Below are 70,455 nucleotides of genomic sequence, written 5' to 3'. Positions count from 1 at the left end.
TAACATTCATATGTATGCTTTATTTAATTTATTTTGGATAAAAAAATTCAAGAGAAATTTAAAATATAAATAATTTTTTATGATTTTGCATTGACTATGTTCTTAACTTCCGTGATCATCATGAATTTAGTATCTCCCTTGTACTAATCTATTTTAGTATCAATCTTGGTTTTTGTGATCATCATAAATTTAGTATCTCACTTGTACTAGTCTATTTTACTATTGATCTTATCTTTAACTGTTAATCTCAACGCTCAAGTTAATAAAAAAACAATTAATTTAATAAGTTTCAATCGATCATTATCATTTACCTTAAGACATACACACATTTATATTACTTGAATTTGTCTATTATTTGTATGGATATTTAATTTAGGTCTAACATCTCTTTAATCATGTCAACATTATGTTGACGTATATTAAAGACAAAGATCAAAATGGATACTTGTCAAATAGTAAATTTTATAGATTTAAACATGGTTATATTTATGATAATGTAAATGTAATGATATTAATTACAATTTGTTTTTTCAATCAGATACAAAAGTAGTTTCCAATTGACCAATGAATGATTAATTTATAATTTATATTTTATAAATTGATAAACGATTTTTTATAATATAAATTTCATACAAAAGATTTCACATAACGTTTATCTTATTTTTTGAAAGTTTTATTAAGATGAATAAATGTTTTTGTTTATAAATTTTTGAATGTATATTATACTATCTAAATGTTATCGGTTAGAAGACTTATTATATAATTGTTGAATTGTATAACTGATCTAGCGAAAGTTGACTCAACATTTTTTCGATGAAAAATTGAATTCGTATTATTTGATTTTTTTTCTATAATTAAAGTTAATATTGTAGAGATTTTTTTTTTTTTCGTTATATAAAATATTTTTTGGCAAGTATACTAGAAATTTGATGTTGTGGAAAATTTTAATAGTTTTTATCTTTGGTAAATGAGTAATTTTGATTTTAGTTGTTATATGATTACTCAAGGAGAAAAATGAGCCTAAACTCTAAACCCTAAAGTGAGTAAGACAAATATTATTTCATACAATATATATTACTAAATGACTTGATCGTCGAGATATTGTCAATAATTAGAATTCCCCTCGTCTTATTGTGATTTCTATACATTCAAAAGCTACAAATGATCATCTCGGATATCACCTATGAACTTTTAAGTTCCAATTCGGGAGGTATATGTTTAAAAAAAATACTTGGACCAATTATCTGATAAAACATTTAAAAGAAAATTTAGAAATTTTAATGATGACTTTGAAAATAATATTGGTGTGCTTTTAGATTGTACAACTATTTCTATGAAAAGATAATATTTTAAATATAAAAGTAAAAACTGATAATTTTTATATTTATTTGGATAATAAGTTGTTAAGGTAAAAGATAATTTAAATTTGGTTTAGAAAACTAAATTCTACAAAAAAATTCTCATATATCTATATTATAGATTTTCAATTAAGTCTAAAAGTTCTATACAATAAATAATTTGAAAATTTTATTAGATTTTTTTGTATATAATTATCAACATATTTTCTCAATATAATTAATAGTATTATCAATGTTTTATAAATTTGGAAATTTGTTGAGATTTTGAAGAATATTTGTTGAAAAAGGTATGCAAACTCATGATAAAAGTAAATAGTGTTAAATTTATGTGAAATTTTGTTTACTCAATATTATCCATTGATAATGAAATGTTTTTTTTTCGTCTTGTCAACCCTTATATAGAATATGTTATTATTCATGTCTCAAATATATTATACTACTCATTTAAAATATTTTTTATACTGTTTATTTAAAATAATTGTGGATTTGCATGAGATTCTTAAGTGATGAATTCTTGTTAATATATTGAGAATCATCATGTAGTTTGGAAATGATAAAAACATTATTTTTTCATCAAATCATTGAAACATATCCTATGTATGAAATTATTTTTTAATTTCATTGTTATTTGAGTAACAATATCAAAGATAAATAGGCCAATAAAATTTAGCTTTTACCCATATATGCTAATCTGGATATTGATAAAGATTCATTGAGTCATAAATGAATCTTTTTGCCTTTAATAATTGTTTGGTTTGATTGAATGACTTGAATGATTTAGATGATTTTTTATGATACATATATATTATTATCTGATCTGGATATTAATATATTTTAAATAATAATGATTAAGTATAGTAAGTTATTATATTGTATTATTTTATGAAAAATCAATATCTTGTATTAATATTAACTTTACTTTCATTCAAATATTTTTTTATTCATTTAAGCAACAGATGTGTATTTTGTAAAAAAAATCACGTGTGACTGAAAATGATAATTTTATGTTATACAATCATAAAAAAAAAACAATTGTTGTTCCACCACAATGTTTTTATAAAATAAAGCTAAAACTGGTATATATTTCAATAAAAAAATATAAAAATATTAATATTTATTTTCATTGATGTAATAAACCTTTTCATTAATCTATTAATCTATTCATATTATTTTCCTGAACAATTTTCCTTCTTCCACAAGACCCTTGTGCCGCCATTCTATTCGAACCCTCGACGGCTAACCTGTGCGCTCTCAGTCTCTCACGCGCCGCCGCTTCTTTCTCACGTCTGCAGGTACTCTCCTCTCTGCTCTATTGGATGCCTACCCATTAACTAGAAACATCTCCTTCTTACCGAACTAGGTCATTCTTGCTTGTAGTTAGATTCTTTCGATTTCGATTTCAGTACTGCACATGGATTCATCAAAATCCTTATTGTGAATACCGCTTTCTGAAGTGGATTCATTCAATTTCGTTGGAATACCTTGAAACTAACTCTGCCTTATTGTTTTCCCTGTATTTGCGATAGACTCGATATTGATATTTAAATTCAGTTTTAGTAGAATTTAATAAAAAAGGAATAATTGGGGGTTTGATATTTGTGGGTTTAACGTACATATCTGATATTGATTTATGGTTCTGCCCAGGGTTTTGCATAATCTAGCCCTTTCTCTGCACTCATAATGGGTAAAGCTAAGAAGGGGCCAAAGTTTGCTGTTAGGAAGAAGGTTGTCACTTCCAAAGCAATAAAAAGGTGAGGTTTTTCTTTCTCTTCCTTATCGTGCTTGTTGTTGCACTATTTTTATTGCTTGAAATCCTGTCAAATTCAGCTACAAAGAAGAGGTTTTGAATCCAGAAAAGAAGGATCTTGTGAAGGAAAAGTTACCCAGAAACATGTAAGCTTCTATTCTCACTCTTTGCCCCCTTTTAATTGGTCCTGAATTTATTGCTCTATCCCTTTCTCTGTTGGTTTAATTTGTGGTTTGAATTTGTATTATCTAGTCCAAGTCATTCTTCGGCACTTTTCTTTCAATACAATACTGCCCTGGGACCTCCTTACCGGGTTTTAGTGGATACCAACTTCATCAATTTCTCAATACAGAATAAAGTGAGTGTGCTTTGTTTTGCTTAATTTTATATCTTTTTGTTTATGTCTTTCAAATAAAAAAATGACAATTCTGGTTATACATAGTCAACTTTCCATGGAAGACTCAGTTCAAATTTGTAGTATGTGATATGTTTGCAACTATATGTAGATGACATGCGTTATTGAATATGATGCTCAGTATCTAACGTTAACACCATTACATTATAAAAGTATTTCAGTTGTGATGGATTTTTGTAGTTTTTGTCTCTTTCTCATACAATTTTTTGGCTTTCTTTATGTAGTTGGATCTGGAGAAAGGGATGATGGACTGCTTATATGCTAAATGTGAGTTTGAAGGAGATGATAACTTTGTCTTAATTTATCTATTTAATTTTTAGTTTAGCTGACTGCCTAGGTTACTATGAATTTTACATATTTTGTTGTAATATTCTTTGCCAGAAGCTCATCTTTATAATGTTGCATTGTATATGTGAATCAAACATCCCATATTTATGATTATTACCTTTGTTCTATTGGTATTTTGGATTTTCAGGTACTCCTTGTATCACTGACTGTGTGATGGCAGAACTTGAGAAGCTAGGCCAAAAATATCGCGTAGCTCTAAGGTGGATGTTATGTCTTGATTATTATAGATTTATATTCTTACATTTGATATGTACTTGTACGAGGGCCAACCCAATGCATGGGTTGGCTCCTCCTTTGAGTGAGGTACCTATATAAAGTCAAATTTATATTTACTTGCTAAGCTTGTCCATGCTTTCTGTAAGTTTTCTTTTTCACTACATGCTTTTGTTAATTAAGTTTTAGGTTGCATAAAAATCAAATTGTTTGTATAACATTCAAATATCCCACTTATAATTTTCATCCATTATCACATTCTCTTCAAGCTCGAGTACAAATTGTTTAAATCACAAAGGGAAAAACATTTATTTTCAAACAAATTTAAGAAAGGTCAAGCCTCTGTCATATTTCTCATATAAGTTGTCACTCAATCTAGTAAAGAAAAGGAATTATATTATTCCTGTTTTAACTTCTGATTGTATTTATTTATCCCTTTAATGCATAACAGGATTGCCAAGGATCCTCGTTTTCAGAGAATACTATGCACTCATAAAGGGACATATGCTGACGACTGCCTTGTTGAGAGAGTTACTCAGGTGTGATATACTTTTATGAGCTAAACTATCAGAAGCATCTGGTAGCAATTTGATTATTAAGATTAATGATTTTCCAAGCTGGATGAGAAATAGTCTATTTACTGTTATTTTTTCCTGTATTATGATCCTGAGGAATGGGAAAACAAATTTTCATTCATCTCTTCTTCTATAATGAAGACAAGGCCCAACACAAGAGGATGGTAAATTTGGTTGATTTCTAAACCCGTGTACAAATTTTCATTCATCTTTTGTTCTATAATGAAGACTCTAATGAAGGCAAGAGCCTTCATAAGAGGATGGTAAATTTGGTTGATTTCTGAACCCTTGTAAAGTTGTTGTGTTACTGATATCCTATTATGTGGGACTGTGATTTTTAAATCTCTTAACAGTTTGTGGACATCTACATCAGTAAACAAATGACTACTGCTACTCTTGAGATGTTAATTGAATAGAACTTTTGAATACAAATGTCCCCTCCCATGTTGTAATTTGGAACTATAAAAAATTGTAGCAAGTTTTTATGTCAATTTTGAATTCATAGCCAAGAAATAGGTATCACTGAGGATTAATCTCTTCATTCTTTATGTTAATGGAATTCATCTCCAAATTCTTTGGTTTTGCAACATATATTCATATAATATTCATTTTAAGTGAATCATTTTATTAAAAGGATTTCAAAGAAAAGTAATGATAACACCCACATTTGCTGCTTATTTCCGTGTTCCCCTTTATTTATGCAAACTATTTTCTTGGAAACAGCACAAGTGCTACATTGTTGCAACATGTGATCGGGATTTGAAGAGGAGAATTCGGAAGGTAAAGTCATTATTCAGTTTTCATCTTCGTTGTTTTATATTAGATTCTGGTGATCACCCATGAACTGAATTTTCGTATTACAGATTCCTGGTGTTCCAATAATGTACATCACCAAACACAGATACTCAATTGAGCGGTTGCCAGAAGCAACAATGGGTGGCGGTAAATACTCTTTGCTGAAATTTATAATGTTTAAGGACGAATTTGAACTTAGATACCCAACTTTATTGATAAACTAGATAAATTAAACTTCATTGACTTTGGTTCATCAATTCCCAAGCTGTTCTATATTTATGATGTTTATTCATGAGCACGAAATTGCCACCTGCATGGAGATACAACTTTTATTCACGTACAAATAGATAATAACAGTGGTATTTTGTATTGTCAATTACCCTGGTACTTTTGATCCACTATAATCATAGAAGAAATTTCCAGAGCTTATTTTTCTCACATATGTACTAAAGCTAAGTTTCAGCTGAGATTAAAGTTAAATTTATAGTAAAGCATACATTTTTTGCCTTTTGCACCGTAATTTAGTTCATTTCGTTGACCCTCTCAAATAAATGTAACTTTTAATTGTTGATGATGAAATGTCATCAATTCATCATTTAGGTAGAATGGAAACGAATTATTAATTCTATGGGCAATTAGCAATACTGTACTGATTATATATATATATATATATATATATATATATATCTGGCACTCAAACTGACATACTTGTGATTCTCAATGCAGCACCAAGAATTTGATGCAGTCAAACCAAAAATGGTAAACCTTGCTATACCAACAATATGGACACTGAGAAGTATGAAATCCTGTTACAGTACCTGCATGCTTGGTCTTTTTGCTGGCTGGATTTAATGCTACAGGAAGCTTGAGAATGAACAAAAAGCAACTCTTCAATGGGTTTTATACCCGAATTTTTCTTAGTTTAACTTATAGGTGTAGGTTCTGTCAATTTTGTTTTCCTCATATTGCCGATCTAATGTATCATGGTGAGGCTTGAAGAAAGCTATGATAACTTCAAGCCATGCAGAATTCTTGAAACGATGCTTTTTTTTCTATTGCTAGAGAAGGACCTTATTTTCCTTGAATCTAATTTGTATTAGTTCATCCTTCACTTGTCAAAAGACTGAATCAGAAAATGGAGAATTCAAAACCACTGTTTTACTTCTTTAAAAGCCACTACCTGTTCCAAAAAAGAATGTTTCAAAATTGTGTGTTTAATATATATGTATATATTTTTGTTACATTTAAATCATACTCAACAGGTCATTTGATTTAACTTGATTGCTTAAGCCGTTTTTGCCGTTCTCAATTAACTTCAACTACATTCATGTATAATATTTAATTCAACATTTTATATTTCATGTGATCTTAATCCAAAATTTAGCTAACTAGAAACGTATAAAATTTATGAGTCACTAGAATTTTACGAAATAAAGTTCTAAGCATATATTAAATGAAGAAACCAAAATTGCAAAGAATTATTTTCATTTTATGCAAAAGTGTTTGCATAAAAAAAATGGGTAATGTTTTACAGAGGTTAAGAAAGGTATAAAAGTAAAAAAAGAGATATACCTAGTTTTATATCGAGTTATACATTACATGTGTAAAAGGAACTATTAGCATATGAACTTCAAGAACATGCAAACAAATACTACGGATATACTTGTTTAATTTAGTTTTGGATATCTTGTTAAGGATATAAAAAAAATGTATTCAATATTATGGTTGAAATGGTCTTGATTAATGAAGCAAGTGAAGTAATTATTCAATATTTTATATTCAATATTAGTTGGAGACTTTGGAAATAAAATATTTTCGTGTAAGCTGAAGTAAGAAAGAGAATATATATTAAAAATGAACCATGATACTACGCCTATTATATTTTATACTATCATTTGATAACAATAAATATTATTATTTTATTTTAAATTGTTTTTTTATATTAATTAAATATAATATTTTATTATTAAAAAAATTGTAAAGTAGATGTAAGAAAACAAAAGTGGATATGAAATGATAATTTTTCATTAAAAATTCAGCATGTGAGAATTTTGACTTTGGAAGTAAAAAGTGAGAATCAAGGGTCACGCTAAACATTACAGTTTTAACAATAATAATTTTCGTATGTGAATGTAACACATTACTCTTGAAATCATATAAATTTTCTTGGAAAGCTAATTAAATTAAAAATGTTTTCATAGAATATAAAAAATGTGCAATTTGATTTAATTATTTTGTTAATGTGACATAGAATGAGTTGCAGTGGGACATATAAAAAGGTAGAATAATAATTTCAAAAGGCTTGTTGTCTGTATTGAGTGAGGGAGGAAACAGCAGAGACGCGCGAGGGGGAGGTGGAGTGCGGGTGAGGGTAAACGTTACGTTAGTTAAGTGAAGGTGTTGTTGAGTTTGGTACATGGACGAAGTGATGACCATGGCGGATGTCGCGGCCAACACGCAAGCATCAACCACCTCCTCCGCCTCTTCCTCCCTCCCTTCCAATCTTCCTCTCATATCCGCCTTCCTCTCCTTCGCCCTCGCACAGTTCCTCAAGATCTTCACCACCTGGTGCGTCCCTCCGTTTCTTACACTTCCACCACCGCGTAACGTTTTTTCTCTCTTTATCTCTCGCGCCGTTAGTTCAAACTCAATTATCTGCTTCATCGCTGTTCTTTTCCTCGTCCGTTAGATCAGAGCGATACGATAAGAAAAGCGCGCTTGGCTGTGTGTGTTTTTAGGATCCGGCGTGTTACTGGCTCTTTGGACGCCTGTGTTGCTAATATTTGTGTTTTCGTCGATAATTCGTGTTTCGTGTTATGTATTTGTTTAAGGATTTGTTGAGATTTGAGTTTTAGGGTTTGGAATTAATGTACGGTCCGTACTTTTGCTCTGTGCTCTGGATACTGGAATCTTGGGGATGAATCAATCTGTGGAGAAATCTAATTCTGTGTGCATATATATATGCTTTTCTTGGCATTTTTTTTCTTCTCTGAGAAATCGAATATTTTATTTTGTATTGTTGGGATTGGATTCTGAACCACTGTTTGGATGAATTTTTTTTCTGTAAGTACTTATTAGAGAAGATGTAATAAGCTCTCTCGAGTACTAGAATTAGCTTAATGAACAAGTTTCAATCAGTTTTTTTGGAGAAGCTGAGGGAGATAACCTTTTCGGAAAAACAGAGTTTAATTTATGCATAAATCCATTTTATTTTATGATAGAAGTTTATTTAGTTTTATCTTACAAAAAAACATATGAACATGAGTTGAAAATAGTGTTTAAGCTGGTAGTTTTTCTAGCGTGAAATGAAATGAGAATCATATCTAATTAAAGTTGTGTGCACGTGTTTGCTGCCATCTCTCGTAAATTTTTGGACGTTTGGCTGCATTATACTGTGTTGTTTTTTGTCTTTAGAACTGAATTTTTTCTTTGGGCTGAACTGTACGAGATTGGAAATATGAGCTCAAATTTTTGCAAAACTTTTCTGTTAGATACTCAGGTATAAGGAAAAGCGATGGGATTCTAAAAGGTTGCTTGATTCGGGTGGAATGCCTTCGTCACATTCTGCAACGGTGTCGGCTCTGGTTGTTGCTATAGGTCTCCAAGAAGGGGCAGGGTCATCTGCTTTTGCTGTTGCCGTGGTCTTGGCATGTATTGTATGTATGCTGTATTGTCTTGTTTGTGTTAAACATTATTTTTCATTTTTTGGTTTTGACATGTCTGGAAATATATATTGTACTTTGCTTTCTTGTGTTAAACATTATTATATTGTACTTTGCTTTCTTGTGTTTAGTCTCAGTTTTATTAATTAATCAATAACTATGATTTAATGTTTTAAGAAGCCATAATACGTTGCAGTATTTGGAACAAAATTTATTGTGTCCTACAGAAATTGGGATGTAGAAGAGAAACACATACAATTGCATTCATGTAAAGATTTTATTTGGTATGAATATCGGCCTTTTGAGTCTTGTGTTGCCCCAAATACAAATTATTCCACATGTTCTGAAAAAGAACTCCACTTGCAGATTTACTTACCACTTTCATTGTTGTTATGCTTCCATTGGTGGAGCATTAAAGAATGCATCGTATGTGTTTGGAATTTACTATGCGATGGATTTAATCTCAGGATGTTATTAGTTCTTATGTTAGTAACATGTTCTTGTATAATATGCTGATTGTTATTTCCATCACAATTCTTTCTCTAAAATAAATAGATAGGGAGTCTTATGAGCATTTTGCCGTGCTTCCTTATTTTTGTTATTATAAATTGTTAGAGATGATTTTTATCTGAGCTTGGAAATATAAGTGTCTTTGCGGGTCTTGGTCTTTACTACGGTCAAGTGGGATGATTAAGTTTTGGGTAACTTTTGTAGGTAATGTATGATGCGTCAGGAGTTAGACTTCATGCTGGTCGGCAAGCAGAAGTAAGGTTTTTACATGATGCTAGTGTTATTGTCTTGCTCTACATTTTGCCATTAGTTTATCTATAATGTAAATTTTATATGCTGCTTCTGTGACGTACTGCAGTTGCTTAATCAAATTGTATGCGAACTACCTCCTGAACATCCATTGTCTAATGTCAGACCGCTGCGTGATTCACTTGGTCATACTCCACTTCAGGTGCGTTGAACTTTTTCCCATGCTTAAGGTTGTTCCAGTGCTTCCTTGTTATGATAGATGTCAACTTTACTCTTCTGTTTCCTGGCCCGCAATTTCCTTCAATGTTCATTAGCAAGTAATATCTGTTGTTGTTGGAGTATTTATGTCCATGAGCAGATATTATACAATACCATACGCCATATCTGGCCGAACCCCATATAGCCAGCTTACCTTTCATAGTCCAATCGCCATCATATTTATGTTTGATAGGTGCTAAACATTATTGGTCCACTAATACCTAATTGTACAAGCCATTACTTGTGGAAAGCTTTGAGGGTCCTATTTTGCTGATTGTGCTTTTACATTTTTCAAATAATCAGAGACTACTGTTTTCTTTGGTACAGGTTGTTGCTGGTGGCATATTGGGATGCATTATTGCATTTTTGATTAGAAAATCAAATTAAGATCCTTGTAATGTGACTGATACTAATCCTCAATGTCAAATTGTCGGTGCATGAAAAAACGAGAGCATCATGGAAATGATATAAAAGGCTGTTGATGCAAGTATGCAAGTGTGTAAAGTGCGTCGATGGTTCATCTGGGAGATCCTGCGTCCAGACTTTTGGACATTCAGATTTCTGTTGTACACATTAATTAATCAATTTGTTAGTCCTGTCTTAATTGATCGTTTGACACAATTTGAGATCACAATGGCTATTCTTTGGCTTGTTAAAATCTACCTACTGTTGCAAAGGCACCCGAGGTTGCATTTTAGTTTTCATCCTTAAGTAGATTGATATTTATGTTTCTCCATGATTATGACAACTTTGTTTTTCGAGTGTTAAGCTTCTGAATTATACTGTGTAATTTTGATTGGTTGGCCGTGTTTATGGTGTAGTAGTAGTAGTGTTAGTAACGTTTTATTGTTAATTTGATTATGTCATAGGTGGCACTTTTGTCATTGTTGTTGGTTCCTAGATTGGGATGTTTTTCTATTGACTTAGGTGAGTTGATGCTTGTGAATCTTTAATTATGGTTCTTAATGTTTAGTTTAGGGTTTTATGGGATTAAAATGATATATGAAGTTTTAGTTGTTTAGTTTATTAATTTCATTGCATTTTTTTTTAGTTCATTAAGGTTTATGGTCCAACCATGTACAATTTTTTTTATGTATGTGAGTCACTTTTTCTTTTTCAAAATACGTTTTTATTGGATGTGCATATTCATATATCCATATTTGAGAGAGTTATATTTATTTTTTTGGAGAGAGTTACATTTATTTATTATGATTTGGAGTTTTCTTTCTTCACAGGCATGGTGTTAGAGAATGTATTTCAGTTTCTTAATTTATTATGTAATCAATCTAGTTTAAGATTAAAATTTGATTTAATAAAATCTCAGAATACTTATAGTTTAATATGCATAAATTAAAGATACTTTTGGTTTTATAATACCGAGGGCCTGTAAATAACTAAAACTATCAGTACCAAAATTGGTTGATACTATATGAGAAGCATGTTTTGTCCTTAAAAGGATTTCTTTCACAAATATTACAACAATTAGGCGAGCGCGCGGAGTGACGCATATTGTTGTCTCAGTGAAGGATGTTTTCAGGAGATGAAATAATTGAAACTTGCTTCATCTGATACCAAGTTGACAACACTTTTTGTGAGAGTTGTCCAGAAATAGCAAAGTCCATGATGGTAATTCAAGTGAAAATAATTTAGGGAATGACTTGACACCTGAAGAGATAAAGGCCGAAAGAGTTAAGGTGGTATCTAATACACTTTTAGTTATAAAAGTACTCATTCACTTCATCATTAGCTTGCTTAAGTTGGAAAAACCAATTGACAATTGCAGTTTTGTAAATTTAATGGAGAATTGTTGTAATTGTATCACGAACTTGATGGATAAATTGATGAAATTGGAGCATGTCTTTACCCCCACAAGATATTCCTGTCATAGAGGCATGTTCAAAGAAAATCCTCAACATTATTGATATTGTGTAAGTGGAGGCAAAATAACTTTCAGGCTCATTAGATGTATTCATGGACATGCAATGTGTTGATAAGTTATTGAGACTATTTGTATATAAAGTGTAACCACCCGTAAAGTTATTTTGTTTTTTTTTTCTCTCATCTATTTCAAAATTTGATCACATCCTGCAGTAGCTGATGAGTCAGATTATATTTCTACCCGATCAGATCTTCAAACAGAGTAAGTTCATTTTTACTCTAAAGATCTCTTATTCTTTGTTTTTTTCTATGATTTAGTCATCAATCTTGATGGGAACAATTGGAAAAAATGTTCCTCTCAACTTGTTTTACCACATACTAAAATTTGATAATGTTTGAGTAACTTGTTTTAGGTCCTTAGATTTTATAATGGTTCTCCTACCTGAACAGGAATTTTCTCGGAATAAGAAATTACAGGTAAGGGAAACTAACTTTAACTTTCAATAGTACCCTAGGTTAAAAGATCTAAATGTGGAGGGGATATTCAATTTCTCTTGCAGGGATGTTGTTTGTTTATATATTGTGTTGTTTGTTTATATATATATATTGTTTAAACTTATAAAAATATTAGATTTTGATGGTTTAGTATTTAAGTGTTATTTGTTTATGTTAAATAAGATTTTAAATGTTGTGGATTGTGTTTTGAATGATATTGTATGATGAAAATGATATGAAATTGAATTCATAGATAATGTATGAACTGATATTTGTTTGTGTATTAAGTATTAGTGCCTATGTGGTAACAAAGATCTTTGAGCTTCATTAATTATCTAAGTCACACAGACTAAGATATTAGGTAATGAGAAGCTAATGAGAGAGTTCATGCACATCGTGACGTATGAGATGCACGACTTGGGTTGTATTGAACTTACCCTGATCCTTTCTCTTGGTTTCGCTAATAATCTTTGGATCAGGTGTTAATATATGGTAGGACTTACTTAATACGAGTCTTCTGGAAGGCGTCAGTTGTTATTCTGTTAGTTGAATATCCTGGATATGTAGATTCATGTGTGATCTATGTGATTGTTTTATGTTGGGATTTGAAAAAGATTGAATAATTGATCATGTAATTTGGTTTTCTCTTTTGATTTAATTGTGTATATTATAAAACTTTATTTTCACTAGCTTACCCTTTCTTTTCTTGTTGTATTGTAAATTGCGATGATTGTACTTGTACACGAGGTTCTAGAAGACTTTAGAATGTTGTTTTGGATTTTATATTGTTAATATTTATATTTTTATTCATAATCATATATTAGGAATGTTTTGAAAAATTCTAAACTTATATATAAACATGTAGGATTTGTATTGTAATAGTTAAATGTATTTTTGGAATCTTACGTGAAAAGTAATCCTACTATTAATGAAGACAATAAAAGATATGACATTAATTGATAAGTATACTCTAACATTAGGTAGAGTGTATTTTATTAGTTATTATTTGGATGGGGGAACATGTGTTAAATCAACTTGACGCGGTAGAACTTATTAAATGATTATTTGGATTTTCAATTTTATTTATACCAGTGTGCTTATGTCATTGGTTGATCTCATATATCAATAAGATTATTGGAATACTGTCTCTTCTCACATTTAAAAAAAAAAAAGAATTCTAATATAAAGATTTTAATTATAATTTTATCAAAATCTAACTTTTTGAGTTCAAATTACTATTATAATTTTAATAACTAGAATTTAGGGTATGTCTAGTTTTTGGATATATGTTATATTCGTTTCAAAATCACATTTAAACTAAAAATCATATCCATATATGGATAGCTTCTAATTTTCACTTAATAGATATTCTTTGAAAACTTAAGCTTTATTTCTCTAAACATATGGGCAATGGGATTTAACTTGAAAAGCTTTATGTAGTTGTATTATACTTGTTCTATCATTTGTAATTTGAAAGTAAAAAAACAAGTTTTTCAATTAAAAATATCTAATAGACTTAAATATTTAAATCAATTGGAATATTGGAAAAGTATTCCTCTCATACAAGTAAAAATATACATTAGATTGTTGTGTGAATGTATATTAACATCTGTTTAGACTGAAAATTTTGACACATAATTAAGGGACTAAGGTCACCTATCAACATATGTCAGACCTAACACCAGGCTAAAATTATAGAATAGGAAGGGTGCTATTTGGAAGTTATGATTGCGTAGTATTTTTTGTGGTTTTAACATGTATTTTGAAGTATATCTATGTTAGTTAGAGGAATTAATTATCTCGATGTATTTTGAACTACAAGTATGTTATTCATAGGAACTAATTATCTTAATGCATTTTGAAGTACAATTGTAATTAACATCTAAATTTATTTTGAAGTACAATTGTAATTAACATGTATGTATTATCTAGATGTATTTCTAACAAAATTTGGATGTATCTTTACACCCTAACACATCTCTATCGTCACTATATTTTTGAACAAAACCATAAAACTAAACAAATCAAGTAGTTGTACAAAATAAATATAGGTTTAATAAAAAAAATCCATAACTATAATCTTGTAGTTGGGAAGGACAATTCCAAAGTTGTTTCTCAACATTCTTAAGAGTTATAACTCTTTTCAATACTAAAAGCTCTCCACAATAACAATTGGTTGCAACGTAAGAACTTCTACTCCCACAACCATAAGAATAATTACACTGATTTTACAATCCTCATCCATTACAACTACGAGTAGTATTAAAACATTGATGAACCAAAAGAGAAAAGAAAAATAATCTAAAGAGAAAAAAATGACTTCATTAGGTACATAAAAAAAAGTAATTCTCATACCACTAATCTATTCAACTCTATCTACTCAATCAACACATACTTAACAACATCAAGAACAATAAAATAGAAAAGAACAAATTAAAATTTTAAAAAAATTAAGACAAAGAAAATAAAAATTAAAAACTGAATTGATTTTTTACTAGTTATATTAAAAAAAATGGTATTAAACCTAATTTTAACTATTTAAATATCAACTTCAAGACATCAATGATGTTGAACAATCTTCATTTACTTAATAAATCCTTGTAAAAAGAGCTATGAGATTTTATACCACAATAAATTTATACAACTATTTATTTTACCATTTTTCTGTATTTCTTTATAATTATAAAATAGTGTTATTTAATTATTATATTATTTTTAAAAAGCAGATTATGAAGTGATTGTTTAAATGTGAAAATATTTTTTTTCTTGTTAAAAATAGTCATTGTCAAGTATTTTTATTTCGTGAATGACTTCCCTATCTTATATATACTCTTTTATAAGTTTTTAATACATTGTATTTTAAGTATACAAACAAATTAGTATAAGGGACGCTTACTTATCTCCATTAATTTTATTTTATTTTTTATTTTTTTATACAATTTATTACTTAATATTATATTATTATTAGTTAACATTTTTTTTTATCTTATACAGCGATTTAAGAGAAAAATACGTTTTGAACTTCTTTGTTCAATACTCTAACTCTAATGTTAGACAAGGGCAGGAAACACTAATGAATGTTGGATAGTAATTTATATTTTTATAAGTTTGGATTATATTTTGAGTTTAAGATAATTTTGAATTGTATTTAGTTATTTAGTGTTTAAGTTTTAAATTGAATATGTTGGATTCCTTTTTTTATATTATTTAGATTTTATTTATAATTATGATTTAGTATTTGTGTTTGGTAGGTACGTTAACGTGATTTATAATTATCATTTATAGGTATTGATTCTTTTTGGATATTAATATGTCATGTGGTTATTAATATTCACAATAATATGATGATATTTTTTTCTCACATTTATTTCGGCCATTTGACATTTGGTTTCAGTTTTTATATTGGAAAAAATAAAAAATAGGTTGAAGTAAAAAAATTTACAAAATCAAATTAAGCGAGCCACTCATTTAATTAGAAAAAATAAGTTGAAGTAAAAAAAAATTAAAAAACCAAATTAAGTGAAATGACTCATTTAATCACCTCTATACCATTTTTTTTAAAATTCACTAATAAGTTAGCTTAATTAAATTGGTCATTATTTATAGATTATTTATAGAAGATGTAATGTAGTAGACTTAGATGATCGAATTTTAACTATGTAAATTCAAGGTAAATTCTCGCTGCACCTCCATTGGTTTTTTAGCATTTTATATAATTTCAAAATTTTAAATGTACTCATTTGTGTACTGGATTAAAGAATCCTAAATTTCTCCAATTTAAAAATATACATACTAAATTAAACAATTCGAAGCTAAAATGAATTGTACAATATCATTTATGAATTTAATTTATATATTTAATTCTACAATTGGTAGGTAATCATAGATTTAGTTTTAACTTCTGGATTGTTATATCCTGTATGTATATTTAATTTATATTACAAATTGGATTGTATAATCTAATATACATTGCGTCCGTATTTATAGAATGTATATCTTTATCCGATTTTATATAATGAATTGTCCAATCAGAATGTTAAAATAAAAAGAAAATTGAATTGTATAATCTAATATCAATGCAACACACGATAAAAGAAGAAGCAGGGTCTAGAAATAGTGTGAGGAAGATTCAATGAGAAAAAAAATTAAACTTACCTTCACAATAATCACAATAATAGAAGTTCTTCATGCTAGTTATTATGGCTGTAGTAACTCGAGAAACTATACTTTCATGAATTCAGTTCAAACCGTGTAAAAAAACTGTGAAGAAAGAATTTTCCTAAATAGAAAAATAACCCAATCATTATCTTTCAAAATAACAAATAAAAATAAAATAAAAAGGGATTGCACTTGACATTAGTAATAGAAAGAAAAGAAAACAATTCAAATAAATAAATTTAATTAAAAAATTACCTTCAGAAACACTAACTAATAATGATTTTAATAGTGAAAAACTATTTTGATTACCGGTTTCCTTTGTGAGCAAGTGTTTGATTTCCCTAAGAATTCGAAGTGCAGTAAATGGAGGGAAAATAGACAGTTTATTTTCTGTTACGAAACAGTTGCACGAATCCTACATTTCAATGGCGGAAGCCTTAATCTCAAGTCCAACGATGGTCCACAAAACGAGGGTTCCCATGTCCGCTCGTATGCAGTCTCCCACGAGTGCCTTCTTCGTGGGCTCCAACGACGACCAGCTCGAACGAGCCCAGGCTCGTGCAGCCCGCGCCGCCGCCATCCGCCACCACAAGTCCCTTGCCGTCAACTTCCACTCGCACCCTCCCAAGTCTATTCCCTGTCTCAACAAGCACCAGATTCTCGAGTTGTTCCACAACTGCATAAAGCTCGCTTCCGAAAATGTAATCATCAAAATCGTCATCGCATACTACTCTTTCTGTTGTTTGGTTTTCCTTATTATTTATTGGCTTTGTTCTGAGATGAAGTTTATTTTGTTTTGTGCAGAAAATCAATCAGAAAAACACGTGGGAGTTGGATTTGATCGATCACCTCACCGATATTATTAGGGTTGAAGAAGGGAATCCAGTGGAGACTAATTTTCAAATAGTATGTTCTGCTTGCTACTTGATTTGTATGTTTTGAACATGCACGTTTGCAAGTGTAAATCCATCAATGAGACATCTGTGACACTAAAAGCAGATGCTTGTATATACATCACTGTTACGTTCCTCTTCTTTTTTTTTTTGGGCAGGCAAGCTGTACTCTTGAAGCTGGAGTCAGAATATATTCCTTAAGGGTGGATTCGGTGCATTCCAATGCATATAAAGTCCTTGCTGGAATGAATAGAGCAGGCCAAGATACCGAGGAAGGTTACTATAAGTACCCTCTTATCAATGAACATTTTTTGCCCTTTTATGACGATATAGGTTGTCCTTTGCTTTGCAAATGGGGGAAATGGGGATTGTTTTTTCTCCTTAATTGTATCACGAGTTATCTAATTCTACTTGAAAATTTGGTATCTTAAGAATGTATGAACTATGAATGACCGCGGTATATTTTAACCTTTTTATTCTTTAATAGTTTCTAATGCACAGTGTCATAGTCTTCAGACGCTACTTTAGGGAGTGTTAATGCTGGAAATGGACAGGCAAGCAGGAAGGAAGTTGACAAAAAGGTTAATAATCTAGATCTTTGGATTGAAATCATACATTTTGCTAAGTTCTAAGCGGTGTTTGTCCATGCAGTTGTCTTTTTTGTCAACATTGGAATCATCTTTTGAGGTTCTTAATGTAAAGAAGTTTGACGGTGATCTCAAATCTCTTTCTATTTGTCACTTGTTTGTCATGTGGGATAGAGGTTGTGCTGACAATATATTTGTTTTTCAGTTGCATTTGCAGTGGATCCACTCTATCACCAGACATCAGCAAAATTTGATGAAGGTGGAGCCAAAGGCCTTTTGATGAATAATCTTGGCGTATATGGTAAATGTAGGGTGCTCTTTGACTCACTTGAAGTGCCCGCGAAGTGCATAATCAGTCAAAATGATCATGATATTTCAGATACAATTGATCTTTCTTTCGCCAGAGGTATATTGATCTTTTAAATGGAGTAGCAAAACTGGTGTAACATAACAAATGCAAACATTCAATATGGACCAGGGACTTAGTTATCTTTACTCTTGTATAGACTGTGTTGAACAGATGATACTGAATATGCATACGAAAGATGTAATCTCTCCAACTCTCCGGATGATAGTAAATCAATTTGATGAAAATAATAGAAGGCCTTTTGATTTTCAATCTTCTGGCGAGAAATCAGCTGAAGAGTTTGATGCAGCTATTGATTGTAAAGTTGTCAATGGAAAAGAAGAATATGAGAACTGCTCCTCTTGGAGTTATGGACACGATACCCAAACATTTGCTGCTGAAGGGGGCTTTAGTGACGCAGACCCTAGTTTTCCAAGTTACCATGAGGTTTTGTAATGCTTCAGCAATAACACCAATGCTTATCTTGGCAGATATTTTAAAAGATTAATTTGTGTTGTTATAGCAAGTGTTTGATGGGCCTCATATCTCATTGTAGGAAAAAGAACCTTTTAATTCCCAAGACCCTGATATGGATGACATATTTGACAATGTCGATGGATGTTTATTTTTGAGTCTGGGTTTTAGGTCAAAGAAAAAATCATGGGCAGGTCCTGATCATTGGAAATATAAAAAAATTCAAGGTGGGATATAGGAAGCAGCTAGAGATTGTAATGGCTAGTTGTATCTATATTTGGAAGCTCAGTGTGTTAATAAATTCTGATCCATTTCTAGGCTCAAAGTCAAAGGTTCATTCTACTTATTGTACTTCCGAGGATGAGTTGATGATCCAGAAAACCAGGCAGCCAAGGACAAAGAGACAGGTCAAAGTTGATTTAGAATTCACAAGTTTTCTGGATAAAATAATACCTGATATTTTTTCTCCTCCCAAGAATCCCAAATCATTACTGCTCCCAGAAAATATATCACCTTGCGTTTCAAAACTTCCAGAGGACTGGCACTACGAACCAGAGGATCTTGTCAAGTTATTTCTTTTGCCTTATGTAAAGGTGTTTTATTAACGTATATAAAAATAGTTTTAAATATCTCTGTCCATAGAAATGATTATTGTTTCTCCAATGCTTGCTATTTTTTCTGCAGTGTATTGGGAGGAGAGCGAGAATGGTACCAGGTAAAATATACTATTGTGATATCAATAATTCTCTATATATCTTTGCTGTCAATACAAAAGACATTTTAGAGCATTTTCATTTGTGATTGATTGCGTTTAAAACTCAAATGTATTTGCAGATGTCTCAGAAGAACAATGCTATAATAACGAATCATTCCCTTCCTGGGATGATGGAAGTGTTTGTGATGATGTTACTGATGTATATAATGACATGGGTGACTCTAGCACACTTATTTCTCGGCCTCGTCAAGTGGGTTCACAGTTTTTATTGAATAATTTACATCGTTGCTCTGGATATATGATTGTATCATAATTCATATATGCAGATGAAAGGATCATATCTTTCATGAGATCTTGTATTCTTGTTCATTGATTCTAATTTCAACAAACGATTTTTCAAAAATTATTCCACCTTAGAGCATTCGTATGATTATTTATTTCCAAATGACAGATCAATAAAATTGAAGTCCAGTATGACAAAACATCCAAACAAGTCAATGTGCAGGCTCTGAAAATAACACTCTGGGACCATATTCAAGAATCTATTCAACTTCCGTTTCAGGTATGCTAAGGTTTCATCGTTTGTTAAAAGGATCTGCTTGAAACTGCATGTCCCTATTCTAGTTATAAACTTTCAATATCATTACCTCACTAAATAAAATGCTTGATACGTATGTTTTCTTCATGCATTGTTGTGACAAATTTCTTCTCCGCTAGTCTTACATTGTTAATGCTGAATGGTTTTGCTTTACTGTTCTATGTGCATAGATGATTAAATGCTTTTTTTACCTGTTCTTTTAAGTTGACTGATAAGTTTTAATTCCTCCATTGGTTTGTTAAAGGGTCAGAAAGAAATGGTATCTTTCAGGCATATATTGACAAACTTTCCAAGTAAATGCAATGCTGCTGCAACTATTAGTGACATATCTCCACATCTGTGTTTTATATGCCTATTACATTTGGCTAATGAGAAGGGGTTGAGCATCCAAAGTTGCCCCAACTTGGATGATCTTGGCATATGCTTACTTGATGGTGCCACTAACACCAGAACAGTTTAGATACTGCTTCATTCAACTATATCTTCACTTCAGGAGAAAGGAAATATGTTAACAAGTTTAAGTTCCAGATGGTTTGCTTGCTATGATACTTTATTTTGATTGCAGAAAGTGCTCTGTTTTTTTTATTCATAGGCAAGACCTCGTGAGCGAGAGAACTTATACAATGATTTTAGGATCTTAGATGATCAGAAGATTGTAAATAGCAGGCTTTGGATTTGAAACGATGATAAAAAAATAGTGAATTTGAATTAACTTTTAAAAGAAGAAATTAAAATGACTTAAGAAGGTAAAATAAATCAAATTATTCTTTAACGAACGCTAAGTGCTTCAATTTATAGAGATGTTAAATTAGTATTTTCTAAAATATTAATGCATTTAATTAATTTTAATTTATGAGAAATTTAAATTGAGATGATCGAAGGAGCTTTTCGATTATTGCCGTGAGATGTATGTGAAGGAGAGACGAGAGTGTGGAAAATTTGTAATTGAGAGTTCTAAGATAGGAATTTTAATTCATAGTATATATGTAGATTTTTTATTTCATTTTTTTAAACCTTTTAAAAGTTAAACATAGTTAATTAAGGTTCATTCTAAAAATTTAAATTATTAAACATAGTTAATTAAGGTTCATTCTAAAAATTTAAATTATTGTGTTAAAAAGGGATGGCTAAAATCATATTCATGAATTGGTTAAATAAAAAATTTATTATTTAAATTTTTTATATTAAAAAATTGATGAAAATGGTAAAGATACTTAATGACAACAGTAAAGATGAAAAGAAAGATGTATATAAACTTTACACTAGTTAGATTTAACAAAAAATTATCTAATTTAATTTAAACAATCCTAGCTGATTTTTTCATTATTTTTAAAACTATTTAGTTATCAAATTTTTTATGCAATTAATAAAAAAAAATTATAATTTTTTTTGAACACCATTCAAGAAGAAACAGACACTCAAATACCATGTAATTACATCAACTGGTGTATAAGATACAAAGAATTATAATAAAAAATCTATAACACTTAATTTTGATTTATGATATTGAAAAAATAATCAATTATAATTAAATAGAATTTATTATTATGTTATTCGTGTAATCTAGAAAACATATTTTGAGTTAGTATATTCAATTATTATAAAATACAGCTGATTATTTATGAAACTGTAATTTTTCGAATTGCACAGTCGATTATTTTTTAAAGTAATTAAATATTTGCAAAACTTATTAAAACCAATTTTGTTTAGCATAATTAATTATTAATTTGAGACAATGGATTGGAAACTTAACAAAAATGTTTATAAAGATAGAAAACAAGTTTTAAAAATGTAAATTTGTTTAAAATTACCTTAGAAATTTATTGATATTTTAGAGTTTTAGGATTTAGAGGGTTTGAAGTTGAATAAAAAAATCATTATGTTGAAGTTGAGTTATTATTAAATAGTAATCATAATACTAACATCTCATTAACATTAACACTGTGATTGTCAATATTTTATGTTATTTATCTTAACAAATATCAGTTAAGACTATGTTGTTGATTGAGTGTGTGTTTTGTGTAGTTTGAATTTGTTAATCCACACAAAGTTATGATCTAAGGTTGCTTGATTCATGTTCTTTTGAAAAAGAGATATTTTCTAAAGAAAGTGGAAAATCAACCTGTTGAAATGTCGATTCAATCCATTGTTTCACACTTAGTGTTTTTGAAAAGAATTTGAAAACGATTAAAATTGGTTGACCTTGCTGTCAATCCAATTCAACCGATTGTTTCGTGTTTTCAATTGGTTGATTTTTGAAAATCCTTAACATAATTATGTTGAAGTGGTTTAATTTGTTTTAAAACTATTTGACTCTTGCATTAAATGTTTTTAACAACTAATTCAAGTTTAAATAATATGTTTGTTGTTAGTAATTTAGATTATCTCTTTCAAATTAGTTTTTCTAAGATTGCTTTAAGCTTTGGATTATTTCTAAGAGTGTAATAAGATTGCATTGTATTCTTTCTGTTCAATCTGTGATTGTACCAGGTGTTATCATTATTTTTCTCTCTTGACCACTATATTTATGTAAGAATTGTTGTTGTGCAGATTCAGAGAGACTGTTCTGAGATCTGTGATGTTTTTGCCAAAGGTGGTATGTGTTCTTAAAGGGTTTAAAATCATCACTTTGATGTGTGTTGTGTAATCAAAGTGTTTGATTACTTAGTGGAATACTTAGAGGGTTCTGAGAACGGGATGTAGCTCTTGATAAAGAATGAACTAATATAAAACTTTTTGTGTTTATCTTTCTATCCCTTATCTCTTTTAAATCTGTTCTGCTTTGATTTTTAATAACTGCTTATAAAAACAACCGATTATTTCAAAAAATTAACCCGTTGATTTTTTGGAAACCACTTACTAAATAAGGTTTTTTTTAAAAATGAAATAGCATTAACTTTTTCATACAAGTTTATAATTAGTTTTTTTTTGTTTTGTTTTAAGATGCGTGCTTTACATTAAACAATTTTTTATTTATTAAGAGAGTCCTGATTAAGACAACCAGTAAACATCTATACAATTTTTTACATGCAAAAGAGATAATTTATCTTTTAATTTGACAATTAAAATTTGTAAGACCTTAAAAAAAAAAATTGGAATTTTTGGCGAGGAAATATCTAATATAATATAGATCGAGATTAAATTTGATTTGACATTATCAAAACTTAAAAAAAAAGGAGTTAATTAACTAAATCATGTACAAATATAACAAAAAAGAGTAGATATCAACAAGGAATACTTAAAACCGTAATTAGGAAAAATGAATTATCTATATCAACCAGTTAGTTGGTTTCGGTAACCAACTAACTAGGTTAGAATACATTTAAAGCAGTTATAATAAATAGCGGTTAAAACAGTTGTAGAGACTCCTGACAATTAGGAATATATCCCACCAAATCTAGGTAACGTCTCGAGAAATAAGGAAACCTTCCAAGAAATAAATTAACACTGATATTTGATAGATTCGACTCATCATAACAGAGGGCCCATAACCACCATAACCAAACATTATAAATAAATCCTCTACAAAGGAGTAAGGTATGCATTTATCAAATAAATCATACACTCTCTTATGCAGAGTACTTACTTGATCGTCGGAGAACCTTTTGTAGGTTAACTCCCAACCGGGCACAGAGAAGCGAGTACGAGAAGGACGAAGGAGGAGCGAACGAGAGATCAAAGACAATTGTTACATCCAGGTACTATCTAAGCCCCTATTTGTCTATACAGGTACAATTGGCGTCCACCGTGAGGCGTCAATAGTGTAGTGTACCGGTCGATACCGGATATGACTCAATTTTCTCCACAAAACTCCTAACACCAAACCCAATATCACGAAGTGATATGATAGGATACAAAATGGCTTGGTGGAGACCATGAAAGGTAATGTCTCCTCCCCTTTGTGTGTAGTGAAGTTCAACTCCAATTTTTTCCAACTCTGACTGGGGGATTAACAAATTGTGAACGGTTTTCCTTTTGCCAACAATGTATGTAGGGGGAAATCAACCAGTGTTTTTGTCAAAGGTGGTGTGTGTTCTTAAAGGGTTCAAGATCACCACTTTGGTGTGTGTTGTGTAATCAAAGTGTTTGATTGCTTAGTGGAATACTCAGAGGTTTCTGAGGATTAGATGTAGCTCTTGGTAAAGAGTGAACCAATATAAAACTTTTTGTGTTGATCTTTCTATCCTTTATCTCTTTTAAATATGTTATGCTTTGATTTTTAATAAATGTTGATAAAAACAACCGATTGTTTCGCAAAAACAACCGATTGATTTTTTGAAATCATATTAAAAACAAATTTTTTTTTGGCTAAACTCATTTCTACTTCATTGATTTCTCATTGGATTTCAATCTACCTTCAACATTTGCTAAAATCTTTCATAAACAATTCACCCCCTCTTGTTTAAGGCCTACATCTCTAACAATTGGCAGCAGAGCTAAGTTCTTGAAAGTCATTCAAGTTTTCGATCCTAAAATCTTTTTCATGGCTGAAAAACTACCCTTTGGGGAGGGTGCATTTATTAACAAATCACCTTTGTTTTGTGGTTTGAATTACCAGTTTTGGAAGGTAAGAATGAAGATCTTTGTGGAATCAATTGATAGAGGAATTTGGGACGTAATTGAAAATGGTCCTTTTATTCCAAAAATTGAAAAAGATAATGTTTTTGTTGAAAATCCTTGGTCTCAATGGACTGAGTCCGAAAACAAAAAGGCTAAGTTTGATTGCATTGTTAAGAATATCATAACACCTGCTTTAAATTCTGATGAGTTTTTCAAGGTATCACAATGTGCTTCAGCTAAAGAAATGTGGGATATTCTTGAAGTTACTCATGAAGGAACCAATGGTGTAAAGAGAGCAAGAAAGCACACTCTAATACAAGAGTATGAGATGTTTAGAATGCAAAAAGGGGAGACCATTGTTGATGTTCAAAAGAGTTTCACCCATATTGTTAACCATCTGATCAACTTAGGAAAAACCTTTGAAAGGGAGGAATTCAATATCAAGATCCTCAAGTGCTTAGATAGGTCTTGGTAGCCCAAAGTCACAACCATCTCTGAATCTAGAGATTTAACATCCTTGACAACAACTTCACTGTTTAGAAAGCTTAGAGAACATGAATTGGAGATGAATAGGATGAATGATCAAGAGCATGAAAAGAAGCATCTGAGAAACATTGCTTTGAATCCTGCTGGTTAAAAAAACTGTCAAGAATCAAGTGAGGATAGTGATGGAGAAACTCTTAATTTGTTGACCAGGAAATTCAGCAAATTCTTGAAGAAAAACAACAACAAGAAACAATCCTCCAATAGGTATAACAACAAGAAACTCAATGATTTTAATACGAACAAATATACATGCTTTGGATGTGGTTAACATGGCCATATAAAAGCTGATATCCCCAACAAAGAAATTAAAGAGAAAGGGTCAAGCAAGAAATTTGATAAGAAGGAAAAATCTAAAAGAGCCTACATTGCTTGGCAAGACAATGATGTTTCTTCCTCAAGTTCACCATCAAGTGAAGATGAAGAGGAAAATCTGTGCCTAATGGCAAAGGGAGGATCTGACACAAGCAGTGTAAGTTCCAGCACCTCAATCAATTTTGAAAATTACAGCTAACTTCTTGATGCATTTAAAGAAACTCATGAAGAAGCAAATAGGCTGACCCTTTTGAAGAACCGATTGAAAGACTTGAATAATTGGCTGGAAAATAGAGTCAAAGCATTGGAAGAAGAGGTTAATAATTCAAAAAATGATTTTGAAAATCTAGAGTTGATTTACAAAAACTCTTCTTACAAATGTGACTCAAATTTTTGTGAAAATTGTGAATCTCTTCAAAAGAAGGTTCACTACCTTGTAAAACTATGGATAAGATTTCAAAAGGCAAATCAAACTTTGAGACTGTTCTTGCATCTCAAAATTGTGTTTTTGGAAAAGATGGATTGAGTTTTAATCCACGCAGCAAGAAAAAAGCAGTTACAAGTTTTTTTGAAAAACAGGCGATTGAAAAGTCGAAACAATCGGTTGTTTCATGCTTTTATTGTATGAAAAGAGGCCACTCTGTTAGAAGAGTTAGGAAATTTTATGTACCTAAAGGTATTTTGAAATGGGTTCCTAAGAATTCTAAGGATCCTAATCCATCAGTTAATACTCATGGACCCACATTTGTAAGGGAACCAAATCTTGCATCTTGATTTTGCCTTGTAGGGTACTTTGGTGGAAAATCAACATATGTGGTACCGGGACAGTGGATGTTTTAAGCACATCATAGGGGATAAAAGCAAGTTTGTCAATCTTTTCCTCAAGCACGAAGGTCATGTGACTTATGGAGACAACAACAAAGGGAAGATTCTTGGAAGAGGCACCATTGGTGACAAGAACACCTTCTTGATTCATGATGTGCTATTTGTGGAAGGACTCAAGCATAGTCTCCTTAGCATTAGCAAGTTGTGTGACAAAGGTTATCAAGTAACCTTCAAGCCCAACACTTGTGAGATATGACTATCTAATTCACAGGAAATATTGTTGATTGGTAAAAGGGTTAACAATGTTTATCTTCTTTATATCTGATATTTTGCATTTATTGGCGATCTTCTAACCAAACATGAAGAATCATGCTTATGGCATAGAGAGATAACACATATCCACATGCATCATCTAAATAAACTGATCTCTAAAGATCTTGTGGTAGGTTTACCCAAACTCAAGTTTGAGAAAGACCATATATGTGAAGCATGTCAAAAGGGGAAGCAAATCAAACATTCTTTCAAACTGAAAAGTGTAGTTTCTACTTCAAAACCCTTTGAACTGCTGCACATGGATTTTATTTAGTTCTTCAAGAACCACGAGTCTTAGTGGAAACTACTATGCTGATGAGAATCAAATAAAGAAGGCTTTTATTAATGGAGGAAGAGGACATCCACCCTCACATTTGAAGTTCTTCCTTCTAGTCTTCTCAAAATTAAAAGAAGACATAAAATAAAGATGAGGCCCAAGCCCAAAGCCCAAGACCAAGCCCAAGAAGGCCAAAGCCCAAAGAGCCCAAGTCCATCCCATGAGGGGCAAGGCCAAGCTTTGAAATACTCTTGTATAGTTTTAGGAGGTGTGGTTATTAAATAAAGGAGTGTGAAAATGTAAAATAAAGTCACATTACCCATGTGACTTAGGAGAGTGGTGTAGGTGTAGTTTTTGGGAGGTGTCATAGTAGAAAAAGGTCACACCTCCCATGTGACTTGTTTTTGGTGGGAATTTCAAATGAGCTTATTTGAAATTTCCCACCTATTTTTTCAGCACCTTAGGCTATAAATAGAGGTGCTTCCTTTGTAAAATTCAGATTGGAATTAATCTAAGAAAACTCTACTCAAATTTTGAGTGAACTTTGGAGAGCTTTTGGAGCCTTCTTCTCTAGTCTTATCTTGATGGATCAATGGAGTCCTCAAGTGGCGGCATCACTCTTATCTAGGAGCATTCCACACTTCTAGTGGCGAGATCATCCAACATTCTTCCATCTTCATGAGCACTCTCTTCTCCTTCCTTTCTTCTCTTTCAATTGTTCATGTTGTCTTGTGTTCTTGAGTTTTTTTGGTTTGGTTTTTCTGTTTTTCCAGCACCTATGTTCTGTTCTTGCCTTTTAATTTCAATTCTGTTCGGTTCCTTTTAGTTTCTCCTCTTTTTTGGTTCAATTTGACTAAAATTGGTTCATCCAAATGAGTTTGGGATTTGGTACTAGTTTTTGGTGAGTTCTTGTCTTAGAACAAATGATCCAACTCTAAGAAAAGTGCCTCTATAATGTCCAACTCAAGGTGATTCCTAAGAAGGTCAAGAATCATTCTCTATATGGCTAGTGGAATCACATCATGTGGTATCATGAGTCTTAAGTTCATTCTTGTTTAATTGTTGAGTTGTGTGCACTTTATTTCAAGAGCTCTTTAATTTTCTTGCAATTTAAGTTTCTGTTTTAGAATTTTAATTGAGTATTCTTGCTGTTTTTCTTTTACACCAAGTGCTTGTGAAAAGGTTTATGGCACTCATAATTCTTATGAGTATGGTTGCTCTTTTGGAATGGCATTATCCTTCCTAGAGTTTACCTTAAGCTTCCTTTCACTTGTTAAAATTTGTGATGTGTCTTTTAATTTTGTAATCATGTCAAGTTTTGTCTTAGTCATGTTATTCCATATTTGTCATTACTTCTAGTAGTACTTTTATTGTTTTGATTGTTTCTTGCTTTGGTGTCATATAATTTTCTGAATTGATGTTGATCCTTTGTGCATTTTCTTTTTAGAATTGAGTTCATACTTGTATTCTAGACCTATACAAGTTCCAATACATCATTTTCCATTATGTCTTTGCTAGTACATAATCCTGTTTTTTATTCCTATTAGGATTCCTCTGTTTCTGAAAAAAGTGCTTACTGTTTTTCCTTATTGCAATTGATTTACTCACTGGAAAATTATGAAATTCTGGATTTGTGATATTCTAAGTGTTAGAAAAGAGTAGAAAAAAGAATCATTCAAAAATTCAAAGTACACAAAAAATGATAAATAAAATAAAAAAGTGTACAATTCTGCCGAAAAGAATACGGTAATCTGGCAGCGATTTTGAAAAATTTATTTCTCTCAATTGGCTTACTGTTTTTAATTGATTCCAGTGCCATTATTGAGTTAACATCTTGAAGTTTCTGTGGTTTAAATTTCATAATCCAGTTCGCTCTACATCATTCCAGTTAAATCAGTGAATATCAAGCACAGTTTGCTTTTTAAAAAAAAAAAAAATTCCAGTAGCTAATTTTTTTGTTTTCTTCATCTACTCTAGTGCTTTTCCTTAAGTATTCTTTTGTGTGCCTATTTTTCTCATTGAGTTCTTTATTTTATTGATTGTCTTTCATTCTTACTCTTTGAGTTTGTATTACATATAGTATTCCTTTTGCAATTACCTTTCCTTGCTTATACCTTTTCTTGTTTGTCTTTATTGTTTCATTGGTTTTGTGGTGGTTGCTTTTGAGATTGGTGTGCTTGCTTTGACATCTTTCATTTGAGGATTCCAAGGCCTCAAGATCAGATTGGTGCAAGGACATTATTTCTTTGAGAGTGACCTCTTTTTTCTGCCTCCATTCACTTTGGCAATTTCATTGCCAAGCTCACTGTTTTTGCTAATTTTGTTTCTTAACTTGTTTGCTGTTTTTGTGTGTTTGCTGTTTTTTATTTGCAAAATGGCTGGCTATTCAAGTGGTGCATCTTACAAACAGCATTCTCCTTCCAAAGCTTCAGTCCTTGGTGAAGAAGAACATAGAAGAAGGAGGCATCACCATCATTCTCATGAAGAGAGCTATAACCGTGACCAAAGATATCACCAAGTGTTCAACATTGCTTGTAAAAAAGTCCCTAGTTTTAATGGTGATAGTGATCCTAATGTGTATTTAGATTGGGAGACTAAGGTTGACCATTATTTTCATGTGTATAGGGTCCAAGATGACGATAAACTTAGGATAGTTTCTTCATCCTTTTTGGGCTATGCCAAAGAATGGTGGCATAAAATTGTAATGGACATTATATATCGCAAGAAACCTCCCGTGGTTTCTTGGAATGCTTTGAAAGAGTGTATGCGCGCGAGGTTTGTTCCTCCTTCTAGGAAGGAACACTTGTTGAAGTTCCAAAGGCTTCCTCAAGGACATAGGATGGTAGATGAATACTTTCAAGATTTTGAAACAACTTTGACTAAAATGAATATGCATGCTAATGAAGAGTCAAAGATTAAATGGTTTGTACGTGGTTTGAAAAGAGATATTAGAGACTTTGTAGAATTAAAAGAATATTCTTCTTTAAAGAGCGTGTTTCGCAAAGCCATCAAGGTAGAATCATATCTTTTGAACAAAACTTTCAAAAATACTCATGATGATGCTTTCTACAACTCTTCTAGGAAGGATGTCAACAAAATTTCTACTCAAAATTCTCCTTCCAATTTTTCCAAACAAACCATGTTTCCAAAAAAAGTTTCTACTACAAATCCTTCTACTCCTAAGTCACCTACCAAAACTTCAAATATCAAATGTTTTAAATGTTTAGGTTTTGGGCACATAGCTCTTCATTGTCCACAAAAGCAAATCTTAAAGATAAACAAGGTCAAACAAGACTTAATTCACCCACCTACCACAAGTAAAAATGAAATAGACAAAGAAGGCCAAATTGACATGGGTCTTATCCTTTCACCTCCAAGGTGTTTTCCTTCCTTATCTTTTTCATTACCCAAGGTTCCTATTTCACCACCATCTTGGTTAAAAAATGTTAGGGATGATTTGTTCATACCTCCTAATGGTTGTCACCATTTAAGAGGTCTTTTTCCAAAACATCACATCATTCCCAAACAAATTTTTCCAACTTGGTCGATTTATAGAACCTCCTTTTCTGAAATCCCATTGTTTACAAATGCTAAGTCATGTTTACATTTTTCTTCCACTTTTAATTGTAAAACTAAACTGACTTTGTTATATGCAAGGATTCAGAATTCGTGGACGAATTCTCTCCAACTCGAGGAGTATGATGAGAATCAAATAAAGAAGGCTTTTATTAATGGAGGAAGAGGACATCCACCCTCACATTTGAAGTTCTTCCTTCTAGTCTTCTCAAAATTAAAAGAAGACATAAAATAAAGATGAGGCCCAAGCCCAAAGCCCAAGACCAAGCCCAAGAAGGCCAAAGCCCAAAGAGCCCAAGTCCATCCCATGAGGGGCAAGGCCAAGCTTTGAAATACTCTTGTATAGTTTTAGGAGGTGTGGTTATTAAATAAAGGAGTGTGAAAATGTAAAATAAAGTCACATTACCCATGTGACTTAGGAGAGTGGTGTAGGTGTAGTCACACCTCCCATGTGACTTGTTTTTGGTGGGAATTTCAAATGAGCTTATTTGAAATTTCCCACCTATTTTTTCAGCACCTTAGGCTATAAATAGAGGTGCTTCCTTTGTAAAATTCAGATTGGAATTAATCTAAGAAAACTCTACTCAAATTTTGAGTGAACTTTGGAGAGCTTTTGGAGCCTTCTTCTCTAGTCTTATCTTGATGGATCAATGGAGTCCTCAAGTGGCGGCATCACTCTTATCTAGGAGCATTCCACACTTCTAGTGGCGAGATCATCCAACATTCTTCCATCTTCATGAGCACTCTTTTCTCCTTCCTTTCTTCTCTTTCAATTGTTCATGTTGTCTTGTGTTCTTGAGTTTTTTTGGTTCGGTTTTTCTGTTTTTCCAGCACCTATGTTCTGTTCTTGCCTTTTAATTTCAATTCTGTTCGGTTCCTTTTAGTTTCTCCTCTTTTTTGGTTCAATTTGACTAAAATTGGTTCATCCAAATGAGTTTGGGATTTGGTACTAGTTTTTGGTGAGTTCTTGTCTTAGAACAAATGATCCAACTCTAAGAAAAATGCCTCTATAATGTCCAACTCAAGGTGATTCCTAAGAAGGTCAAGAATCATTCTCTATATGGCTAGTGGAATCACATCATATGCTCTTGTTATAATTGATGATTTTTCTAGATTCACATGGACATTGTTCTTGGAATCCAAGAGTGATGCATTTTCTGCATTCAAAAAGCTTGCTAAGAGATTACAAAACATGTGTTGCCGTAACATTTGTGCCATTCGTAGTGATCGTGGATGGGAATTTCAAAATGAAAAATTCAATGTTTTTTGAGAAAAATTTGGGATTTTCCATAACTTTTATGCTCCCAAAACTCCCCAACAAAATGAGGTAGTGGAAAGGAAGAACATGTCTCTTGAGGAACTTGTTAGAACCATGTTAAGTGAATCCTCTTTACATAAATATTTTTGGGTTGATGTTGTAAGCACAACTTGCTATGTGATGAAGAAGGTCCTCAATAGACCAATCTTGAAGAAAGCTCTTTATGAATTGTTTAATAGGAGAAAACCCAACATTGGTCATCTAAAAGTGTTTGGCTGCAAGTGTTAGATCTTGAATAATGGTAAGGAAAACCTTGGCAAGTTTGATGAAAAAGCGAATAATGGTATCTTTCTTGGTTATTCATTACCTAGTCATGCTTATAGAGTATATAACAAGAGGCTTATGACTGTTGAAGAGCCTGTTCACATTGTTATCTTATGAGTCTAATAATGTAGAACAGGAATCCAGGAAGAATTTTGCAGAAGAGGATGAGTAGAACATCATTATAGAGAAGCTGGAAACCTATCCAGAAAAGCAACCGATTGAATTTATGCAACAAGATGAGCTTCCTAAGGAGTGGAGGATTCCTAGGGATCTTTCAGTGGAAAATATCATCGGAAAGATTGATAAGGGAGTTTCTACTAGAACATTTGTCTCTAATTAATGCAAACATATGGCATTTGTGTCTCATATTGAACTCAAAGTTGTAGGTCAAGCAATTTTTCTTAGCCAAACCAAGTATTACAAGGAGATTCTCAAAGAAGTTTGAGATGGAAAACTGCAAAGAGGCATCCATACCAATGTTTACAAGCTATTATATGGATGCTGACTTGGCTAGAACATCAGTAGATCAAACCAAATTCAGAGGATTGATTGGTTCTTTACTTTATCTCACTGCTAGCAGGTTAGACATCATGTTTTCATTTTTGTCTTTGTGCTAGATTTCAATCCAATCCAAGTGAATCTCACTTCAAAGCTGCAAAACGAATTCTGAAATATCTTAAGAGCACAACCACTGTTGGTTTATGGTATCCTTCTCATTCTCCTATACATTTGGTTGGCTACTCTGATTCTGATTTTGCAGGGTGTAAGCTGAACAGAAAAAACACAAGTGGGATTTGTCATCTTCTTGGTTCAAGTCTCATATCTTGCATAGTAGGAAGCAAACTTGTGTGGCTCTTTCAACTGCCGAAGTTGAATACATAGTTGCTGGAAGCTGTTGTGCTCAGATTCTCTGATTAAACAACAACTAGAAGATTTTGGGTTGAAAGTTAGTAAGGTGCCTTTGCTTTGTGACAACACAAGTGCTATTAATCTCACCAAAAATCAGATTCAGCATTCAAGGACAAAACACATTGAGATTTGCCACCATTTTATAAGGGATCATGTTAGAAACGAGGATTGTGAAGTTCAATTGATTGAAACTGACAAAATAGCTTGCATATATATTCACAAAGCCACTGCCTAAGGATAGGTTTTTCTTATTAAGAAATGAGTTGGGTATTCTTGATTCTCAAATTCTTTCTTAACTTATGCTTTTATCACTTGTCTTACTCTATTTGTGAAGACAAATAAGGGGAGAATTATTTGGTTTTTTTAGTGTTGTATTGCTGTTGTATTATCTGGCTTTAAATCTGGTACATTATCTGTTGTTATCTGCTGCTGAATGATGCTGCTAAATGCTCTGATTCACACTGGTGTTTACACTACTAATCTACTGGTTTTCACAAACTGTTTCTGCTGGAAAACAGTGATGATAACAGGTTCTTGGGACAATTTAAAACCTGGGTTGTTCAATTACTTTGTACATGCATAGTTTCTATTTTTTGCAGGTGCTTTCAAATTCAAATAGGACAACACAAGCAAACTGAGGATTTGTCTTCATCAAATAGAGGGAGATAGTTGAACATAGGTTTTGATGTCTCCAAATCAAAGTGGATTGCTTGAAGACTCCGTTTTTGGTTGAGTGTGTGTGTTTTGTGTAGTTTGAATTTGTTGATCCACTTAAAGTTATGATCCAAGGTTGCTTGATTCAAGTTCTTTTGAAAAAGAAATGTTTTCTAAAGAAAGTGGAAAATCAACCTGTTGAAATATCGATTCAACTGGTTGTTTTACACTTAGTGTTTTTGAAAAAGATTGAAATGGGTTGACCTTGCTGTCAAGCCAATTCAACCGATTGTTTCGTGTTTTCAATCGGTTGATTTATGAAAATCCTTAAAAGAATTTTGTGAAAATGGTTTAATCTGTTTTAATTGTTTTAAAACTGATTTGGTTCTTACATTAAATTTTTTTAACAACTAATTGGAATTTAGATAATCTGTTTCACGCTCCTGGTTGTTAGTGATTCAGATTATCTCTTTCAAATAATTTTTTCCAAGATTACTTCAAGCTTTGGATTCTTTCTAACAGTGGAATAAGATTGCATTATATTCTTTCTGTTTAATCTGTGATTGTACGAGGTGTTATCCTTCATTTTCTCTCTTGACTACTGTATTTCTATAAGAATTGTTGTTGTGTAGATCCAGAGGCTGTTATGAGATCTGTGGTGTTTTTGCCAAAGGTGGTGTGTGTCTTGAAGAGTTCAAGATCACCACTTTGGTGTGTGTTATGTAATAAGGTGTTTGATTGCTTAGTGAAATACTCAGAGGTTTTTGAGGACTGAATGTAGTTCTTGGTAAAGAGTGAACCAATATAAAACTTTTTGGGTTGATCTTTCTATCCCTTATCTCTTTTAATTTGTTTTGCTTTGGCTTTTAATAACTATTGATAAAAACAACCAATTGTTTCGCAAAAACAGCCGGTTGATTTTCTAGAATCATGTTAAAAACATATTTGTTTTTGGCTGAACTCATTTCTACTTCATTGATTTCTCATTGACTTTCAATCTACCTCCAACATTTGCGAAAATATTTCATAAACAATTTACTCTCCTCTTGTTTATGACCTACATTTCTAACAGTCATATGATTAGAACAACCCGTGTCTAAGTACCAATTTTTAAGCATCTTCATTCTGATTTGTTGTGGCCATCAATAACACATGGTTTGAAACAGAATCTTCATCTTCTTGGGCTAGATGTATTTCATCTTTCTTGGATAATTTTCTAGTGCAATTATTGTGATTAGTTCCCCAATATTGAGCTGCAAAATTACCATACTTACCACATTTATAACACTGCAGTTTTCTTTTATCATGAAATTTCTTAAAGCCATGATCTTAACTCCCTTTACCAACAACCAACTTTTGCCTCTGCACACTGTTTTGACTCTAATTTTGATTGCTTGAGGCATACCAATCACTTGATTGACCTTCTCTCCTCTACCTCTTCCTCTCTTTTTCCAGCCATTTCTTCATCTACCTCTGCCAACAGTTTGAGCTTGGAAAACTTGCTCTACTATATTTTCTTTGTCTTTTCTTGAAATTAACTGCTGCTCATGTGTCTCAAGGGAATTTTGGAGTTCTTCTACACCATTGCATACATATCCTTGGATTCTTCAATTGCCACTACACTGTGATCAAAAGCAGAAGTCAAAGTTCTCAGGATCTTCTCAACCACCTTTGAATCTGGAAATTTCTCATCATAGCCTTGCATAGAATTTGCAATTGCTTGAATTTTATTGAAATAATCACTCATTGATTCTTGAGCAGCCATGGACAACAATTCGAATTGTCTTCTGAGTGATTGTAGTCTCACCGATAGATGTCATTTTGTTGTCAAATTAAAATAATTTCAGCCTAGACATGTCTAACGCTAAATATATGATAGTATAATTGTGATCAGATGACCTCAAGTCGTCTCACAACGAATCCAATAGTGAAATCAATAAAACAGTGTTCAAAATATCTGCAAGTAAGAAAAGTTAGCAATAACAATAATGATAAGAAGGGGTTGAGATAGTTGTGCAAAAAATATAAAAGAGATTAAAATAACAAATAAAAAGCGGTTGATCCCCAAGTTCTTCCACCATTGAATCATTCACAAGTTCTTTAAAGATTAATCATTTCTCAATCCTACAACAGAGCTAAACTAGATTGAACATGCACCAATCTGATTCAACTCAAACTCACCAATAAAGCATGCGTCTACTGGTTTAATCAATACTCATTTTGTTCCATGCGTATACTCGATGGGAATGCTTATCTCCTCTCTCTTGGATCATGCGCCCAAGAAATTAATTAGAACAATGTGAACTAATTAAGAAACCAAATTTTAAGATAAGAAAGACTCTCAATTATGCATCCAAGTATAACCTCTCACAAAAACCAATTTTCCAGGAGATTAAAATATTAAAGCAACTACTATAGAGAATTAAAAAATGAAACTTTTATTGATCGAAACCTTAAAACTCAATGGGGAATTACAAAGGAAACAACAAAAAAAAAGTTTAGCCTTCCAGCGTAGACTAAACAAAAGAATTACAAAGAAGAAAAGAAACTAAGAAAACCCTATGAAGCTTTCTCTTTCTTCTCCTTGATGCTTGTGTCTTTTTATAGGATTTTTTGCTCCAAGGATCTTGGAAAAATATTGTATTTTAGATTTTGTAAATAGTTTCAAACTTTCCATAAAATTCTTGTATTTTGCAGAAGATTTTCTTCTAATTTTGTTTTTGAGATATTATAGCTTTTATTTTTTCCTTCTTCAACTTAAAATTTGGTTTTTGTTTTGATACAGAGAAACAACTTGGACTTTGGCATATTTGACCATTCACAAAGGTAGACACTTCCTTCAGACCATCTACTCTAAAAACACAAAATTAACAAAAATAATAGTTAGGGCCTAAATAAACCCAATTATATAAATCTTAATTAAAATAATGGATTTATTTATTATTATAGTCCAATAATCTATGATTAAAGCTATTGAGTGTGAATAAATATATGCTCATCACTCACCTTATTAACCCTTTCAGTTTTTCCATAAGTTTGTTCCAGTAAGTCCCGAATATGCTTAGCAGACTCAGCTTTTGAGACTTTCTAGAAAATGGCAGCTGAGACACATTGATACAACAACATTTGTGCATTTCAGTCAATCTTTCTATTCTCTTTTACCTACTTCTCAAAAATTTTCTTATGCTCTTTTGATTCAAGCTTGGTTGAATCTTGAAATCCAATCTTGACAGTTTCTTCCAATTCTTGAAAACCAAGAATGACTTCCATCTTTACAATCCAATCATCATAATCCTTCCCATCAAATACTGGAAGACTCCCTGGAATCATACTGAATGCACCCATAATAACTATCACCTGCAGCAGTAAACCTTCAATTCTTGACTCGCAAATATGCAGATTCTCCTCTGCTCAGTGTTCCAGCAAGAGTCTTACATTCTCTTCCAAGAACCACACAATTCCTCTCCGATAACCACTCTGTTGGGAATTGATCTTAACAATTGAAATTGAAATTGAATTCTTTTATTAAAAAAAAAATTGTATTGATACAATAGTGATACTGTTATTTATTGTTTAAACCAAAATAAATAAAAATATTCTAATAACAAAAATATCTAACTCTTTATTTAACTTATTCAAAGACAATTGAATAATGGTCCTAAACCCTTTGTTGGGGGTTGCAAAGCTACTAGGGTTGCAACCCTTGTGCATGCATTATAGAGCCATGTGAATTCCAAATGGATTGGCCGAAAAATGCGAACAAACAACACTTAAGCAAAACAACACACTTCACCAATTTGTTTCAACTATGCAATTCAAAGTTACATACAAATTAAACCCAAAACAACAAATTATATACAAATTAAACCATGAATAACATTGTTTCAACTATGCAATTCAAAATTACATACAAATTAAACCCTAAAAAGCAAATTACATACAAAATTAAACCATAATAACAAATTACAACCAATTCACCCACCGTGACAATGTCACAGACCTGAAAAAAAAATAAATCAAATAATCACAAGGATCAAATGATCCCTTTAACTGATTTCGGTTTTTCAATTTCATGAAAATCAAATCATTCAATTTATTATAATAAAGAAAAGTCAACACGGAACATGTAACCACAAAAACCATAAATCCCTAAATTCCCAATGTAAGAACTCATCAATCTAGATCTGTGACGCCGACGACCTCACGAGGCTTTCAATTCTCTCTCACTGATTTTGCCTCACCAATTTTGGTCACGGGAGAATTTGGGATTTTCACTCTAGGCTATATTCTTCCTTCTTCCACAAAAGGCACAATACGTCTTACTTTCCTTTATTCAGTATTTTACAATTATCGAATGGTTCTTAACGACGAATTCATAAATCATATCTTATGACATTTAATATTTGTCGACCTAAAATCTGTTAATAATAATATTTAAGGTTTTTTATATAATTTCCTTAATTAGCTAATGATCTTTATCGACAGATCCCAAATTAGATATCAAATCATCATCTACCGGTCAATATTTATTGGTAATTACATTTTATCGATCAATGTATATCTATCTAAATATACTCATCGATAATACCACAATTTTTTTAGTGCTCTTCAAAGCACCGATTATTTATACTTAACTCTAATACTTGGACATATATGTACAATATTAGTTTAACCTTAATCAATGTCTTAAAAGAAATCGAGTATGAATTCATTCAAAGAGTTTAACTTACATAGTTAATTATGATTTTAAAAAACACACAATTTGTTATAAAGTTTTTATATAGGTATTTAAATGGTAATTCATCGTGATAATCTTAAATAAAATATTAATTCTTATGAATGAAAAGAAAATGTAACTAAAAGAAAAATTTCATTAAAATGGTCAATTATTTGTCAATATTTAAGTAAGTTTTTTTGAACTATTTTTTTTAATTGAGCTCTTTGTTTTTAATTGTATTGTTTTTTTTAATTGTCATTAGAAAATTAATTATAGGTAAATTTTGTGCGTATGTAATAAAGATTGTTGTAGGTGAAACATGTATTGTTAAACACCATTGGATGGTTAGTCAAACTTTCAAAGTTTAATATCCGGTACGAACAAGAGGAGCGGTCAAGTCACAAGGTTTGACATATTTTTCCACAAAGTTGAGCTCAAAGTCGAACAAACAATCAAATTGGATAGGTCTTCCAACAAAAAATTGTGCGGGATCGACATAGTCTTGGAAGGACCAGGGAACCTTCTTTTTGAGAAAAGTCTTAAATTTGAGTTCAAAACAACCAACAATCAAGCAAAGTATGAGGCCATCATGGTCTTACCTTACCTTAGCCTACGATATGAGAGCACGAGAAATAGTATGCAAAAGTGACTCCTAGTTGGTGGTCGGTCAGGTAAAAGGCGAATTCAAGGTCAAGGACTCGTTATTACAATGATACTACCACACAATCTCAGGACTCATATCGAAGTTCAAAAGTGTGGGCATCGAACACATTCAGAGGGAAAATAACGTCAGGGTCGACTTATTATCTAAACTCTCCACAATTAAGAAGAAAAATCATCACCGATCGATCATACAAGTCTCACTTAAAGTCCCAAGTGTAGGCCAAACCGCATGCTTGCCAATGAACGAGGTTGACACATGGATGACGCCTAACAAGAAGTTCTTTCTTGGAGCACAGAGCGTACAAGGATAAGGAAGAAAATACCATGAGAAAACGTTGCGTCATATGTGGGCAAGAACTTTTTTTTGAAGAGGATACACTCAGCCAATGCTTAAGTGTGTCTCTTTAGACCAAGCCGAAGATGTGCTAAGAGAAATCTATTATGGTGACTACGGGAACCATTCACGAACCATGATGTCCAAAGTTAAGAGGACATGTTATTATTCACCGACCGTTCAGAGGGTTTGCACATAATACGTAAAAAAATGCCATAAGTGTCAAGAGCATGACACATTATCTCATGCGAAGCCTGAGAAATTACATCACATCTTGTCCCTATGACCATTTTTTGTATGGGGACATTATTGGACCCTTTAGTTCGGGGAAGGGATAATGCAAATTTATTTTGGTAGGAGTCGACTATTTCACAAAGTGGATTGGAGTCAAACCACTCGTGTCAATCTCGACAAAAAATTTGCAAAATTTTGTTTGGTAGAACATATGCCCTCACACGATCATCATAGATAACATATGACAGTTCATCGACTGAGGGTTAGTAACTTGTTACGAGGAACTCGACATAAAGCCTATCACTAGCTCGATAGGGCATTCACAAACCAACATGCAAGCAAAGACTGCCAACAAAGTCATTTCGAACAAACTCAAGAAGCTACTCGAGTCCTCAAAGGGAAGATGGATAGAGAAGTTAATAGAGGTATTTTGGGCTTACTGATGCACGCCTCAAACAACCACCCAAGAAACCCCATATAGCTTGACATACAACAATGAGGCCATGATTCTTGTGGAAATGGGAGAGCCTTCTTTGAGAGAGAAAATGTTTGATCTGAAGTTGAACCAAGAAAGCCTGATGGTTAGCCTCAACCTAATTATTGAATTCAGAGACAAAAGCCGAATAAGAGAAGAAGCATGCATGCTTAGGGCAACATAGAGGTATATTTCCAAGGTAAAATCGAGAATCTTTGAGAAAGGAGACCTTGTATGGAGAATGCACATCGATGCAAGAAAGGTCGATGGAAAGTTTCCAACTAATTAGGAAGGATCCTTTTGGATACAAACGTAGCGTCTAGTGAAATTTATCACTTAAAATTTTTATCAGAAAAATATGTACCAAAGATGTGAAATATTACTCACCTCAAATTTCTATTACAGTTAAAGACATGTACTCATTTTTCTCGATTCATATTTTATCTTCGATGAAGCTTTAAAGAGACATACCTCACAATTTTATGTTAATATACCTTTTTAATGTGAAATTCTTATGAAACTCAAATTTTAAGTTGTTGATGTGTTTTATAGATATTTTTTTTAACACAGGAGAGAGGAGAAAAAAATATTTATGAAAAAAAACGAAGGAAAAAATGTTTGAACTAGCCAACTATAAAGATTTTCTTGTGAAATGTGTGTGAAAAGTTGTTTGACATGATTATCTATTATTTTGTGGAAAAAAAAATCATAAGTTTTAACCTTACACGATCACAATGAAATATGAGAGCAACATAATCCATTATGAATTTGTTTCTTTAACATTTTGGTTTTTTAAATTATCATAATAATAAAATTATTAACAGTGAATATAATTATAAAGATAAATAAACTAATTTAATTTTCCAATCAAAGAATTTTTCTTTCTTTTATTTTTTTCACTTTTAATTTTTGTTCTTCTCTACCACAAAAATGAAGAATATAGAAAGATGATAGGACTACAGTATACACATTTAACACATGAAACTCAAAAGAGTCCCGACAAAGAGATGGGATGCCCCACCCTTATCGCAATTTCTCTTATCACACAACAATAATAATAAAAAAACATCATACTTTTACATCTTATCATTTCTCTTCCAATCATTACATAACTCTAAAAATTATTATGGTATTGTAATATTTTATCTATATTAATTGTGATTATTATAATATAATATTTTATTAATATATTAAATTATAAAGTAGATGTGAGTGAAAAAGAAATTGTAAAACAATATTTTTCCTAATAATAATAATATCTTAACACTTCATTCCTCCTCATTATTGCTTCAGAGCAATAGCACCACACCCAAACACCTTCCCTCCTTCACCATGTCATTGCCACCGCCATCTCTCGCAAAGGCGGCAATTGCGACGGAGCTCCCGATCCGGCAGATTCCAGGAAGTTATGGGTTACCGTTGCTTGGCCCCTTGTCGGATCGACTGGACTACTTCTGGTTCCAGAAGCCGGAGAGCTTCTTCAAGAAGCGAATGGAGAAGTACAAGAGCACGGTGTTCCGCACCAATGTTCCTCCCTCCTTCCCCTTCTTCACCAACGTTAATCCCAACGTCATCGCAGTTCTCGATGTCAAATCCTTCTCCCACCTCTTCGACCTGGACCTCGTCGACAAGAAGGACGTTCTCATCGGAGACTTTGTCCCCGACGTCAACTTCACCGGAAAAATCAGGGTCGGCGTGTACCAGGACACCTCCGAACCTCAACATTCCAAGGTACTCTTCTTCTTCTTCTTCTTCTTCTTCATTTATTCATTCAATTTTGTTTCTGAATTATGAATTTGCGTTATTTAGGTTAAGAAATTGAAGTTTCAGTTAGATTTTTTCTTTCGTCAGGGAGGTACTGTTTTTCACTGCGAATAAATAATAGTATGAATAAAAGAAAGAGAAAAAGAAAAATGTGGGATTATCGGTTTTTGAATAAAAATAATAATAACGTGTGCCATAGGTTTTTTCTATCGTTTGTTTTGTGAAACGCTTGGAAAAAAATTGAAATGAAAAAATGTGTGGGTAGAGAGAGTGTGGGGATAATAGGGACTAGTTAACTGAGACATCACAGTTCACTGAATGTACACTGTACCATGTCTAAGTGGATTATTATTATGTGGTCATAGTTTCTTACTTTCATTTCACTGATGAGTGTTAAATGAAAATAGAAAAATAATTTTTTGACATCTCATTTTTTTTTTCTCTCCAAATTACAATTTTTTTTTAAGTGTTGAATTACTGATATGATAGAGGTATTTTTGTAAAATAATAGATAAGATGAATGTAATTTGGAGCATTGGGTGTAAAATTATCAATCCTCATGAAAATAAGACAATTGTTAGATAAAAATATTATTTTTTTATTACGGATTTTCTTATTCGGAATTAGTTTTTGAATTTTTTTTGGGATTTTTATTTTCAGAACACAAAAAATTATTCCAAATCTATTTTTTTAAAATGTATTATTTTTTATTCTGGATTTTCATTTTGAAATAGAGGGTAGGTTTGGAATTTTAAAATTGTGTTGGATGCAGGTTAAAAAATAATTTTGGATGTAGGAAGAATTTACTTGAAAATAATTGAATGTTAAATGAAAATAACAGAACTTGTTTTAACACAAGTCGTAATTTTTTTTTTACTATTTTTGTACTTACAAAGTGAATTGGCGCCACTTTAATGAAAAGCCTTCATTTGTGTTGTTGGATATAGTTCAAACTTTAAGTCAAAGAAATGAAAAAAAAATGTTGTATAGTTTGTTAAATGTTCTTTAATTAACATTAAATTTTTATCTACTTCCGGAATCTTGAAATACAATTTTTATTACGAAAATAAAACCTTGATAAAATACTTAAAAATTATATCCAAGTTTTATCCTTTCCTAATTGAGCTAATGCTTTAGAGAAAGGTTATACATGTCATTGTATTACTTAAAATAAGTGTTTTTTTTCTCAGCAAAATAAGTGTGTGTTACTTAAGTACATTTTTTTTAAATATCCATATAAATTGAATTGGAAAAAATTAGTAATTTGAATTTCTGTTTTTCAACATAGTTGGGTAGGTAAGAAATTTTGTTTGTGTGAACTATACGCTCATAAAAGAGTTTAAGTTTGATTTTTTGAATGGTTTAAATTTGATATAGTAACAATGTATAAATCTTTACTTGTTTTAATAATATTAGCGCATCAATAAGAAGTTAAGTTGTATAGATAATAAGTAAATTTGTCAGCTTTTTTAATGTAAATTTAATAATATTAAATGGAATCAAGAACTAAAAAAATATTTATCACAGTTAAACCTCTCTCTTTCACTGTATTTCACAAAGGCTAAAATATATTCTCTTAATTTATGTTTTTAGAAAAAAAAAACATGTTTTAGTCTTTTTCCGAGAAGAGCGAATTTTCAGAAAATTGAATGAGGATTTATTTGTCTATTGAAAAATTGATAGATATTAGTCGTTCTCTATGTAGTAATGACACGGACACTTATACGATACCGATACGAAAATACATACAATTTCTAAAATATAAGATCCACACACAAATCTATATATTATATAATTATAAATTATATAAATTGACAATAAAAATTTATGTACACAAGTATGTTTCAGATTATTTTTTGAAGTAGAAAGATGTCTTTCATGACTGGTTCACATGGAGTTGTTTTTTATTTTTATAATTATAATAATAATTTATACAATAAAGTTTGTCTTTTAGAAAATTAATGTATTTTTTTTTTTTAAAATTGTGTTAGAACCGTACTAAAATTGTTAGAAATATAACAAATACTTTTTGAATTGGACACTTCAAAGATACGTGTCCTACATGCTACATGTGTCATATGAGTGTATCGGACATCGACACACCATTTAGGAGGAGTGTCTGAGTTTCATAGGTTGTTGGACGTGCATTTATAAATTTAAATTAAATAAAATTATTATAATGAAGATTTCAACAATCACGTTAAAATTAATTCTCTTAAATATCATTAAACAATTAAATATCTTTGAAACATAAACTTCGTTGTTGTCTTTTTCATTTCTCTTTCAGGTTAGTTTTATGAAATCCCAATTTCTTTCAATAATAATTATTTAGTGAACTTTTAGCTAAAAACAATATTACTTTATGGATCGCATAATTGGATTGTATCCTGAAACTACATCGTGAATGTATGAGCTTGTTTAGTTATTATGAGCTTCGGATGTTTGAGCACATTTAATTACTATTTGTTTGAGTATCAATCTATAGTATATTAAAGCTGTTATTTTTACCTAATAGAATGAGTTAATTGGTGGGATTATAATATTAAAATTGTGATTCACCATACTATCTGATTATATTTAATAAATTCTTAACTTATAAGATTCTTATTAAATTAATGTATTGGATAAGAAGTATTTAGTAAACCAGTATATAAATATAAATGGACAAAAAATATAATTATAAAATTTGTGTTACTAAATAAAAATCTATTAGTATATATACTTATAATTTTATATTTCTTTAAAATAATTAAATTTTATTCAACTTTTTAGTATTTTTTATCTATTTTTTAAAAGTTGTATGTATTTTTTTATTTGGACGCATCATTTTATTTAAATGAGTCAATAAAAAGAGTGTTAATCAAATTTAATTTCTAATTACTTTATGATCATTTTTTTAATTTAATTTATTGTTATATTGATTTTTTTGTAGAGTTTTATCGTATAAATTTACACATAGCACCAAGTAATGAAACATTTATAATTTTTTTTAATTTGAATTGTATAATAAATTAAAAAAATAATCTATCAAAAATAATTAATTATTTCCTTAAAATTGAAATAGATAATAATTGATAAAAATAAATTAAAAATAGTAAAAAAATATTAAAAAATAAAGAATAATAAGAAAATATATTAAAATATACAAACATAATATTGAACAAAATTAAATAAGTTACATAAAGTATAAATACTTCTAACATAAATTACTCAAACACTTTAGTAATAGTCAAATTCATTTATAAACTAGTAACTAATTTATTAGACTTAACAAACTCACTCTGTAAATTCTGACTCTTAAACATGTAAATTCTGGTTCTTGGGTGGTATTTTATATTCTTTGTCACACTTTATAAATCTAAGTCTAAGCCAGTACTATTTTTCACCTTATTTTTTTCCTGTAAAATTTTCAAGCACCGATCTATTGTGATTTGCAATGGATGTGGGACTTTTCGAAATCTCTTATTTGTTATTAAAATTACTGTCCTTTTTAAGGGAGTTAATTGGTTTTTTGTTACCCATTTCAGACCCGATTGTGCCCTTAAGAATTGATCTTCATTTACATTTCTTGATAGAGTTTGTTAAAGACGAAGATTTAAGAATGATTCCAATAGAGTGATTTAGTTGGAGAGAGACTCGAGTAATATTGATTGGGTACAATAAAAATGTTAAAATAGTACCCGAGTAAATTATTGATTTCACGTGGAATAAGCGTAAGTGAGTTCCCAGAAGAATGAAGATGAGATATTTTTGTTTGTGTTAGAAGGGTTGATCCATGATTAATGGGCATGCAGGTGAAGAGCTACCTAATGGATATCCTGAAACGAAGCTCGAGCATATGGGTATCTGAACTAGTGTCCAATCTTGACATACTGTGGGACAACATCGAATCAACACTCTCAAATTCTTCATCTGTCTCCTATTTCTCCCCTTTACAACAATTTCTCTTCACTTTCCTCTGCAAAGTTCTCGCAGGTGCAGACCCATCTCGTGACCCCAAAATCGCAGACTCAGGCTCTGCCATGCTCAACCGATGGCTTGCCCTTCAGCTCCTCCCCACTGTCAGCATCGGCATACTCCAACCTCTCGAAGAAATCTTCCTCCATTCCTTCGCTTACCCTTTCTTTCTCGTTAGCGGAGACTACAACAACCTCTATAACTTCGTCAAGCAACAAGGTCCTGCTTTTATTTTCCTATTTGCCATTCAATTTTCACACTCATTTTTGTACTACCATTAACAATAATCATCAAATGGCTATTTTGAAGGACTAATAATATTTTTATCAGTGTTTTAAAGCAAAAAAAGAATGTTGAAAATGATTAGGTGAAAGTTAAAATAAATTATAATGTTTGCCGAAGTTTTGATGTGCATGCACTGACTGATGCAAGTAACAGGGAAGGATACCATAAACAGAGGCGAAGTCGGGTTCGGGTTGACCCAAGAAGAAGCAATCCACAACTTGCTCTTCGTGCTAGGGTTCAACTCCTACGGGGGCTTCTCCATTTTCCTTCCAAGTTTGATTGATGCCATAGCGAGTAACTCCGCGTTGCAGGAGAAGCTGAAGAAGGAAGCCAGGGAAAACGGCGGCTCAACGCTCACCTTTGACTCCGTCAAAGAGATGCCACTCGTCCAATCGGTGGTCTACGAAACGCTGCGTATGAACCCTCCGGTTCCGCTGCAGTTCGGCCGCGCCCGAAAGGACTTCCGTTTGACCTCTCACGACTCCGTTTACGATGTGAAGAAGGGGGAGTTGCTATGCGGCTTCCAGAAGCTCGTGATGAGAGACTCTCTCATCTTCGACGAACCGGACCGCTTCAAGCCGGACCGGTTCACGGAGGAAAAAGGGGCCCAGTTGCTGGACTACTTGTACTGGTCCAATGGGCCTCAAAGTGGGTCCCCCACTCTCTCCAATAAACAGTGCGCGGGGAAAGACGTCGTCACCCTCACTGCGTCCTTGATTGTGGCTTACCTGTTTCGCAGGTATGATTCCATCAACGGCGATGGCAGTTCCATCACCGCCCTTCAAAAGGCTAGCTGAACTCAAGGCTACATTTGTATTTCCACGTGGAGATCCTACTTTATCTATGCACACACGTGCTGAGAATGATATCTTTTTATCAAATAGTATAAATGCAAGGTTATGATCTACCTTCACTTGGATCTAAAATAATTGCTACTAAGAAATGTGCACCATAAAAAGATGAATTAAAGTGTGTGTGGAAACTAAAACAATTGCTTCAGAAGCTAAAACATAAAAAAAAAAGCTGTTCTCTTGTTTTTTTCTTATAATCTAATGATTATGGAAAGTCACATTTAACCTATCAAAAGAAAATCTGAAGTAAAAGTATGATTAAACTTGATAAAACTAAGGTTTGCCATTGGTACGACTTGATGCCATTCCGTGTTCGGTCAAAACTCAATACTACATACTTGTGCGATATGAACATATTTCAAAGAAACCTAGGAATTACAAACACATCCAAATGGACCAAGTGAAAACTGATCACTTGGTAATGGTACTCCGACAGAGTTGAACGAAGAAGAAAGCTAGCACAGTTGCCTTGCTTATTGTGGATAAGGGAATTCCATATTTTCCTATCCCAAACAGTCCTTTCAACAAAGGCAAATAGCAGAGAACCACATAAGCACTGCAAAACACCTCACCTAGCCCATATGCACCATCATTTTTAAGTTGTTGCCACCCCCACAAAGCAGTAACTAGTGCTGTGAGTTGAATGAGCAAAATGGTTGTGCCAGGTACAAAAATGGGAGACTTGTTGAATATGAACCTACCCACGTTTTCATTGTTAGAAGAAGGTTGGTCTTTCTTTGTTATTTCAAAGACAGTGTCAGATATCCTTAAGCGCTTAAGGAGGATGTCCAAAAATCCTAAGAAGCATGAAGTCATGGTTGTTATTCTTCCCATTCTCTGGTTGTTCCACCATGTTCGAGCTGACAACCCTGACATCAAGTGCTCTGATAAAGTACCTACGTTGTACACCACAAATACACTGACAGGGAACCACATGCCCAGTTCCTGCACCACCACGTTTACACACAATTCTAGCATCAAATGATGTTTTCTAAGCTAGAAAGCTAAAATTTGCAAAACAAGCATTTTTTCCTGTACAAGTTCATGAATTATAATTTGGGCAGTCAAGTGTTTGCATAAATCATGATTTGAATTTTGGAATACAAAACCAGACACAGATTAGAAGAAGAAAAAAGATGTGTTTGAGCTTACCTTATTGGGCAAGAAACTGGAATTGGTAATGATGCAGTAGGCAGGGAGAAGTGCATAAGATATTTCAGGGACTGATCGCAAGGCCCAATTGGTGAGCCAAATATATGCCAAGCACTCTCTGAATTGGAGCTTACCAAATAGAGTGCCAAAAATTGGACAGTGGCTGCTCAGGAAAATGTCAAACAACCCTGAAGACCACCTCTTATGTTGGGCCATTTGGCCCAGGTTATCTTGAGGTGAACAGCCCATGAAGGCCATTGGATCTGGTGAACAAACTTCAGATCTCCAACCTTTTCTATGCATTAGCAGCCCAGTAAGTACATCCTCTGATGTTGATCCATATAACCATCCCACCTAACAAATTCTCATTAGTCAACATACTAAACACTTTTTACATAAAAAGAACACTTACCAGTTTACCAATTACCATCAATATTTTTTGAGTTTAATTTCTATGCATTTCAACAATAAAAGTTTCCGTTTTTTATGAAGGGTGATAGTACAAGTCAACAAATTTAACATATATGTTTTTTATGATAGAATAACAATGTAAATACCAATTATACTATTAGTACACACATAGTTTACACTCTTTTTTTCTCCACTATATATTAGCACCATACATACCAAAATTTTATAAAGACAAATCTCCATACCGAGTTTAGTGTGTAAATAATTTAATACCTATGTCAAATATCTTAAGAATAAGCTTTTGAGAACATGTTTTTTTCTTTTCTTTCTAAAGTGTGATAAAAACCAAATATCTTGTTTTGTATTTGGTGGTATTTTGTAGCAGTAACAAGTTGAATATTGTTTTTTATTTCTCACCTGTTTACCCCATTCGGTGCTGTTTTCATAATCACAAGTAGAAATTTGGTTCGCTGCCTCACGATCGAGAGATTTGAAAAGGTTATGATTGGGAGTAAATGCCATCTCTTCTAAAGCATGATTAGCTGATTCAACAAACCCTTTTGAAGCTCCAAATATTTGCACTGTTTTCTTTTCTGATAATGTTCCTGCACAATATATGCAACAGATTAAGTCACATGTTTTGCTTCAACAATTATATTCATTTGAGAATTTCTGACAGCATGTAAACTTAGTGAATCTCAGATAACATTTTAAGAAGTACCATCAATGAAACCAAAATCCTTCTTTGCAGTTTGAATGTCATGATCAGGAGAAAGGCCGTAAAGAACCTTTCTTCTGTGAAAGCAATTTGTTCCTGCGTATATAATCCCCTGAAGTCCTGCAAATCCACCTCCTATGTACTGCATCACACAAAATATGAATCCTAAATTTATTTCTCACACATAAACCTATTACTAGGTTTCTCAGAATGTAAATTTGTTTGGTGAATGATTTGACACACCATAGGCAAAGCCACCAGCTGATTTCCATAAGCATCATCCTTTACTGTATCATAGAATCTTTGTGGACATTGAACAAATGCAACTTCTTTTTCTCCCTTTGGATCCAGCAAAATGCACAAGGCGTGTTGTGCAATCTTGGGATTGTTCACATACATGTCACAATCTACGTTTAGGATATAGGGAGCATTTGTCATCAACCCTGAAATTCTTGTCTGTTCCAATTACAAATGATGGGAAGTTTTAGATCATAAGAAAGAAGTAACTTGTGATAAAGAGATATTTGATTAGATCCAATAAATTTTACCAACACATTCATGGCACCAGCTTTGTAATGATGAGGATGTTGAGGCCTTTTTTCTCGAGATATGTAGATTATGTTAGGTACTCCATCTGAAAGACCTTCTTTGTTCTCCCATAGTACCTGCCAGCATAACATGAAACATTGCTGTTATATTATTGTTGAAAAAGACAAAGTGGACATTTACTCTTGTACTCCTTCATGTTTGTGATTAATTATTATAATATCATGATATGATTCAGTGATTAGATAAGAAACTTTGGCATTTCAAAAACTGTGATTCACAATGCTAGCGAAATAATATTGCCAACACCAATAATATGTAATGTATGAATATTTACAAAAATGCTTGATGCATGCAATGTACCTTAATTATGGATGGGTGATCTCTCATCTGTGTTTTCGAGAAAACTTCATATTCTCCAACGAGTGGACACGCATTCAACTCTTGCGAAGCATTCTGAATTTTACAGCTAAGTTCTTCATACTCTTCCTGAAAATTAAGAACACAAATCTACACTTCAATTTTACCTTCTTACCCATTTAATAGATACATGAAAGAAAGAAAGAGGAAACATAATAAATATTGTTTTTCTTGCATTACAAGAAAAGAGAAGCAGTATTATATCAATCTTTGTAAATAACCTTTCTCTTATGGTACACAAAACGACTGATACCATGAATTAAGTTACCTTCATTTTTAACCATTCTTGTTGAAACTCTGGGAAGTCACTCTTCTCTACCGTGGCTTCCTCAGAAAAGTATCTAAAGGGTGCTCTAACTTGTACATTGTACTTCTTACAGAAAGGTACCCAAAGTTTAGCAAATTTGGTGGCTTCCACAAGGGCATGGTAGATAAGAGGAGAACAACCATCATCAGAAACATAGCAAGCTAGCTTGTTAGCAGGGTAATCTAGGGCTAAAAGAGACAACACAGTGTTCACTGTGATTATAGGTGGCTCAAGCACAGGATCTGCTGTTGTCACAAACACGTCCACTTGTGGAAGCTCACCTACCCTGATACAGAAAAATCATTAATTTCATTCAAGAATTAAAAAAAAAAAACACTTTTTTACAAAAATATTAAAATCATAAAAAACACATTTAACCTCTAAATTTCAAACAAAACTTAACTTTTAAATCTTTAACTGATGTTCAATATAAAAGTAATATCTTGATTAATTGAAAGTTATTTTCAAATGTATATAAATAAATAATCAAAATCTAGTAAACTTTGTTTATATAGTGCAGAACTGAGTCCAGAAAAGTTCCACGTGAGTACTACAAAGAATCAAGAAAGCAATTCAGAGAAGAGCGAAAGGTTTACCTTTGCAAGAGATGGTTAAGGTGAGTGATGGTTTGTGCAGGAGTCCATTTTGTGGAAATGGTGGTGATCCAAGTGATGGTGAACCATGACTCGCATAGAAATGCAACAAACCATGGGAAAGAATAGTGGTGATAGGAGAAAACACGATAACCAAGAAGCATAAGGAGGAGGAAGAAGATGAGGGAATCCACTGCTCTTGAGAAGGTGTGTTTCAGCCATACTTTTTGGTAGAGAGGAAGGGTGTTTTGGTTGGCCATTGAAAAGACGAAGAAAACTAGGTTTTTCTTTCTCTTCTTAAGCCATATCTTAGTTTATGTTCATATGTGCCCTTTTTATCATCCATGGCTGCTCCTGCCATGTCAGAATGATTCCCATGACACGTTTTGTGTTTACTATAAATTGACCTAAAAGCTTTCAAAATACGATTTTGCAGGAAAAAACACAGCTCTAACTTTAACTATTAAAGGATACTATAAATCAGGCTATGGATATGGACTTGTTGATTAAGAAATAAGACTAAAATACCAATCTCCTTTTTCTTGTCTCACTAAATTTGTCTTCCTACAATAGATTTAATTACCCATTCTACTATTTTTAATTATCACTATTTTATATTCTGTTATTGTATTTTCTAATTTTTATTTAATGTTTTATTATTGTTATTGTCAATTATAACTATAGTTGACTGTTGACCTGTCAAGTTGTTTGATACTACACTGATATTGATGACTTATAACATAAAACCCTAATATTGAAGTAATAATAGATATGAAATTTTATGTTTTTGTTTTGGATTGGAGAAGGAGTAAAAAAAATTTAACAAGGAGAACAGAGAAAGAAATAATATTGCTTGGATTCATAATTTTTTTTTAAAGAGTTTGTAGTCGATTAGATTAACGTAAATTAATTAGATAATATAAATAAATTATTAAAAATATTATGAATTAAGATGGAAAGATAATTATTTATGAAATAGAATCGTAGTCTATTGATCATTGTTGAAGGTAGTGGAGGTGATTAGTTGAGGAACCATTAAAAAATAAAATATGCAAAATTTTAAAACTATAAATTGTATGCAATGTGAAAGTAAAAAGAATAAAAATTTGATATAGATGGGATCTTTTTAATTATAATAAATTTTGTGCTTTAAAATGAGTATCTATTAATACTTATCCTAATTATTCCTACACTCAATGTAATTAATTACCCAGTTATCCAATCAATTACTTATTTACTCAAAAAAATTGATTAATTTAACTCCTTAGATTATATTCAAATAACATGTATCAAATAATTCATTACAATGGCTAAAAATATCTATCCCAAAGATAATATAGCATTGAATGGGTTAAATTTTTATTTTTACATAAATCAAATTTATAACAAGTACATGTGGTTACAACAATTTTCTTAAAAATATATGATTTTTCAATTTATAATAATTGAAATTATGATATATGATACTTTTTAAATTATTAATTTTTCTTTTAAAAAGAAATATATGATCTCTTAAGTAGTTTTTTTTAAGGACATGGTCAAATGAAAATAGTCAAAAAGTAGCAGCTGTTATGAGTAAAGCTTTAGGTGAGTAGAAGCTGTTATGAGTAAAACTTAGCATGATCCAAAGTAGTACGTTGGATGTTTCTGTTGGAGGGTTACATAACACCAGCAACCATACCAGTTGACAAGCTACTAGTAGAGGGATCATTGGTTTGGCACAAACTTACAAGCATTTGGTTCCTTGAAGGAAACAAACATATGTTGGAGATCCCACATAACCTATCCTAGCAAGTATTTGTTGGGCCTATCGTGCCACCCGCTATCGGGCCGCTATCGGACTGTCCATAATATATAGTCCCACGCACGAGTTGGCAATCTCGGCGTGAGGGGGGTGTGTTGGAGATCCCATATCGACTAGAGATTAGAGCCTTTCATTGTATATAAGTGGTGCAAACCTCAACCTCATGAGCCGGTTTTATAGGGTTGAGTTAGGCTTAAAGTCCACTTCGTAATAATATATAGTGTTAAAGTTTTCTTTTGAGAGGTTTATATATAATAATATTAAGAAGAGTTGAAATGTCCTTTTTGGCTGCCCGTAGAAGAGTTTTGTGGTGTTCTGTTATATCATAACTTTGTTTAGGAGAATGGGATGGGAGCTTCTTAGTGATTTACATTCATGACCACAATTTGTGAAGGTGTATTCTGTAGGAGGATTAACGAGCTGAAGGATGGTAATCATAGGAAGAAACATACTCTTGGGTAGGTTGGGAGCAAACCATAATGTAAAACTGTCAATTATTTTTTGGTTTAGGTCTTTGTTCTTTTATATATCTTGTATAAGAGTTGAAACATCTCTAAAACATCTTTTTTTTAATTTTATTTTATTTTTTGTTAAAAAAATGTAAATTTGACAAATCATTGTCTAAACTTTTTAAAGCCTTTTTCTTTTTGCAAGATTCTCTTTTTTAAGTTAGATGAGTATTAATAACAAGTAATTTAAGAAGATTAAAGATAAGAAGATTTTATCCAAGGTATTTTTATCTATGTCCCATTCCTGATCAACTTGATCAAGTTTCATTAGGCAAACTAATGTTGCAAAAATATAGATGAGTACTATTTGGATCTCAACAACTCTTGCCGGGATACAACCTAAATATTATTTGAAAAGGTAACCACTCTAGCAAAATAAATCCTGATTGTTTGGAACGTCGTCACACGTGGCTAAAAACTCTAGTATTGTTTGGACCTTTGTCACTCTTAATATTGTTTGAAACATAGCACTCCTGACTAATTGAGTCCTAACTAACTCGTTGAGTATTGTTTAAAACACAATCATTCTTAACTAAAAAAACTTATTGTTTGGGCAACAACCACTCTTGGGTAAAATAGAGTATTGTTTGAACAAACCACTCCTACCTTAGATTGAGTATTTGTTTGAATAGCAACCACTCATGACTACAAATGAGTATTATTTGAAAAACAACCACTCATAGCTAAAGGTTTGGTAAAAGATGGGAGTGATCTAAAGGATTAAATTTTTTCATCATTAGATAGAGAGGTAGCAACTTACGACAAATATAAGGTTTAATCACTCAACTAGTTTTTTATTTGAATACAAATAGTGTTCTCGTGAAAATCTGAGTACTTTTAATTATGAGTTATATTTTTTCGACTTGAAATATTTTTTTAAAAACTAAGTTGATATAAGATTCGTTGCAAATCTTTTTATGCTAGTTGAGAGTCTCAACTTAAAATCTTCACCTTCATAGTTTCGTCTATTCATGCATAAACGGAGGAATGCATTAAATGTGTTCCATCTAATATTAAATGTTAATATCTTCTTCAAGCAACATATAATTGACATGACTTATTATACCTTTATCAAAGAGTTTTTATTCCATATTCAGAAAAAGTTTAGGATCATACAAGACATATATTCTTTCTTCCAAAGTTGTATATACATCTTTAAAGTTTGCATTGAATTTTCTAAGATCTTCTCGGTGAACGTGAAGATAAGAATACTATCTACAATACAAAATAAGTTCATAAATGTTTTGTTATTTTCATTAGCTTTCAACCGTGTGTAGAAACATGTTATTTAATGTGATTTTTTCTTATGGACGAAACACCAACAAACATGTGTTGTATGGTTAGACAAAACTCTATTCTTCTCGTATGATATGTTGTATAAAGTTAAGAATAATTAAGTATATGTTATTTTAAGAGTAATTATAATATATAAATTGTTCATGTTATTTTAAAACTAATTGTATTTTAAAAAAATAATTAAATCACCTAATTTTTAGGAATATTATCTTAGGATCTTTATTCTCGGAAATTAATCTTTTTTAATCTTGTCTTATTTTCTGATAATTTATCTATATTATAGACTAACAAAATATTGAGAGAATAAACAATCTTGATTAATTTATGAATAAGAGGAAATAATTTTATAATGATTGCAGAAAAAAACAAGGTTAACAACTACTAGTTGTAAAATACATTAAGAATTTGTTGTAAAGCAATCGGATATCTATTAATTTATAAATTTGGCTAACACAAAAATATTTAATAAAATATTTTAAAATAACTTCTTTTAGAAGCTTCCAACTTATAACTTATAACCTAATTCAACTAATTTATAGTTTATATCTTATATTTAATGCATTGTTTAATATAGTTTTATCTATTATTATTTATTTCAATTATATTGAGACGATTAATTATTATACAATTTTTAGTATTTATTAAATAATTTTTGTATAAATAGTTGGACAATAACACTTGTTTATATATTTTCGTTTTTAGTACGATGAAAACAAAGTTAAAAACATTTTGACTTCGTTAATTTTATTTGAATTTGGTTAATGATTAATGTAAATGAAAACATGTTTATTAATTGCACATGTATGTATTTATTAAATAAAAAATAAATATTAATATAAGAGTCTTTTATCTTTAATTTTTTCTCTGTAAAATTAAAATCCTAAGTGTTTTTTTTAATATTAATTATATATTAATATTAATATTTATTTTTTATTTAATTAATATATGTGATAATTATTAAAGACTAAACATGTGTTCAATTATCTCATTCATTAACATTAAATTCATATAAAATTAAGGAAATAAAAGTTGATACATTAAGACTGATCATTTTATTATACTAAAAAATGAAACATGTAAATGGCTTGTTACTTTCAACGACTATTTACCCTTCATTTTTATGCAATTCAAATTAAAAAAGCTTTAACATTGCAAATTGAATTGAAGTTACAAATATTTTATTACAGAACGATAAAAGAAATACAAAATAAAAATTTTAAAAAATAAATTCAATATAACATATTTAAATTGGGAGATAAAAAAAATTAAATTTATAAAAAAAAATACAAATTTAATTTAATTAATACTCATTAAATTAACTCATAATAGATAAAATTACTACTTCAAATAAAAATAACATATAATTTTTTAATAAGAATTTAATTACTTAAAAATCTAAAATTATAATTACATAATAATATCTTATTTAAAAATATAAATTTTATTTATATAATAAAAATTATATAGTTATATTTTTTATGATGTTTTACCTCTATCAAATATTTTTAATCCAATAGTTTATAAGCTAAAAACTTATAAACTTACGAATTGAAGCTAACTTACCATACTACTTATTTTATGGAATAATTTTGTCCAATTCACCTAACTCTTAATTATATGGACATTTGTCAGAATTTTCTAATTAACAGTACCAACACCATTTCCCAATCACTTCTATATAAATATAGCAGATATGAAACATTTAATTTCTTAAAAAAATATTAATTTTATATTTTCCACTTGATTAATATTTTGTTTAGTACTTTTCAATTTTTAAGGAATACAATCGTTTTGCCTTTCTCATGAAAATGAAGGAATACCTTACACAGTTGAAGTTGTTCACTGATTTTTTTTTTCTCAGTTTTGTTCATTCTAAACTCTTTTTACAGCTCCTTTTAATTGTTCATCTGTTACGTTTTGTTACTTCTGAAAGTAATTAGATTATTAGGTTTGTTAGTCAATCGAATTTCAATTCATACTTTCACAACCAACATTTGCTTAGTTTTAAAAATTCTATTTCTTGGCATCTTAAATTTGTTTTTAAAATTAAGTATTATAAAAGATAATGTATATATTTTAATTATATAGCATAAAAAATCGATTCTTCTGAGGTGATGTGAGTGTATTTTAAAGGATAAAGTGATAATAACCGTTAAGATCATAATTAATTTTAAATTATTTTGTTTTGTGTACATCATTTTATCACAATCCTTGTTTACAAATGCACTTTATTTTCTAATTTGGTTTCCTTAATTTTTAAAAAGAATATCCAAATCATTAGAACAAACTTAAACATGAAGGTTCACATTAGATGATGCAATGGGCAATCATAAGTATACAAAATATAAAAAAAAAATCTTCATATACTGATTTGATATTCCCAAATCCCCTGAAGTTCAACATGTTTTCTTTGGCAACTTTGATATTATTATTTGTGACCATCTTATCTCTTTTAAAAGAATTTAAGACCATATTTTCTGTAAATTTATGTATAAATCAGTTTTACCTTATGAAAAACTAACTTCAATATTAATAAAGAAATGTATCCAAATATGTGTAAATAAATCCTTCTGTTAGTAACAAATCCTTCGTGGGTCCCTTCGTGGGTGCATTAAATCTTTCAGTTAGATTTAATGCACACCTTAGGCAAACAAAAATGCTATCTCTGTTGTTCAATGCTATATTTATAGAATAAGGGACACTGAGAATCGACCTTCAAACCAGAGCTTTCAGAAACAAGTAGTCACACAATTTTGTTATGTAAGAAGTTTGTCACAAAACCTTAACACTTTCCAGCTTCAACTGTCTTAAAACATGTATATAATAAGTACCAAAAATGGAGGTTAGAAATACAACAAAATCTGTATTGGGTTTTTACAGTTCTGACTCTTTATGGATATGACAGAATTCTATGGGTCCTATGATGATTCGGTACTACCATTCCAAACTAGTATGTAATAATAACTACATGTAGGCCAACAGTCTAAGAAGCAGAGTGCAGTTTCCCTTTAGAGCGAGAACTAGATTTGGCAAGCCCTTCTTTCCAACCTTTCTGACGAGCTCTCAGTTCCCATAATGCAGAGAGCTTCTTCTGAGCCATTAGGGCCATCTCAGCCTTTTCCCTGGCTTCCTCACATGTCTCCATTCCTGAATTGCACTTGTCTGCTTCTTTCTGATACTGAGATGCAATCTTCTTAGATTCCAGCAGAGCCATGTCAGCACGACGCTGATTTTTCAAACCTTCAGTTTCCCGGAGATTTAGTTCTTCTGACAGTAGCTCTGCAACATTGTTTTCGGTGTCTCCATCCACCTTTGGATCGTGCTTAGCACAATCTAAATGACAATTCAATTAATCAAGAGAAGAAACAGCAGTTGGATATGAAAAACAGTCATAGAAGCAGTATGTTGTGATGACACAGATGCAGGCATAATAAAAATTCAGTACTCGTCTTCATGCAGACAATTATCCAATAAAAGAGTTCGTTTGAATAAATCTATCTAAAAACACTCGTAGGAAAAATGAAGTTTTTTTCATGAACTATAACTTATGAAAAAGTTAATCTATAAAAATCCCCTCATGTTAACTTCATGACCATGTCCTATTAGTGATGAAAATGATGCAGCACACCCAAACCATGAATAACATGTCACTCAAGCAAGTTTGTCCCTTTATTTGAACACAATATATTATATGTTGCCTCAGAGAAAATTGTTTGCAACACTAGCTGAGTAACAAAATTTTGTTTAGCACTGTAGAGTATTAGGTTGACATAAATCAAAATCCTATATTATATATAATAGATTTTTCAAACACAAGAAAAATTGGCAAAAAATGAATAAATTTTTATCAAGGGAAAACACACAAAAAGGCTCATGAGATTTCAGATCCTGATAGTTCACCCAATCTAAAAAGAAACGAGTTAGCTTATTAAATGAGTGAGAATAACTATGTATCTTCAGCTCTTGTCATCATACACGCTTCAGATTCAGTCATAGATTCAGTCACCGTAATAAAGGAAAGGTTTACTCATGCACAGTACATCAACTGAGATATCCCACAGGAATTCATTCAGGAAACCAGAAACCAACCTGCAAACGAAGAGTTGCTAAGCCCTGCAGAAAATACAGATATAGAAACCGGAATAAGCACATGATTGATTTGGTGTGCAATCAAGACAAAGCAGCAACAATCATAATGAAACAGCAGTCTTCAATTGGAACCAAAATTGCTTTGACAGTACATACAGAAAGAAATAATTTACAAATTTATTAAAGATAATCAAGCAAAGGCTCTTTAAAATATAAATAAGCAATGATACTCTTGCTTTATTGTGAGTTTCATAGTGAATGCCATGTGAAAACCACATATAACCAAGCAAAAGTGTGACACTGTAATTAATTAACAAAATATTCTTATTTAATTAAGGGAAGCAGTAGCCTAAGCTAGGGCAAGCCTATTGAATATTGTTTGTGGCACTTAATAAGCCCCCATATCGTCACGTGATGCAAATTGAGAGACCCAAAACACATTTAATTCCTGAGGTAACAATAATAATCAAATAAGGAAAAAAAAGAAGCAGATCTAAATTGGAAGCACGTGAATTGATGAAAGCAGATATTTTGAAGAAAGAAGAAATTGGTAAGATGATGAAGGCAGAAAAGGAAAAGGGTAAAAGGGGTGGAATTGAATTAGTGGGAAAGTATATACCTTGAGGAATAGAAATGATGGGTTGGGAAGAGCAATCACAGACGCAAGGAGCGCAAGAAGAAGAAGAAGAATGGTTGAGGAGTTCGATGAGGTGCCAGTAGAGAGGGGGACCCACTATGTAGCCGGCAATGGACAGCGCCACCACCCACAAACCAAACCTCACCACAACGCCACCACAATTCAAACCCATCTCTCTCTCTCTCTCTCTCTCTCTCTCAAACTCTGCACTCTGAATTATGCAGTGATGTGCTGAAAAGAGTGAAAAAAGAGAGAAATTGGAGTCGGCAATGGTAGACAACACTGTAAACTATTTCTTCTTCACTCTGCTTCGCTTTCTTCTGCATTTATTCTTCTCCGTTCTCGTTCAATTCTTTAATAAATATATATATATATATGTTTTTTTTTCAATATTACAAAAAAGTGACTTCTTTTAAGTATATTTTTCAATATTATGCTAATCTTATCCTATATTATATTATTAATATACAATAATGAGATTTTATTAATTGTAACATTATTTCAACACATTCTCATAGTAAAAAAAGAATAGAAAAATTATATGAATATTTTGTATTGTTGTTTTTGGAATAGTTTTTCCCTCTTGTTGACTATTTTCTGTCTGTGTTGTGTTTTTTATTATGTTTTTGACTTTTTGAGAGACATTGGTTGTTCCACCACCGGGCCTAATTAAGTTTGTTATACTTGCATTTTGGATATTTTTTATGCCTATGCCTTTACACCTTGCTTATCACATAATTGAATCCTAACAAACTTTTCAAAATTTTATATATTAAGTTTAGGCTTAATTTTATACTATTAAATTTTAATTTCTTCTGCATGAAAGAAAGAAAGAAAGGACTTGTATGAGAGGATATTCACACATTTTGTTCTCTTTTTTTTATTGCAAGAAATATGCATCATTTGTTTAAATTACAGGAAAGAAATATAAATATATTTTTATGATAAATTTAATTTATCTACAATGAAAATTTATTTTTTAAATATAAAATATAATCATTATTAAAATAATTATTAAGATGGTAATAAATATGTGTGGATAATAAATTACAAAGCTGTTAAATTTTGACTATTAATTAATTTTCTAATCCTTTAAAGAATATCATCTCAATTTTGTGTATTTAAATCTTTATATATATATATATGTGTATATAAGTTATTAATTTTCTAATCAAGTTTATATGCACGTGTCTATTTAATTTTCTAGTTATATATCTATCTTATATTTTGTTTCACATCAAAACATAGGAAAAAGCATAACGTGGATAAAGGAATTCCGTACTTTCCTTTCCCAAACACGCCTTTAAAGAATGGCCAATAACACACAACTAAATATGCACTACAGAACACCTCCGTCACACCAGATCCATGCCCTCTTTTGGCTTGTGGCTGCCATTCCAACCAATAGATAATGAACCTTCCACCATTTTCATTAGTACTCTCATTTAATAATGGCTGGTTTTTCCTTGATAATTCAAAGCCTGTGTTAGACATCCTTAATTGCTTAAGTAGGATTCCCAAAATTCCTAAAAACCAAGCATTGGTGGTTGTTATTCTTGCATAAGTTGGTTGTTCCACCATGTTCATGTTCTAATGGACAATCCTATTTTCAAGTACTCAACAAGGGTAGATATGTTGTAGGTGACAAATAGAGAAACAGGAATCCACAGGCTTTGTTCCTGCAGGGTCATCCACATTATTATGCACAAGTTCCATTTTTAAAAGTTAAGTAAGAAATATTTGAAGCATATTTTTGTAAAATGTGTGACATGATAATAACATTCTCAAACACTTATCTGTCTCACCTTAGGTAAGAAGGTGGAGTTGGTAACGATGGAATAGGCAAGGAGAGCAGTATAACATATTTCTGGGATGGATCTTAAGGCCCAACTAGTGAACCAAATATACCCAAACACTCTCTAAATTGAAGCTTGCCAAACAGGGTACCAAATATTGGAGAGTGTTTTCTGAGTAAGATGTCAACAAATCCTGAAGCCCATCTTTTGTTGGGCCAAATGGCCTATTATGTCTTGGGCAGTTTCTTCCTGCACCCCTACGTTTTTCTTCCTGCACCCCACAATGTAATACAAAGACAAAAATATCCCTATTATTTTTTAAAAATTCCAAAATACACATAAGACCCACACTACTCTTTCTTCTTCCGGACAATGCAATTCGGTAATTTTATGGAATAGGAAATCCGCATTTATTTTTTTGCATTCCGGATTGTGAAATCCATAAATCTTCCGAATTGGTAAATCCGGTAATCTTCCGGATTGGTAAATCCGATAATCTTCCAGATCCATCAATCCGTAACAAAAATTAGACTTCCGGATTCAGCAATCCGAAAATCAACAAGTTGCTTTCGAAACACCCCTTTATTTGAAAAAGAACACGAATCACTTCCGCATTGATGAATCCGTAGCACACTCCCAAATTGATGAATCCGTAGCACACTCCCGGATCCCAATATCCGGTAACTTAAAAAACTCTAGTTTTTTTAAATAAAAGGTGAAGGTCATTTTTGAGATTTACAAAATTGTGGGGTGCAGGAAGAAAAACGTAGGGGGTGCAGGAAGAAAAATGTAGGGGTGCAGGAAGAAGAAGCCTATGTCTTGAGGGGAGCAACCCATAAAGCCCTTTGGATTCAATGCATAAGCTTCTGGACTTTTTCTTCCTGCACCTCCATATGTTTTCAACAGTTTAAAGATTGTTCATATGCATATCACGATCCACATTTACATTTAAGATAATGGGAGCATTTGTCATCAATCCGGAGACTCTGTCTGTGCATATTAACAAATTGTGATTGGTATTTTTTTGGATCAAAAGGCAAAGTGTAACGAGTGAGATTTGACAGAAAATATCTCAGTAACAATAGGAATGAATGAAATTAAGGATTAAAAAACTTACCAACACATTCATGGCACCAGCTTTGTAATGATGCTGACACTGTGGCCTTTTCTCTCGAGATATATAGATTAAGGTGGGCACTCCACCATTATCTTCTTTGTTCTCCCATATCACCTACCAGCAAAAGCTAAACTACTTCATTTCATAATTAGGAATTTTTCCTTTTACTTTTATGTTGGTGCAAAGGTTATGTTGCAATTAAATTATCCATTTTTCTTCCTCCACATTTAAAGTCGACTAATTGAAAGTAAGTGTTATTGACTTAGGTACTGGAATACTAGTATAAAAATGTAATTTTATTAAAAAAGAAAATTACATACTCTTATCTCTAATTCAAAAAAGAAAATACTAATACTTTTATCTTAAAAATTGAAAAAAATCTAAAAATCTTGTTCATCAAACAAACTTAAATAGAGCCTAGTAATCTTCAATTACGAGTTTAAGCAAATTCTGCCTTTTAAATGCATAAGCTAAAAGTTAAGGATGAAGTTTGAATTTTGAAGAATGGGAGAATGGTCAACCTCAATTAGTTAACATGTTGGACTATTGAACAATCTGTAGAAGTATGTGGTTAAGTGTTGTTTTGGCACTATAGATCAACGTGATTTGATGTGGGATTAATTAGACTAGTATATTGTATAGAATTCTGGGTTTACTTAATTTGTTTTCTGATGGAGATCAAGTAAGAGAGGATTTCATTAATGGAGGAAGAGGCCATCCACCCAATCTTTTAAAGTTCTTTCTTCTAATCTTCTAAAAATTAAAGAAGAATTAAATAAAGAGAGGATCAAGCCTAAAGCCAACAAGAAGACTACAAGCATTCAAGAATGAGCTCCAATTAATATCTCTCTTTATAGTTTCTTTTGTATAAATTTGTAAATAATATAGAATAGCTTTAAGATGTGCTAAAGAGGGAAACCTTAAAGACACCTTCATTGTATAGCACTTTAGGCGCTAGTTTTAGGAAAAATCTAAAAAGGTGTCTCTTCACACTCCTTTAGGCACTAGAATAGAAGGAGTTAGAAGGCAACCTTTCAAGCTTCTCTTGTACATTTGTGACCAACCCTCTCTATTATAAAATGGGTGCTTAGGTCTTTGAAATAATAAGATTGATTTTTTAGAGTAAAGAACCTCTACCAAATTGGTGAGTGATTGAGAGAGACTTGTGTCTTCTTCTCTTCTAATCTTATCTTGAGTGAATTCTTGGGCTCTCAAGTGGCGGCAACAACAATCATCTTGAAGCCAACCATCCTTCAAGTGGCGTGCACATTCCAAGAGCTTCATCCACATAAGTTCATTTTTCCCTTCATTCCAAATTACCCATTTTTGTTCTACTTGTTTGTTTTCACTTTCAATCGGTGCAATCTCTTCCTTATGATGTCCTCTTTCATTTGCTGCACTTATATTTAATTTTAATCGGTGCAAATTGGTTGTTCTTGCTGTTTTGGTCACGTCCTCCATGGGTATAAATACTATATGTTGTGTTCTTGAGTTTCTATCCATGGGTTTGTTGTTCAAAATGGGTTTCTATGTGAGTTTGACTTAGTTTTTGTGTTTTGGTGAGTTCTTGAATGTTAAGAACATTGATCCAATTCTTAAAAAGTGTCTAATCATATTCCAACTTTTATTGAGTCCATAACATGTTCATATCATATTCATATCATGTTATTGGAATCATATCATGTGGTATCACGAGTCTTAGGTTTGTTCTTTGGTGTGTTTAAGTTGTTTTGACACTTTTAATTCAAGAACTTTACATTCTTGTCTTTACCTTTCTGTTTTAGGTTTATTTTTGAGTATTTCTTGTTGTTTTCTTGTTCTTATTACATTGTGTTTGTGTCATTTTGATTTTGGAATCTCTATAAGTTTTGTCAAAGTCATATTTCTCCAAAAATGTTATCAATTTTATGTAGTCCTTTTGTTGATAATTTTGGTTTCTTGATTTTTAATTGAGTGCAGTTTTATGAGTTTGTTTTCTTGATCCTTTGGTGCCTTTTCTTTTTAGATTTGAGTTCTTATCTATACAAGTTCTTGAAACATCAATTCTATTGTGTCTTTTGAAGTTTCTCAATTATGTTTTTTTTCATTCCAGATTAGATTTCATGTGTTTTTCCTGAAACTGTGCTGACTGTTTTCGTTTATGCGAATTACAATTGTTGGAGAAAAAATTCTGAAACTTTGGATTTATGTAGTTTGAAGTGTTACAAAAGAGTAAAAAAAAGAAGTGTATCAAAATTCCAAATACAAAAAAATGATAAATGAAATACGAACAAAGTGTAAAATTCTAACTCTGAAAAAACGATGATGCGACAGTGATTTTCGGAAATTTATCACAATTAATTGGTATATTGTTTTTGTGTGATTCCAGTGCCCAAAGTGAGATAACATCTTAAGTTTCAGTGGTTTAAATTTCAGATTCCAGTTTGCATTATAACCTTCCAGATAATTTTTTGAAGTTAAGCCCAAATTCCAGTTTTTACAATTCCAGTAGTTCTGTTTTTGTTTTCTTCATCTATTCTAGTGCTTTTCTTTAGGTTTCTTTTGTGTGTCATCCTTTAATTGAGTACCTTATTTTTCTTGATTGTCTTTTCTTCATTATTCTTTGAGTTTGTCATATATCTTGTATTCCTTTTGCTATAGCCTTTTCTTGTTTACACCTTTTCTTGATTGTCTTTTATTGTTCTTTAAGTTTTGTGGTGTCTTGGCTTTAAGAAAGAGTGGTTTGCTTTGACATATTTCATTTGAGAGTTACCAAAACCTCAAGAGCAGATTGGTTGAGGGAAGTATTCTTTCTTGGAGTGACTTGAGTGTCTTTTAATTTTCATTACAACACTATCTTTGTTCCATTTTTCTAACCTTGTTTTTCTTGAAATTGTTTGTTCTTTTTGTGTGCTGTTTTGATTTTGCAATGGATACTTATCAAGTGCAGCACCTTCTAAACGTCATTCCTCTTCAAAAGCATACTTCCTTGATGAATTACAAGAGGTTAAAACAATAATTGCACAACGAGATGAGGAATTGAGACAAAGCTTCAAATCTTAGAAGCAAAACAAATGGAGAAAAGATTGTCAAAACTTGCCATGAAGCATGAAAGATCCATTCCTCACGGCCAACATCATCATGGGCATGTTTTAAGGAGTTCCAACAACTTGGGAGCTTTGAAAAAAAGGAAGAATGGAAAATACATAAACTTGAAGATAGGCGCCAACATGGGGCATTGCTTTATTCAAAAATTGTAAATCTTCCTACTTTTAGTGGTGTTGATGATGGTAATGTGTATTTAGATTGGGAAGCTAAGGTTGACCATATTTTTCATGTGTATAAGGTCCAAGATGACCATAAACTTAGGATAGTTTCTTTACCCTTTTTGGACTATGCCAAAGAATGGTGGCATATCATTGTAATGGACATTATATATAGCAAGAGACCTCCCATGATTTCTTGGAATGATTTGAAAGAGTGTATGCGCGTGAGGTTTGTTCCTCCTTCTAGGAAGGAACACTTGTTGAAGTTCCAAAGGCTTCCTCAAGGACATAGGACGGTAGATGCATACTTTAAATATTTTGAAACAACTTTGACTAAAATGAATATGCATGCCAATGAAGAGTCAAAGATAAAATGGTTTGTACGTGGCTTAAAAAGAGATATTAGAGATTTTGTAGAATTAAATGAGTACTCTTCTTTAAAGAAAGTGGTTTACCTAGCCATCAAGGTGGAATCATACCTTTTGAAAACAACTTTAAAAAATACTCATGATTTCTACAACTCTTCTAGGAAGGATGCAAAAATTTCTCCTTCTAATTTTTCTAAACAAACCACTTCTCCAAAAAAAGTTTCTACAAATTCTTCTACATCTCCTAAGTCACCTACCAAAACTTCAAAAATAAAATGTTTTAAATGTTTAGGTTTTGGGCACATAGCTCTTCATTGTCCACAAAAACAAACCTTAATGATAAACAAGGTAAAACAAGACCTAACTCAACCACCTACCACAAGTGACAATGAAAAAGACAAAGAAGGCCAAGTTGACATGGGTCTTATCCTTTCATCTCCAAGGTGTTTTCCTTCCTTATCTTTTTCATTACCAAAGATTCTTACTTCACCACCATCTTGGTTAAAGAATGTCAGGGATGATTTTTTCATACCTCCTAATGGTTTTCACCATTTAAGAGGACTTTTTCCAAAAAAATATCATCATTCCCAAACAATTTTTCCACTTGGTCTGTCTATAGGACCTCCTTTTCTGAACTCCTACTGCTTACAAATTCTAAGTCATGTTTGCCTTTCTCTTATTCCACTGTTAATCTTGATAGTAAACTGACTTTGTTATATGCAGGGATTCAGAATTCGTGGATGAATTCTCTCCAACTCGAGGAGCATGATGGAGATAAAAAAGAGGAGGATTTTACTAAGGAGGAAGAGGCCATCCACCCAAACATTTAAAATTCTTCCTTCTAGTCTTCTCAAAAAATTAAAGAAGAATTAAATAAAGAGAGGATCAAGCTCAAAGCCAACAAGAATTCAAGAACGAGCTCCAATTAATATCTTTCTTTGTAATTTATGTTATATGAAACATATAGGAGTAGTGTTTAGGAAGGTACTAAGAGGGAAACCAAAAAGACACCTCTTTTGTAAGTACCTTAGGCGTTAGTTTTTAAGAAGAAACTAGAAAGTTGTCTCTTCACACTCCTTTAGGCGCTAGAATAGAAGGAGTTGGAAGGTGACCTTTCAAAAGCTTCTCTTGTAAGCTTCTCTTGTACTTTGTGACCAACCCTCTCTATTATAAAATGAAGGCTTAGGTCTTTGAAATAATAAGATTGATTTTGTGAGTAATGAACCTCTACCAAATTGATGAGTGAGTGAGAGAGACTTGTGTCTTCTTATCTTCTAGTCTTATCTTGAGTGAATTCTTAGGCTCTCAAGTGGCGGCAACAACACTCATCTTGAAGCCAACCATCCTTCAAGTGGCGTGCACATTCCAAGAGCTTCATCCACATAAGTCCATTTTCCCCTTCATTCTAAATTACCCATTTTTGTTCTACTTGTTTGTTTTCACTTTCAATCAGTGCAATCTCTTCCTTATGATGTCCTCTTTCATTTGTTGCACTTATATTCAATTTTAATCGGTGAAAATTGGTTGTTCTTGCTGTTTTGGTCACGTCCTCCATGGGTATAAATGCTATATGTTGTGTTCTTGAGTTTCTATCCATGAGTTTGTTGTTCAAAATGGGTTTCTATGTGATTTTGGCTTGGTTACTTGTGTTTTGGTGAGTTCTTGAATGATAAGAATATTGATCCAATTATTAAAAAGTGCCTAATCATATTCCAACTCTTGTTGAATCCATAACATGTTCATATCATATCTCTATCATGTTATTGGAGTCATATCACTTTCTGTGGGCTTAATATACAAAAGTCTAGCTAAAGTTTGGTTTCTTAAACTGAGGCAATAATTATAAAATAACTAGTAATGTATACACTAAAAAAAATCTATGGAATGTCTAGCACGAGAAAGTTTTGTTTTGGCGGAACAATATTTATCGACTTTTTATTTTTTAAATACATAAAGGAAAGGAAAATAGGGATCAACATGATTTATACATATTTTATCCGACATGTATTCTTAGTAATTGTCATTTTCTAAAAATTGATGAACAATGTGGGTTGGTTGGTGTGTACCTCCATTGTGGACTTTACTAATTGTTTTACCTTTGTGGTCTTATGAGTTTGTGGCTTTAATTTCTTTTCAACATTTATTCCCATCGTTCTCAGCTTGATTGACAGTTTATGATTTCAGGTTCATGCTCTTCCGGTTGAATACCTAAACCATGGAGAAGCGGAGGCCATAATGCCGCTTTGGTCCAAGGCACTTGCTCATGCAGCCTTAAATATAGAAAGATTTATTATTATAGTTACACGTATATAACAATTTTCATTTTGTAACTCAATTGCAAATGTATTGTGATTTATGGATTCTGGATTTGGATATTCCAATATTACTATTAATTACATAATGCATTTGGATTTTAGAATTTAACTGCAAAAAAATTCTGCATTCTGGATTATGGATTTTGATAATAGCAGGATTAATTTATTTGGATTTTCGAACTGAATTGAAAATATTTAGTGCATTATAGATTTTATTATAGAAAGATTTAAGATTACTATTATAATTACATTTAGATTTTTGAATTTAATTGAAAAAAAATAATTTATTCTGGAATTTGGATTTTGATAATAACAAGATTAATGTATTTGGATATTTCAATTCAATTGAAAATAGATATTGTATTCTCTATTTTTGCTTATACCAGGTTTTTAAATTGATAATCAGGTTCTTCAAAAGAAAATTAATCATTTAACCATGCATTAAAGTTCACTCAAAATAATTCAATTTTGTTTTTTAAAATTTGAGCATAGTTACATTCAAATATATGCGCATGTAAATTTGAACATAGTTACATTTAGATTCTAAATCCGTATGCAACAGTTATCTACGACAATTTTACATATGAATTTTTTTTCAAATATAATTCATATGTAAACTATGTTTTATATACGGATTTACTGTCTTACATACAAATTTGAGTTATATGTAATACCAACTTTTCTTATAGTGAGGTAGAGTCTTGAAAGATCAAAAGGATTTAAAGAAAATATAGTTTTCACTTCTAGAATGGTTATTTTGAATATCCAATGCAAACCTATAAGAAAATACCACATTTTTTTCTCTAGCTCACATCTAGTGTCATATTTCACTATTCATTTTTTACTACATTATAAAATTCCCTTTCTTAATGAATTTCCCACTTTAACCTATTTATTCTCCAAACTAAATTTGTTATCTTCTCACTTTTTATATATTTTTATCGATAATAAAAAATAAATAAATAAAAACCACTTCAGGAATGATCCAACTCTTATACATAAAGAACAGAACACCTTACCAAACTTTTTATATATTCAAACAGTTATATTTCTTTTTGAAATATAGATGTAAAAAAGAGTGTGGTATCACTCTTTACATATTTAGGAAAACAAACTAAAAACAGAAACTAGTAAGTAATATTTTCTCACTATCTTTTATTTTATTTTCACACTTTTGCCTAATTAAGCATTTTGAGGTAGGTACATGATTGATCTCCCTTACATAACTTAATATAACTAATATTATTTTATGTTTCCACTACACTATTCTCACAATAGTACCGTACAATGAGAAGAATATATGCAAAACCACCATACAAGGAGAAGACTATGGAGTAGCAAATTGCAAAACCAACCAAAGGATGTATACAATCACCCAATCATCCTTAATAAGCTTTGCCAAAGTACACAAAAAGGAAAGCCAACACCATTGACTTGCATATCGTGGATAAGGGAATTCCATATTTTCCTTTGCCAAATAAACCTTTGAAAAATGGCCAGTAGCAAACAACCAAATATGAACAACATAACATTTCTTCTATGCCAGATCCATGTCCATTTCTAACACGTGGTTGCCATCCTAACAACTTGGTAACCAATGCTATTAGTTGAATAAGCAAAATAGTTGTGCCAGGTATAAAAATTGGAGACTCGTTGAAAATGAATCTACCATTGTTTTCCTTAGCACTCTCGTTGGATGATGATTGCTCTTTTTTTGTTATTTCAAAGACAGTGTCTGATATTCTCAATAGCTTAAGAACAATGCTCAAAAATCCAGAAAACCAAGCATTCGTGGTGGTTATCCTTGCCATTCTTTGAGAGTTCCACCATGTTCGAATTGACAACCCTGTTCCCAGGTACTCTACAACGGTACTTATGTTGTAAATCACAAACAAAGTGGTAGGAATCCCTTGTCCAAGTTCCTGCAACACGATTGAAACAGTGTGAAAAAGTGTGTGTTTAGTAAGTTATTGAATATGAAGTAATATTTTAAAATTTATATAACTATCTCAAAAGTCTTGTACT

The 70,455-nt window shown here is 31.6% G+C and overlaps 8 protein-coding genes across 9 annotated transcripts in view; 5 read left to right on the top strand and 3 right to left on the bottom strand.

The window, feature by feature from the left end:
- The first annotated feature begins 2,504 nt into the window (after positions 1-2,504).
- On the top strand, positions 2,505-6,627 carry LOC137835571 (uncharacterized). Its single transcript, XM_068644136.1, has 10 exons — positions 2,505-2,650; positions 3,003-3,109; positions 3,186-3,251; positions 3,358-3,463; positions 3,745-3,787; positions 3,996-4,068; positions 4,533-4,620; positions 5,380-5,436; positions 5,520-5,598; positions 6,178-6,627. Exons 2-10 carry the CDS (start codon positions 3,039-3,041, stop codon positions 6,189-6,191), a joined length of 597 nt encoding a protein of 198 aa, XP_068500237.1. The 5' UTR covers positions 2,505-2,650; positions 3,003-3,038; the 3' UTR covers positions 6,192-6,627.
- Positions 6,628-7,700: 1,073 nt separating this feature from the next.
- Positions 7,701-10,898, top strand: LOC137835570 (uncharacterized). Its single transcript, XM_068644134.1, has 5 exons — positions 7,701-8,019; positions 8,951-9,107; positions 9,828-9,878; positions 9,982-10,074; positions 10,458-10,898. Exons 1-5 carry the CDS (start codon positions 7,868-7,870, stop codon positions 10,515-10,517), a joined length of 513 nt encoding a protein of 170 aa, XP_068500235.1. The 5' UTR covers positions 7,701-7,867; the 3' UTR covers positions 10,518-10,898.
- Positions 10,899-16,991: 6,093 nt separating this feature from the next.
- On the top strand, positions 16,992-20,934 carry LOC137835569 (condensin complex subunit 2-like). Of its 2 annotated transcripts, none has more exons than XM_068644133.1 (13): positions 16,992-17,362; positions 17,466-17,567; positions 17,713-17,830; positions 18,071-18,135; positions 18,206-18,266; positions 18,347-18,547; positions 18,648-18,934; positions 19,044-19,188; positions 19,280-19,368; positions 19,646-19,676; positions 19,796-19,926; positions 20,128-20,238; positions 20,519-20,934. In XM_068644133.1, exons 1-13 carry the CDS (start codon positions 17,087-17,089, stop codon positions 20,732-20,734), a joined length of 1,833 nt encoding a protein of 610 aa, XP_068500234.1. In that variant the 5' UTR covers positions 16,992-17,086; the 3' UTR covers positions 20,735-20,934. The 2 variants fall into 2 exon arrangements, with proteins under 2 accessions (XP_068500234.1, XP_068500233.1); XM_068644132.1 differs by having other exon boundaries at positions 19,280-19,554.
- A 3,913-nt stretch (positions 20,935-24,847) lies between these two features.
- On the top strand, positions 24,848-26,773 carry LOC137834377 (uncharacterized). The gene is made up of 4 exons (XM_068642433.1): positions 24,848-25,287; positions 25,375-25,466; positions 25,665-25,849; positions 26,480-26,773. The coding sequence occupies exons 1-4, from the start codon at positions 24,848-24,850 to the stop codon at positions 26,771-26,773; spliced, it is 1,011 nt and encodes a 336-aa protein (XP_068498534.1).
- A 14,669-nt stretch (positions 26,774-41,442) lies between these two features.
- Positions 41,443-47,169, top strand: LOC137835565 (fatty acid hydroperoxide lyase, chloroplastic). The gene is made up of 3 exons (XM_068644128.1): positions 41,443-41,981; positions 45,809-46,190; positions 46,410-47,169. Exons 1-3 carry the CDS (start codon positions 41,583-41,585, stop codon positions 47,051-47,053), a joined length of 1,425 nt encoding a protein of 474 aa, XP_068500229.1. The 5' UTR covers positions 41,443-41,582; the 3' UTR covers positions 47,054-47,169.
- Positions 47,170-47,269: 100 nt separating this feature from the next.
- On the bottom strand, positions 47,270-51,559 carry LOC137835564 (cellulose synthase-like protein H1). The gene is made up of 9 exons (XM_068644127.1): positions 51,258-51,559; positions 50,623-50,947; positions 50,298-50,423; positions 49,937-50,053; positions 49,632-49,844; positions 49,392-49,530; positions 49,088-49,275; positions 48,260-48,613; positions 47,270-48,052 (listed from the first exon to the last, which is right to left on the bottom strand). The coding sequence occupies exons 1-9, from the start codon at positions 51,512-51,514 to the stop codon at positions 47,519-47,521; spliced, it is 2,253 nt and encodes a 750-aa protein (XP_068500228.1). The 5' UTR covers positions 51,515-51,559; the 3' UTR covers positions 47,270-47,518.
- A 6,031-nt stretch (positions 51,560-57,590) lies between these two features.
- On the bottom strand, positions 57,591-59,937 carry LOC137835567 (uncharacterized). Its single transcript, XM_068644131.1, has 3 exons — positions 59,572-59,937; positions 58,953-58,976; positions 57,591-58,196 (listed from the first exon to the last, which is right to left on the bottom strand). The coding sequence occupies exons 1-3, from the start codon at positions 59,759-59,761 to the stop codon at positions 57,847-57,849; spliced, it is 564 nt and encodes a 187-aa protein (XP_068500232.1). The 5' UTR covers positions 59,762-59,937; the 3' UTR covers positions 57,591-57,846.
- Positions 59,938-69,429: 9,492 nt separating this feature from the next.
- The window catches only part of LOC137835566 (cellulose synthase-like protein H1), a 26,143-nt gene continuing 25,117 nt past the window's right edge, over positions 69,430-70,455 (bottom strand). Inside the window, exon 9 of the mRNA XM_068644130.1 lies at positions 69,430-70,352. Coding sequence (XP_068500231.1) covers positions 69,816-70,352 — 537 coding nt within the window. The 3' untranslated portion in view covers positions 69,430-69,815. The remainder of the gene's footprint in view (positions 70,353-70,455) is intronic.

The sequence above is a fragment of the Phaseolus vulgaris genome, chromosome 5, assembly GCF_000499845.2.
Source record: "Phaseolus vulgaris cultivar G19833 chromosome 5, P. vulgaris v2.0, whole genome shotgun sequence".
Taxonomy (NCBI): domain Eukaryota; kingdom Viridiplantae; phylum Streptophyta; class Magnoliopsida; order Fabales; family Fabaceae; genus Phaseolus; species Phaseolus vulgaris.
Note: the sequence above shows the minus strand (reverse complement) of the source record. Positions and strands in the feature narration are given on the sequence as shown.

Bases quoted from the DNA above. Each gene is read 5' to 3' on its own strand.
- LOC137835571 (XM_068644136.1), top strand. From the start codon at position 3,039: ATGGGTAAAGCTAAGAAGGGGCCAAAGTTTGCTGTTAGGAAGAAGGTT. The intron at 3,110-3,185 runs GTGAGGTTTTTC...TGTCAAATTCAG, and splicing joins ACTTCCAAAGCAATAAAAAG to CTACAAAGAAGAGGTTTTGA. The intron at 3,252-3,357 runs GTAAGCTTCTAT...TGTATTATCTAG, and splicing joins GAAAAGTTACCCAGAAACAT to TCCAAGTCATTCTTCGGCAC.
- LOC137835570 (XM_068644134.1), top strand. From the start codon at position 7,868: ATGGACGAAGTGATGACCATGGCGGATGTCGCGGCCAACACGCAAGCA. The intron at 8,020-8,950 runs GTGCGTCCCTCC...TTAGATACTCAG, and splicing joins CTCAAGATCTTCACCACCTG to GTATAAGGAAAAGCGATGGG. The intron at 9,879-9,981 runs GTAAGGTTTTTA...GACGTACTGCAG, and splicing joins ATGCTGGTCGGCAAGCAGAA to TTGCTTAATCAAATTGTATG.
- LOC137835569 (XM_068644132.1), top strand. From the start codon at position 17,087: ATGGCGGAAGCCTTAATCTCAAGTCCAACGATGGTCCACAAAACGAGG. The intron at 18,136-18,205 runs GTTAATAATCTA...TTGTCCATGCAG, and splicing joins GGAAGGAAGTTGACAAAAAG to TTGTCTTTTTTGTCAACATT. The intron at 20,239-20,518 runs GTATGCTAAGGT...GGTTTGTTAAAG, and splicing joins CTATTCAACTTCCGTTTCAG to GGTCAGAAAGAAATGGTATC.
- LOC137834377 (XM_068642433.1), top strand. From the start codon at position 24,848: ATGAAGATCTTTGTGGAATCAATTGATAGAGGAATTTGGGACGTAATT. The intron at 25,467-25,664 runs GTTAAAAAAACT...GCCATATAAAAG, and splicing joins CATTGCTTTGAATCCTGCTG to CTGATATCCCCAACAAAGAA. The intron at 25,850-26,479 runs GTAAGTTCCAGC...TTTGCCTTGTAG, and splicing joins GAGGATCTGACACAAGCAGT to GGTACTTTGGTGGAAAATCA.
- LOC137835565 (XM_068644128.1), top strand. From the start codon at position 41,583: ATGTCATTGCCACCGCCATCTCTCGCAAAGGCGGCAATTGCGACGGAG. The intron at 41,982-45,808 runs GTACTCTTCTTC...ATGGGCATGCAG, and splicing joins CCGAACCTCAACATTCCAAG to GTGAAGAGCTACCTAATGGA. The intron at 46,191-46,409 runs GTCCTGCTTTTA...TGCAAGTAACAG, and splicing joins TAACTTCGTCAAGCAACAAG to GGAAGGATACCATAAACAGA.
- LOC137835564 (XM_068644127.1), bottom strand. From the start codon at position 51,514: ATGGCCAACCAAAACACCCTTCCTCTCTACCAAAAAGTATGGCTGAAA. The intron at 50,054-50,297 runs GTACATTGCATG...TTATGCTGGCAG, and splicing joins ATCACCCATCCATAATTAAG to GTACTATGGGAGAACAAAGA. The intron at 49,845-49,936 runs GTAAAATTTATT...TAATTGGAACAG, and splicing joins CTGGTGCCATGAATGTGTTG to ACAAGAATTTCAGGGTTGAT.
- LOC137835567 (XM_068644131.1), bottom strand. From the start codon at position 59,761: ATGGGTTTGAATTGTGGTGGCGTTGTGGTGAGGTTTGGTTTGTGGGTG. The intron at 58,977-59,571 runs GTATATACTTTC...TATTTTCTGCAG, and splicing joins CATCATTTCTATTCCTCAAG to GGCTTAGCAACTCTTCGTTT. The intron at 58,197-58,952 runs GTTGGTTTCTGG...ATTGTCATTTAG, and splicing joins TAGCAACTCTTCGTTTGCAG to ATTGTGCTAAGCACGATCCA.